This window comes from Coloeus monedula, assembly GCF_965178545.1.
Source record: "Coloeus monedula genome assembly, chromosome: 2".
NCBI classification, from domain to species: Eukaryota; Metazoa; Chordata; class Aves; order Passeriformes; family Corvidae; genus Coloeus; species Coloeus monedula.
In genome coordinates, this window is record NC_138782.1 from 110387383 (window position 1) to 110459471 (window position 72089).

A 72089-nucleotide genomic window follows, 5' to 3' on the forward strand; every position below is an offset into this window, starting at 1 on the left:
AGTGGGCCATTTGCAGGCACGGGGAGAGCTTTTGGCTGTTCCTAAGGCAAGTGTCTCTCAAGCAGCTAATAAACTGCTTAGGGAAAAGGCAGGGGGTGCCAGCTGGACCTGGCCCACAAACTGGCAATTAGACTACACTGTGTTATTGAATGACCAGAGAGAATGACTCTCAATTTACTCTTCTAAGGGATAACTATAGCTCAAGCAGTGCTTCAGTGTGTTGGGGGGATGTTGAATCTTCTGTCTGAGGATTTACAATACTCTCCAGCTAGCAAAGATCAGAGACTGGGAGAATGCGCACATCTAGCACATTAATTTAACTCTGCCAGAGCCAGGAGCACCAGAGCAGGCTGATGATCTGCACAGCCTCTGTCTTAGAAGCACAGAAACCAGGGAATAACCTGAACATGTGGTGATGAAGGGGATTTTCTTAAAGAACTCAAAGGTCTGATTTTCAGGGAATCTGCAGAGACCGTTCATTAAGCTGTGTGATGGCTTTTCAGCCTCTGACAACTAGGAAGTGCAAGAATGGAATTTGACAGCAGTTGCTGAGAGCTTTGTTTTGGTTTGGTAGTTTTTGTAAACTCAGTTTTCTGATTGAAGAACACTTTTGCATCCCTGGGAGCCTGTGCAGCAGCACTGCTGGGGGATGTGGTAAAGGAAGGATCCAGGCAGTGCAATAGCCATATCAAACAAGCAGCACCCAACATACTGTTTCCTAACTGCTGACAAAACAGATGAATCACACAAGCATGCTGTACATTGCCACCCAATTTGCCCTGAAAGGTGCTTTTCAATTATTTAGGAAAGCCTACGATCAAGAATATTTAGTTGTAGTAGTGTGGAGGTTTTTTGCCTACATTAGAGCGTGGTTTTAAATAATGTGCTGCTGTCAACTACTGAGCCCATCTGTATTACTGTGATGACTTCCCAGAGATGAAACAGTGGAACCAGAAGAAAAATGCAGGTCTCAGACAGCACTGAAGTCACCAAGAGGGGTACTTAAGAATTTGACAGAAAAACAGTAATATCATTTGCTGCTGCTTGTCATCAGCACCTCAGTCAGCTTGTCAGTGTTGTAAGTCTGGATTGTTCTTTCATCCCAACAACAAAAGAATGTCTCGAGGATTTCCTGAACATAGAAGAGTTCAGATGAAGGGAATATCTTAAAAAAATTTATAGTACCTCAAAAAAGCTTGAAAATGGAATAGTTCTAGCCAAAACCACATGCTCTTACACACATACAAATTAAATAAAACAGCTCATGAATGTTGGGCTTTGGACAAAAGTTTTAATTTTTTATTATAAAAACAGTGACATTTGAAATACTGAAAAACGTTGAAATAAAGCATAATTACAAAGACATCAAAAAGTTAACAAGCAGATATAGAGAAAAAAGCAGAAGAAATCTGTAGTCCACCAATCTTGTGAGCTTCTCTTTTTTTCTTTCTTGTTTGGATGACAGAGGTTATCTTCAATGCTAAGCAAAGACCATGGGCAACATCCTGGCCCCAATGAGGTCAATGAATGTTTTCCATTGGCTTCAGAGATAGCAGAACTTTGCTCATTACCCACATACTCATTAGCACATCTTCTAAATCCTTGAACTTGCTGTACCTGTTCCTCCAGTGAGGCCATGTATTTTCTTGTTACGCATCTGCTCCAAACCAGTTACTTTGCAGATAAAAGCTCTTTGGTCTATTCAGTCCATTCATAAACTGCCAATATTTCGCCTACACTGAGACACAAACACCAAGATGTGCAGATTCTAGGCAGTGGCCTGCTAAGTGGCATCAGTTAAGATTACTCCTCGCCTGCCTGTCTGAAATAACCCTGCTGTGCTAAATTTCAGGGCACACAGTACAGCTGACTACCCCAAAAACCACAGTACAAGAGAACTGCCCTTCAACATATAGTAGCTAAATTCTAAACACAAATAGATTGCTGCAGTTAATTGCTTCTCTGAAGGGTACAGCTGCTTTGACAGCTATGCAAGAGATGACAGCCGTCAGGGAAAAGTGTTGAGCTGTAGGTAAAGCTCAGACAAGCCAGGATCAGGGATCAGGGATGCAATGGCAGAAGCACAGAGCTCTCCTCTGGCTCCGTGATACAAACAGGAGTGCAGCTGTGGCAGTGTAAAACCACGGACATCCCTGGTTATACACGGTCCTAGCAAAAGGAGTTTCACAGCATCAGCCCAAAGCCTACAAATGTGCACACATTTAACATGCATTGGTAACCTTCCCATACCGTCTCCAGAGGCACAAATGCAGATGGAGATTTGAGAAACACTATCTCATCCTTCAAGGCAGCACTTCTGGGATGGGTCAGGCATAGTCTCAGGACCGTCTGAAGAAAACCCCCCAGCTACCACCAAAGCTGCAGCTCCTCTGGGGATAAAGGGCTTCTGCTTTTCGTGGTGTCAGTTCAGCATTGTTTATAAACCATAGTATTCAATTGTAACACATTCTCTTCTCCATACTATGAGCCCTCTGACAAGGAGAAATACACACTCTTCAATAAATACTAAACTGACATTTTTAAAAACTTCATTGACAAATTTAGTTTATATTAGAATATTCAAGTGACAAAATGATAAAAACTTCCAAACATCAGATTAAGAAAAATGACTTTAAAAATTTACCTCAGTCTACTATAAGTACAAATGCTACATGCTTTGGACATACAGACTTTAAACTTTAGCCCACCATGAAATTGAGGGAGAAAAAGGGTTTAGATCATCTTTCCAAATAAGTTTAAAACCTCCTTTAGAAATATTCCTTGAGGAGCAAACTAGTCTGATGTGGGGTAAAAAGGGTAAATATGGCAATGTAGCTGACAGTAGCAGCCACCAAGAATTTAAAAAAGGAGGTTGGAAAATGATCCATGTTATTCTCCCTCTGTCTCTGAACAGTGCTTCCTTCTGTACATTACTAGCCTGTCGATGAGCACTTCTGCAAAAATGCTAGAGGAGACCAGACTAGCTGGTGGATCCTCCATGGGACCAAAGTACAATCACACTCAGGTATAGCCCAACTATTTCTACAATGGCATAGAACACTACAAGTTGACGAACAACATGACAGCAAAAAACTGAAAGGACTTTATGCAACCAGTCAAACCCCATTCAGCAGCTTTTGATCAAGGGCAGCAGCTTGCAATGAACAGCCACTCTGTTTCAAAACCACCTCCTGTGCACAGCCTGCTCCCTCTCTCCTCTCTCACACACTCACGCTTTCTGGCTCACTGCTCCTCTTCTCCTCTTCCTCTCACTGGGAGGTCTCCCGGAGCCTCTCTTTGCCTGGGGCTCAGCGGCATCGCAGAAAGCAGAATCCTTGCAGCTCATCGGCATGTCTGCCCCATCGGGTTGGCGCTCTGGCAGCTATACAGCTCCCTCAAGTCTCTTTCTTCATTTTCTTCCTCTTCCTCCTCTCCTTTTTTCCAGGTACACCTGCCATACAAACAACAGGGGCCAGTGCACAAACCTTCCACATGCAATTGCATCCCTGAGAACTGTTGGCTTTTTGCCAGATGAAGGAAATTTAAGGGTTCTTAGGTGTGTTTTACAAGGGCCACCTACTTTCTAGGGTAATTCAAAGTCACGGGGAGAACTCTGAATGTTTTCAGTGGGCTCTGGATCACTCATATTTGCTTCTGTTTCATGTTGAAAAGTGCTGTGCAAAAATTATTGTCACTTAATGCAATAGTAGCTTTTTTTTTTGTTCAGTAACTCCAAGAGGAGCAGGAACAGGTATTTGTCACAGAAAAGCCTCTGAGTAATACAGAGCCTCAAAGAATTAACACATGCAGCTAAAGGAGAAGAATTTCACATATTCACTTAAATATGCATTGGTGAACACTTCTCAGATTACACGTTCTTCTGAAAATTCATCTGATGTGCAATCACTTACCATTATTGGGTGAATTATTAGCAATGTCCAAGGATTTTTTGAAGGAAGCACCAACTGCATCACTGCTATGTTTTGTAGATATCAAGTCCCTTGGGCCTTCTTCCATTCTTGTTTGCAAACCTTGCTGGGGCTTAATTGAAACAATGTGCTTCACTAAGCATATGAGTTAAACAAAGCATAGGCAATTACAAAATATGAGAGAAAATGTCATTATTGTGGGGCATTTAAAGGAACTGCAGGACAAATTAATTTTTACATGATTAGAATATTTTGCCATGTTATCTACCTACCTCTTATTTATTTGTTTTAGAGGGGATTAAAGTGTTGAAATTATCTTTCATTACTATTTTTCCCCGTGCTTCCCCCAGTGAACAGAGGAACAGCAAGAAATACTGAGATGAAAGTACTGTCATTGTATAGTGACACTGAAGAGTAAGATGCACCCAGTGACTGCTAAAAGTGACTAGAGTCCACAGAAAGACTGGAGGTAGCACAAGGAGTGTGATGAGCAACTTTGTGGATCTGGCTTCACAAGTAATTTCATTTTTTATGTCCATCTGAAGGACGAGCATGCACAGCAGCATTTGGGGCACCAGACACCAGCATTTGGGGCTGACATGCAACATGAGCTTCTTCTGGCCCATCATAAACATGTCAGAAGAAGCAATGCTGTCCTGAGGAGTCTGAACAGCACTGTTAAGATTATTCATTAAGGTACCTACAAAGCTAAACCAACTAATTGGTTGTGCAAGAGAGTGGCGTGACAGCACTCTGGGAACTGATAGGATATCCTAATGATTATGTGGACTGTGGTCAGTGAGGTAGTTAAAACCTTTCCCTTAAAATGGGAGCATCAGGAGATCTGGGAGCAAAATTGTCCCAAGGATCATAAGAGACCACAGTGGGTGTGAGGGGAGGACAAGTTATTAAAAAAAAAAAAAGGGAAGGGGAGGGGAAGGGGAGAGGAAGGGGAGAGGAAGGAAAGCGGAGGGAAGGGGAGGGAAGGGAAAGGGAGGGGAGGGGAGGGGAGGGAAGAGAAAAGGGGAAAGAAAAAAGTAGCTATAGATGTCCAGAAAAACATATTCTGTGACGAGTGAATGAAATACAATTTGGATATTTTGGGAGGTCCCTCCCCATTTCTCATTTAACTGAGCGCCAAGGACATCACAGGCGAGGACTAGTCCAAAACCCAGTAAACACTCTGTTCCTTTGCACTTCCCATCCCAAATGAACTGACATTGTCTGCAGCCTTCCTCTGTTGCACTCTGAGACATTTTTCTCTCAATAGGCTTTTTACTGGTATAACAGTGGCCTCGTTTTATCTTCACTGACTTTTGGGAACCACCTTTTCATTACTGTTAATATCTCTGGGTGACCTTCAGCTATAGATGAAACACAGGCCAATTGTACATTAAATTTGGAGTGCATCTGGCTTTAATCATGGACGAAAAATTGTTTAGGCAGATGCATTCCAAGTTTAGTGCACAACATTCTGTGCTGCAAAATCAAAGTGTTGTGAAAATATGTTAGAGAATACCATGTTGCAAAACTCCACTGTTCGCTGTACTCATAACTTCTTTTTATGGGGAGAAAATAGAAGAGAAAGCCAGAAGACAGAGGAAGAAAAGTCTCCCTTAGGTCATCCTAACGGAGAAGAATCCCCCTCTGCTTGTGGAAAACCAAACACTACTCTTAAAATACAAAATACTCACATGCCTCAGTCCAGCTCCACCCCTTGCTTCCTTCACTTCCATTTTCTTCTTCTTCCGCTGTGTTTTGCTTTCGAGCCCAGAAAGGCAGAAACGGATGCCTGCTTTGCCTTTTGGCAAATCCTGAAAGCATCAGAGATTTTGTAAGACGAGTCCTGGGACAGCTAATTTTGTTTTTTTCAGGAAGATTGATTACCTCCAGGAGTGTGTGCTAACAGTGTACAAGCAGGGCTGCCTCTCTGGATAAGGTGCACACCTCAGCTCTTTGCAAAAAGCTCAGCATGCTCTTCCCACTCCTGCCTGAGGGGAATATTTCCCTGGGCTTCCAGAAAGCATTTAAACAGCAAGACTTCTGCTTCTACATCTCCACCCAAGATACCACTGTATCACTGTCACCAAACCGTCTTATCAGCAAACTTAAATATGTCCCGCCTGCCCAAGATGCTGTGAAGGCTCTGTCAGCTCTTGACTCCACACCTCTTTTAAGGCCTGGTTATTTGAGAAGGTCAGCAGCAGTAGGGTGCAAACAGCCAGGATTTGCTGCTTAGGACAGCAATACCACCTGGATGATGAACTCTCAGAACCAGCCAACTCTCCCCAAGCCATCTCATGCATCCTGCAAGTGTGTCCCCGAGCTCCCGCTATCTCACACAGATCAGGCAGTGACCATGCCAAGCACTTCCTCCCGTCATGAGAAGGCCCCTACAACCAAAGGAGCCTGGCTCCAGGGCTGGAGACCCCAGCCTGGATGAGTCTGACCCCAGTGGAGCAGGTCTCCCTTGGCCATCAACACCACTCTCCTCACCTTCTTCTCATCCCTCTTTTGATGCTCCTCATCTCCAGTCCAGTTTCCCCACTCTTCCGTGGGAGCCTTCCAGTCAGAGTCCAGATCAATCACTGAAGGGTCACCTATTAGGGCAAGCAGACAAATGAGTTATGTTCAAATCCATGCTACTTCCCCGCCTCACATGAGTAGCACAAATGCTGCAAAAATACCTTCCTGCTCGTCGTCTTCCTGCTTGACCGTGTGATGTCTGGAGGTGCATGTGTGCACATCTTAAATGCATTGAAACATTTACAGATTTATTTTTAAAATGTATTAAGACGTATACATTGACTGCCAATTCACAATTAGTGACTGCACTCTTTAGGACAGGAGAAAAATTGAAGAAGGGCAGAAAAGCACATACAGAAGAAAGCAAGCTTTACAAAACTAATAGTGTCTCTTGTCAAACATCTCCTTTTAATTTTATGGAGAAGGATTGAGGCATATCCAGAAAACACTGGTAACAATGTCCACGTTATTAATTGTTGTCTTCCCTGATGGGGGAGACGTCAGGAGAAAAAAGGAGTCGAATGGGACTTCATACTTCTCAGTCTCCAGATAGGTGTTTATTAATTCTTATCTAAGGCGTACAAGCCACTGCCATGGCCAGACATAGCACAGAGCAGAGAATGCAGCAAGAAGACAACTTACCAAAATTTCACAGCCTTTTTAAGGTAAATTACCCAATGAAGACTTAAAATGCAAGATATTTTCACTTTTTTACCAATGTCCAACAAGTTCCTAAATCACGTAGACAGGAACTGTGGAATTTTGTATCCAATCATCCCAGACCACTATTGCTGCAAAATATGGAGTTAGTGAAGAAGGAGAAAGAAGGTTTTAACTACAACTTATCCTCCATTTTGAGGTTTTCTACTTTTACCTGTTTACTATGCAAATAGACCTAAAAACTCTAAATTTTTCACCCTGTGATAATCTCACATAGTATTCTATCACCTAATTCACACCATTGTAGATTCAAATTCTTCCCAGAGGCTAGGCAAATTTTCCCATGGACAAAGGCCAAAACCAGTGTTGTTCAGGGGGGTAAAAGTCTTCAAAACAGGCAGAGAAATATTCTCTGCATTCTGGGTTCCCACACACTGGCAGACACAGCAGGCTCTTCCATTCACTGCAACACACCATCCTCTGGGCAATTATTTGTAAGGAAGAGTAATATTAGCAAAGGATTTGTGCATTTGTTATTGCTCTCATTGGTGTTTTCTTTCTTACAAAAAATAGAAGCAAGTACATTCTCAACTTCACCATGCTTTTCTATTTTCTTTTCTTGAATGTAAGCCAGAATAGCACCATCCCAGCACTGTTTACCAAACCTCCCTAAGATGCAACTCTAAATAGGCATGAAATAGGTATCACCTACCCAGCATCAATTCTGATCATTTCATGGGAGCTGGGCAAAAAACTTCTCAAAATCTTTTAGTTTTCTCTATCTTTCAGCATCTGGTACCTTTGAAAATCTGGCTGCAAGCCCTCAGCTGCCTCTCCTCACAGCACTGGCAAACTGTGCTCAGGCAAGAAGGCAAAACAGACCAGTTTAATTCCTTCACCCAAACTGAATGAGGCGCAAAAAAGCAGATAAATCGGCATAAAATGTTGAAAGGACTACTTGATTAATTTTTTAACAATTTGAATGTAACAATCTTAAGTCTTATCCTAGCAGGAAGAAAGACTTTAAAAACATAACATATAATAATAACTCTTGGCTGATTACTTCACTTAAAAAAAAAAAAAAAAATTCCAAGCTGGATGGAAAAACTTCTACTTGAAGCAGGGCCAAAACCAAAAGCATGCTGGGAATGATAAAAGAAAACTCTTTCCAAAATGTTGCTCTGACCAGTTTACTCCCAAATGTAATAAACATGATTATAAACATTGTTTAAGTTTCTCAGTTTAAAATCCATGCCCTCTATATAGATAATGTCTTTCCTTCTTCAAAAGGGAAAGGAACAGCTAATTTTGAATGCATTCCCCGATAAAATTCCAGTCCAAAACAGAATTCAATCTCCTGAGATGCAAGGCAGCAGCTCTGCTGATGGATGCTCTTGTGGGTGTGCAAGCAAAACAGACCATAGCTTAACAAATGGAAAGCCACAACTGTTGTTTTCACCTTTTTAACTTCTGATATCTCAAAAAGTGCATTTGTCTGTATACTTCTAAACATGAAAATAGTTTTGATGGCAAACTGCTTGCAATGGGCTTACATTAATGCTTCACCCTTATCACATGTGGGCATGAAACAGCCAAACAGCGGTGACTCTGCCTCATCTCAGAATTACTCTTCGCAAAGCATTGTGTCCCAAGGGTGTTAAAAATCAACTCAGATTAAAGTTAAGGGCGGTATGAGATTCTTTATAATTTGCTGGATTTGATGGGGAAATGAGATTAAATGTACTTTTCCCAAAGCTCTGCCTTAAAATCTCTTCTCTTGTGTAGCATATTTCTCTTCTACAGTGACATCTCCCACAGTGTCATTAAACTTTGAATGCTCTCTAGTATTTTAAAATCAGCAACTGATTCTCTTTGGGTCATCAAGCCTCTCACAGGCTAAAACTGATCAGAAGTTTCTGTGAACATAAACACTAAAAAGAATGTACCATGCAGCAGCACGTCCCCCTATTCCCCATGTGTGTTTAGCCCTGACAGAGGTGATATCCCTGACAGAGGTGATATCTCTCTCAGCACAAGTACAGACCAACATCTTGGCAATTCCTTCTGTTCATTTTGACAAAAGCAATGCTGTTAAATGTCATTTTCCAACTAAGTTCTTGCTTGCAAGCCACCTCAGTCCTCCAGCAAACTCCACCCAGACACATCTGTACTTTTCTGTTGGCAGCAAACATTTGCAGTGTGCATTTCAAGGCCAAGGTAGTTTCCATGTACCCCATGAAATGAAAACACTTTTAGATCCTGAAAGGCCCAACATTGAAGGTGTCTTCAGAAACTGGGGAGGCTGCCAGCAGCTCTGCAGGCAGAAAGTCCATCCCAGCACCAACTACCTAAATGCCCCTGGTCTCCAATCTCTCTCCTGTGTAATGAGGAGGAGCAGATGGCTGCACCCTGGGGGCTGTTGGGGAGCAGGCAAACAGGGCCCCACAGCAGCAGGATCTGGTCAAAGGGGACAGTCAGCAAGTTCCCTGTGCCTGCTGATAGATAGGGTGGAGTACAGGCTGAACCTAATTATCTGGCCTGGAAAACGAAACTGGAAAGTACTGCAGAAAAACTCAGTCTGTGTCACCGAGAAGGGGATTAAAATTTTTCTAATCCAGAGTTGTACATTTGGTTTCTATCTACCAGTATCTCTCTTGGCATGCTGTCCCTCAATATGGGCAGCAGAAACCTAAGGGAGGTTCATCTGGCAGGGCAAACCTCTCAGGAGGTTGCATATTGTCCATGGCATTGAGCTTTTCTGTGGCTGCTGTAGAAAACCCATCCCTTTGCAAAGGGCAGTTGACTGAGTAATGAACATACACCCAAATCCTTGCCAAGTCATCACTTGTAGACCAAGTGTAATACATCCAGTTGAAATGGGTTGAAAATTTCCAGTCTAAAGCTTGCATTTCTGTGTTACAGGTCAAAATTATTGCCACCAATAGCTGGGTGAAGGAATCCCTTATTTTGCACCTTCCTTCAGCATAACTCAGTAGAGGCAAAATAGCAAATAAACCCCAAACTGAAGACTTCTTTTAATGGATAAAAGCTACTGATTCCCATAAAACAAAGGAATTAAAATTGATTTTAACCCTGGAACAGAAGGAAGGTTGGGAGTCAGGAGACATAGGATCAGGAGACATGGGAGTTTTTTTAAGGTTCTGGGGAAAATTTGCATTGGCAGTCAAGAAGGACTCATTGGGAAGATGCCAAGACACAGGTAAAAAGTGATTCTCATGGTCGTGAGACGTTGCATTTGCAAAGCAGCATGTGGGTTTTCTGAGATTGCACTGTGCTATTGCCAAAGCGCAGGTCCACTTCACTTGGAAGCAGATGCATGGGATAAAATTAGTATTCCCTTGCCTTAGAACCAGGCACAAGTGCTCTAAGACAGCCCAGCCGGCCTCACTGTGTGGGTTACATGTTTTATAACAGCAAAACCAGCCACAGCTTGAGATGCATTCTGTGGGACAGCAAAGCTGAAGTATATAAATGTCACCAAAGGGGCAGTGGCAGATATGTGGCACAGGTATATAAAGGGAGTACTGGGAAACACATGCAAGTAAAGCTTCCAAGGCAGAGGCAGGAGGATCAAGAACAACCCTGCAGAAGAAGCAGGAAAGGTGCCTGGCAAAAGCAGAGCATTTTCCGGGCTCAAACATAAAGTGAATTATGCCAGGACCGGAAGAGGTTCGCCCCCCTTTCTTTCTCTTTGTGACAGGAATGAAAGGTGGGTAAACACTAATGATGAGCAGGGAAAAATGATGATGAAAAACTTTGGGGTCCCCTTCCCTTGTGGAAGAGTCCTGGCCACCTCAGCCTGCTGGTGGGACTAATGGGACAGCAGCCATCAGTGCTGACCATGTGGCTTCAACTCCAGGACACTGAATGCCCCCAGCTGACAAAGGCTTAGATTGCTACGGACTAATTGTTTGAATATGCAGAGACAATAACTGATGACAGAATGAGAATTTCAGAATCAATGAGGTTGGAAGAGGCCTCTGGAGATTGTCTAGTCCCACCCCACACCTTACAGATGGCTCAGCTACAGCAGGTTTCTCAGGAATGTAGCAATCAGGGTTTTGAATATTTTGAAGGGTGGAAAGTCTGCAGACTTTGTGGGCAAACAGTTCTGTTGCCTGACCACTCTCACCATAAAAAAAAATCTTTCACTTATGGATAAGTGGAAATTCACTTCTTATCCATTGCCTCTTCCCCACTGTCTGGGCTGACCATATGCAACAACCCTACGCTTGTACACAGGCATGGCTGGACCTGCTCCAGTATATCCCTGACTGGCTTGTACTGGGGAGCCCAGAAATGGACACAGAACTCCAGATATGACAATAATTAAGAATTAACCATGAGCAGCATGTATCATTAGTGAATGTCAACACAGCAGTGCGTTATTTGGAAACCAGCCAGACTGATAGACTTTTAAATATTCCAAAAGTGACTGCCCAGTTCCCTTTACCACTAACTCCCTCTCTCCCTCTATGTATATATGCTTTCAGTTGTGCCAACACTCACGCCTCAAGGCTTTTGTAAGTGCGGGTGTTATTATTGTTGGTACTTCACAAAAGATAACCCCATGTGGGGCAGGGAGCCAGCCAAGGCAGCTCCAGCAGCAGGGGCAGAGGCAGGAGGCCAGCATGCAGCTCCTTCTGTTGTACCAGCCTGGCACAGAACAAAGAGGCTCATTACATATACTGCTCTGGATTTGATAAAATGACCCCAGCTCGTATTTAGGCTATGAATGGTATTTTTTTTTTTTTAGTTCCCAAGTCTGCAAGAGCTAATAGGCCATGTTTAACTGTCTAAGAGCTCATTTTGCCTGCAGCGCTGACCTTAATGCCAGCCATTACCTCATCTAAATTCAGGGAATACATGTTCATGACATGGCTCTCCCCCTGCATCAATATCAAGGCTGATGATTCAAAGGCAAAAAAAAAAAAAAAACAGGACAAAAAAGCAAGCTGTAAGACAGACAGAATCCTCCAAAAACTTCTGCTCTGATATTTGCAGAAGGAAGCTGCTGAACTTGCTCCCATAGTTCTACTCTCAGGCAGATATGGAACTCCAAAAGCAGAGCCCTGTCTGCAACTGCAGATCAAGCCCAGAGTGTGCCAAGTCTGACATGTGCTAAGTGCAGTGCAAGGGAACGCTGCTGAAGAGCTGCCCACACTGCCTCCCTCCATCCCACGTGGGCACGACGGGCTCCAAAGTTGGAAGGGGCCAGGAACCCTTTGCAGCAACGCAGGGGTAAAGAAACACAGCACCAAGGGAAGGGAATGCTGGGGGTTGGGGGTTTAGTTTTTATTCTTTTTAAAGCAAACTGTGCTATTTATAAAATCACGGCCAAAATGATGCATTTGCTGCAGAACTTCAGTTACCGCTGGGCAGAGAAGCAAGACAACCACAATCTTTTCTCCTTAATGCATTCCACCCCTCTGGGTTCTCCTGCAGTTAAGCAATCAGAGCAGCTAGAGCACGAAGAGGTTTGCTCAGCTCATCAGCCATCATTCCTGCAAGAGCAGGGAAAGGCCTCCCAACAACAGGGGTATATACAGATACTTCACTCAATCCTGACCAAAAGGTTGAGAGAAAAGGTCATCTAATACCCACACTGTTCATGTCAAATTATTTGAGCCACTCAGGACCCATGCTTGTCTTTCTTTTAAAACTAAAAAAAAAAACCCATTACCAGTTATAGAAAGACTGAAATCCTGATTGCCACAGTTCACTGGAGTTGAATTCTGCATCAGGGTTCAGGGCATTTCCAAGGAAATTTAAAGTTTTGGCAAAGGTACACAGAGCTCGAGAAGCACCCTGTCCTCCCATGGCTCTCCCCCAGACACTTCACCGAGCCCAGGCTTGCGGCTGCCTGGAAAAGTCCCACTCAGCTCCACCTTTCCACACAACAGCGGGAGGGAGGGAAACACAGTGCTTCGGTTATGAAAACCAAACACAACTTTGAACTCGTTTCACAAATTCAGTAATCTGAGCTGACTGCTAACACGTGGGGCTTTTTGAAACACAGAGCCCATCCTGCTGCTTCTGGCTCAGAAAGTCCCTGACCCACTCTCTGCAGGGTGTGGGGAGGGATTGCCCTGTGCTTGCCCTGTTCCTGTGCTTATCTGCTCGCAGCTGATAGCTGTGCAACTGCTGGAGAGAGGACACGGGAGCCTGCAGACAGCCTCCCTGCTGCTGCTCAGGAAATCTAATTACACTTTGCACCGGCATGTATGCACCAAAACAGACTGTACCTACTGCATTATTTGTTTGCCTTCCAAGGAAAAACATATATAAAATGCACTTTCTTGCCTTTCTCAAGGGTCCCATTTGGACAATGGCTGCCCTGACCAAGCTCACAGCAGTTCTGGGCACCTGCCCAAAACCAGACCCATACTGGATTTCTCCCTGACCAGCAAGTGAGCCACATGGGAAGTGGACCCTGATGTCTGAGGCTTAGGGAATGGACTGAAGAGAGTTCCTGCATTAGTGCACTTGTCTGTCTACAGAAAAAGGGCAAAGAGACGTACCCTGTCCCTGCCATGCATCATCTGCTGGGAGGAAAGTTGAGCTGCCATGGCAACAGCATCTGGAAGGACTGTCCTCAGATGATTTACTCTTCACGTTATCTACACATAGGAAAGCATCTTCATTAAAAAATTAAATCAAAAAAAAACCCAAATCCCAAACCTAAAATATAATCACATAGGTATATTCACATTATTAAAACCAATTAATCATGCCTCTGTCTGCTTGCTATGTCACAATGCCGGGATGTTGTGTAATTTAAGCCACATATTAATCTATGCTTCTCATCACAGTGTATTTATTCACAAAGGCTGGATGAGGACACTACATGCGTAACTTATTAGAAACAACTCACTCAGGAGTGGCTACACTAACAATATTCAGAAATGTAAACTTCTGGCATGTCCCTGTTGGGGATCTAAGGAAGGAGCTGTAGTTCCTGCAGAACAAAAGCTGCATCCAGAATATCCAGCTCCAACTTCCACTACCTTAAGTGAGAAGGCTTCGGCTCTAGCTAACAGAAATCCATAATTACCAAATTAATTGCTCCATGAAAGAGAACAGGTAAGTGTGCTGCTGGAGGAAAAAGAAAAAGTTGTTTTGATGATTACTTTCAGTAACTAAAGCAACCAGTAGGATTCACATACCTCCCAGAATGACTCCCCTTAGCCACTTTCTAAGGCCTGTATATAACAGACTAGGGTTTTCTTCACATCTTTCATAAATCAGGGGTTTTTTTTCACATCTCTGATTTTTCTTTTCTTCCTTTTACCTAGTGAACTCTATGGTTTATGCAGTTGTGTATCAGTTCGATTTTTTGCTGCATAAATGCAGATGTTAACATGTATTTCTCCCTGTTGAGTACTTGTAGATTAGGAACTGCTTGAATCCGCTGACAAAGTGTAAGAAAATAGATGGTTAAATATGGCATATATTATATTAATTGCCTTATCTGGCTTTGGAAGCTAGTTTCAGCATTCTGGCTAACACCACACACGCTGTTTTGTGCACAGATGTCTATCTATATGTATCTATGCTTGTCTTTAGCATCTCTAAGAGATTTAGGATCAGATTTTGCACTCCTCATCCAGCTAACCTTTCAGTCAAATGTGAGTTGCTGGTAGGCAGGGAATGTATGAACCAGGGGCACTTGGAGTCAATCAGTGAGGACTGACAGTTGCAAAGATGCAAAGTAAAAGCCAGAATTGAGGCTTAACTCAATGCAAAGCACAGAGATGCTCCATCCTTCTCAAGGCCACGCATGGAGAGGCTCAAGCTGAAAATCCCTCGCTGTGCTGGATGGGAAGCTGCTGGCTAGGCAGCCTTTCCAAGCTGCACATTCACTCCCTCCCTCAGTCTGAAATTCTCTGAATTTGTTGGTTGTCAGAACACAACAGAAACCTTCTGTGTGAGTCAACCTAACAAAGAATCTGCAGGGGAGGCAATATTTTTTTTTATTTATTCCCGGATGAGAACACAAGTTTGGAAAGCACTCAATAAAAGGTTCTGATGTCACTCCCTAAACACTGGTGTGCTGGATTGCAGATGCAAGCAAGCTCTGCAAGGGAGAGTGACTAATGAGATGTGGCTCGGGGGAGAAGACCCCTGTGTGATCAGTGTGAGACCCTTTCAGCCAAGCAGCTAAGAAAGTGGTGGAAGAATTCAGATGGAAGTACAATGAGAGGCCACTCACCTAAATCCCTGGAGAGATCTGACAATGTCCCAAAGGTCACAGGACAGGATTTTACATCTGCAATATCCCATGTTCCTGCATTTAAAATGCAAACAAACAGTAACCCAAAATCTGATATCACGTTCACAGTTTCTACCTCATGCTCCCAAGCTCATTACAGCCCTTCCATGTTCTCTCCACTCCAAGCCTGCATCCACTGCTGTTGCTAGGTAAGAATCAAGCAAGGAGAAATCACCTTTATGGACAGAGAGACCCCAGCCCCATCACCACGTACACCTTCTCAGCCTTTCAGCATGCATGTCACACCAGCAGAGCACTTCTCTGGACCTAAATTCCTCACTCATCTGAACTGATGTCCCCTTTATGCACTGCTGGCAGAAGTTGTGATCAGTATTGGAATCTGGCCTTTTGAAAGCATTAGAGTAAAAATGGTACTAATGTCCTCCCTCATCAACCCTATACTTTTCAAGAAAAGGACTCTAGAGAAGTTGACTCATGTGAGGGCAACCTTAAGAGCATTTTCTGAATCATCAGAGTACTGGATTACTGCTACTGAAGGTGAGTCATCATGTGGCCTTATATACCATTCAATTCAGCCACCACGCTCAATTAATCACTGAGAATGTAGACAAAATCAAATGCTTTTGATTTAGGAATACCCTGCTTTATCCTGCTTTGAAACACACGGATATACCCTGCAGCCTAACTCTGACCATACTCTGTGAGCATCCTCGGAGGGCAAGGCCTTGGCTGTAAAGGACACAAACACTACATACCTGTGGGAAGAAAACAACTTGCACCCAGCAGGTAGTCTACAACACAAGGAATTCCTGCCGTAAGTACCCCTCTTTTCACATTGCTGGGAAATAAATGACAGCTACCAGGGTCCAAGGGGGGTGAACAACACTATGTGCAGGATGGATGTCAATGGGGCTACACTCTGACGAGGACACAGCAATTTGTGAAGTTTCCCCTCAGCAATATTGGAGTCAACACTCACCCACGTTGGAGAAAACATCGTCTTCTGACCTGGAGGGTGCTGATTCTTCCCGTAGGGCTCCTGAGCCTTTCAGCATGGTCCCACACTCCACCTTGGCAAAGAAAGCACCTTTTCCACCACCACTGGTGTCCTCTGTGAGTGGCCACACCGCTCCCTTCTCATCCCAGTTGAAGGCTGGCTCAACCGCTGAGCTACCCTGGCATGCTCTGGTGGGGTCTTCTCAGGAATAAACATTACCACAGGATCATCATTATTTTTAATTACAAGTAAGAGTTTGTACAGGAGAGACAACAGAACAATGCCTGATCTAAACCCGCCAGATGTTATGACTATTTCCAACTGAAATTATTTACAGATACAATGACAGTGAAGCAGAGTTCCTGGGATGGGACACTGAAGTGGAAAACAGGAAGGAAGGCCAATGTGAGAAGGAAGGCGTCACAGCAGCCTTGGACATCCATCCCTGGAGGGGAGGCTCAAGGCCTCCAGAGTCCTGCTGGGGGCCCAGGGCATTGAAGGGAGAGAAAGAGAACAGCTGGACCTCCAAGGAAAAAGAAAGCAAACCTCTTGGATGTTGGTAGTTCAAGGCTGCTAGAGAAATCAGTGCCAAGCAAATGAATATTTTTAAAAGTGACAGTTATGTCCATTTTTGTTCCAAAGGACTTCTAAAGTGTTTTATGACTCCAGCCTCCAGAATAGCAAAGCATTTTCGGGAGCTCTGGTGAAGAGGAGACCACTGCTGACATCAACTCCACCTTCATACACCTTAATGCTGATGCTACTGTTTCTCCCCTGGCAGGGAACATCAGCCAGCACTCAGCAGGGTTAGGGCTTCTTCCTAGAAGATCAGATCTCACTACTCTGTGAATGCCCATGCTAACATGATCACTGGATTCAGCATCCTGCACAGCCCAGGCTGCAGGATTGCACCAAGGACTTCTGGTACTTCAAATGAGACTTGGTGAACTGAGCCCCCTTTCCTGGGTCAGCAAAGCCCTTAACACCTGCATGACCTTAGGGTTAAACCCTGTGGGGTTCTGCATGTGCAGCTGGCACCACTGATGACAACAGGCCAACTTACATGAAGAAAGAAATGTGGACCTATTCACTTTGCTGGAGAGAAAGTGGAGACCTCAGCACCTCTAGCCTTTAAAGACCCTTGATAAACCAAGAGTTAAAAATCTAAACTCTTGATATTTAACTCTATATAATCCAAATCATAAAGTGGTCCCAAGGTGCCTGTATATTTTTCTATTAAAATTTCCTGTTCCCTTACCCTTCAATTTTAATAGAGCATCTGAGAGTACTTTAAGAGCCTTATTGCAGACAGTGCACTAACTCACACATGTGTCCAGCTACATCTCCCAATCCAGCTACCTCTCTCCAATATCCAAACTCCTACCTTAGCTTCTAAATTACTCTACTATAATAAAGGTTATTTTGATCATTTTATCACAGATAATGAAAATGCTTCCAAATGACTTAATTCCATGACCTGCTTTCATATAGTGGTTATTACATATAACATGATTAGTAGAAATGTATATAGGCATAAGTGCACGGCAGACACCTTGAAATCCCTGGAGGAAAAATGTGCAGCGAGCACAAAGTGTTGTTTCATTTTATCTCATTAGGGTAAGAGTATATTCCTGCTATAGTTCTTTAGTCTAGTGGACTAAAGAACCTGTTTGAGCAAAATGCATGTGTTTTTATACGTCCATTATCAAAAAACTTCTTCTGTCAAGTCACGCAGACGGAACTAGCCCACGTGACACCAAGCCTTTAGCAGATCTCAGCTCTAACAGACATCTGCTTTCAAAGTCCTGTGGGTAATGCTGTGTGTTTTAGTGAGAGCATGGAATAAAAGGCAAGCTCCCAAGTAAAAGCTCCCAAAGCTGTATTTTCTTAAGTAAATAGCCTCAGTAAGTGCACGGATTTTGCTGCCAAATGACAGATAGAGCAAACAGAAAGATGCTGGGGTGTAAGGAGGGATAACAAACCCAGCCAGATCAGGTGTGTGAACTGAGCCTGTACATTTACCTTTTTGTTTCAGCCTTTCCTTCCTTAAGTGTCTCTTTTCACGGCTGCTGATCTTGGTCTGCCAAACTCCTACAACACAGAGAAAAGTTAATTTTTAAGCTCTCAAAGAACTTTCTTCATTGCCTTTACTGCTTAACACCAAGGTAAGTAGCCATCTGATAGTTTCTGATTCTGGCTGTAAAAGAGGCATTAGATCTTGTGCAGCACCTCCCCTGTGTGCAGCCTTTGCATCCTCTGCAGAAAAGCATTACATAAGAAATCCCCATCACAAACCTGTCTGTCATGTCCTGACTCATGTAACTGTGCATATTCTTCTGTCCTGTGTGTCAGCCTGATGTGACACCCGTTCCCTTGAGGGACGTCACAGCAGAGCATCAACCACCTTGTATGTCTGACAGTAGGGAGAAGTCGATGAAAATCTTAACCATTAAATAAGGCTTCAATTTACAGGGTTCCTCTAGCCCTGAACCTACCCTAAGACTTGTTCTGCAATGTGGGCACCCTCTCCCACTCAGCTGGTTTACACACACATTCACTCACAGCCATGGGTCCACATCCTTTCTCCATCCAGGCTCTCCATGACCCAAGAAGTCAGAGGAGGTGCTGGCAAAAATGGTTAATGAAGGAAAAAACACAGCCCCTGAAGCTGACCAAGACACTTCCTTTCTCTGAAGCATCCCTGAAGAACACATGAAGCATCCCCAAGAAACACATGAAGGAGTTCAGCTGGCTCAGCCATTCAAAAAACTACAGATCCATTTGAAGAAAGCCTCTGCTGTGTTGCCTTCTCCCCCAGCAGCCTGATGGGCCCCGGGAAGGACTCTGGTCCAACAGCAGTGAGGGCTTCTCTTGCTCTCACCCTAATCACATTGTAATCTTTTAAGCCCAGAAAAGCTTAGAATTTGTTGTTTTCAATATAACCCTTGGTGGGGAGAGGCAGAGAGGGGCTCACAGGATGCAATGTATTTTCCAGTGAAATTCTAGCTGCCTGAGCCTTGCTGGCCTCTGCCAGATTTCTCTGCAGATCTGTTTGCAAACAAAAGTCTTGTCTCTGCTCACAGGTGTGCTAGAAGTTGGCTGTGAATTGCCCCAGCACCTTTACCAGCCTCAGTCATGGGCAAAACAACGTGCTGCTCCATCTGTGTGGAGGCCACAGGATTAGGGTAAGAGCACAAAGAAGGACCCCGCTGACCACTGGGCCTCTGGCCACTTCAGAGATCCTTCCTCACCTGCAGATTTGCCCCCCCCGTGTAGGCAGTCAGGACCTGGGGAGTGTGGCAGGAAAGCGCATGGCCCATGTCAGAGACTGAAATGTTACGGTTTATGGTTTAAACATCTTTATGAAGGACTTTCGCCCGTTACAGAAAAAGTGTATAATGAAGCTGCACCACCGAAGGCCACCCTGGATGGGCCTCCTGACTGAAACCCTGAACTGCGAGTTAAACGCCTAAGGCAACTTGAGATAAGGAAAGTGACACTATTGTTCAAAGCATCTGGAAGAGCATCCATGGCAGGGCCCAGACCACCACCTTCCGTGGAGGCCACAGCCCCAGGTTTATCTGCTGCCAGGCTTGCACAGACCCTGCACCAAAGGGAGAGGAGGAGAGATTGTGGGCGTGTGGCACAGGCTCTGGTCAGAGGCTGTGAACACCCATCCTCTGCTGTGCAGACCAGCTGAGCTGTGGGGCCCTTCACCCCAGGAAAGCCACATCTATGGGACATCCATGTGAGGGACAGCAGAGAGGGTGTCATGGCCCATCAAAGGTTCCCCCCCAAAGGGGTCCCCAGACCCTGCACCAGAGCACTGCACATGATGCAACAAATCCACAGTGCTGCAAGGGAGAGTGTCAAACCTGCTTCTCTCAGAGGAGGTACCTGGGTGTTCCCACCTGGCCCAAACAGGATTCTATACTTTTAGATGAGGGACCCTCACCACCAAGAAGACCATATGGAGGGAAGCCACAAGACATTGTTGGAACCCATAGAGGGGTGATGTGTTTCTACTTAATCTTTGTCATTTTCCCTGTCCCCCCACCACACCTCTTTCTTTCTTTCTATCTTTTCTCCTTCTTCTCTTTGCCTTTTTTACTGTTAAATAAAACATATAATTTTTTTGGTATCAACATCTAACCTCATTTGGTTTTAATCATATTTTTGGGTATATTCAAATCTTTCAAAGTTCAACCCATTTTATTCAGAGTGTTAGCTCTCTACTCCTCTGTAATTAGACCAGATTGCAACAGCCCCTGTCCATGTAGTTACACATAAGAAGGAGCAGGTGATAGAAATAACTCTCAAACTGGCAGCTTTTCCTACTAACACAGAACTCTAGAATAGTAGAGAAGACCTCCCTTTTGACATATTTTATCCCATGTTACTATTTGGTCATATGCATTAGATAACAGAAGAATCTGATCTTTTGTTACCTTCCTCCTCTTGCAGTTTGTCTTTTTCCACAGAAAGCGGATCTTTTGGCACTTCCTTGTCCGAACACTGGGTTTTCCTCTTCTTCTTAGGCTACAGTATTCATGAGATACACGGCAGAAAGATAAAACAAGTATTTGTTACATTTCATCCAGAAGAAAAAAAAGTCAGGGCAGTAGTTTCAAAATGGAGGCAACCCATGATACTCAGAAAGAGCAGGGGACTGCTGGATTCTTTAAGTGTGTGCAAAAGCCTTCCTGAGCAGATTTAATTGCAAATTCCAAACAAATAAATGCTATTGCTTTGGACCTACAAATCTTATCTGCTAGATTAGAAAGTTCACATTTTAATTCAGGGACCTGCTCTATAGTAAGACTTGCATTCATCGTTCTTAAGTCCTAATATTCTTCCTGTGAAGGAGGAAAGTCTAAAGTATTTACCCACTTTAAAATCCAGAATGCTGAAATCAAGAGTTAGGATCCTGTCAATGCTTTATAAAAACCCCCAACCCCTTACACACACACACACACTGCCCCCCAAACCATGGAACAGCCTGTTTTTAATGAAGGCATCTGTAGTTTACACTAATCTGAAAGGGCACAGGAGTAGCTGAGGCCATTTTCATACAGCTTGATGAAACAGGAGCGCTAACCTTAAACCATCAATTTTGAATGCTCTAGTTTAAACACAGTGGTTCTTGACTTTTCCAAAGTGGGAAACCCCTGCCAGAAACACAGGCTTGGGGGCTGCTCCTCATTCAGAATCACAAAATCACAGAATGGCTTGGCAGACACCTTAAAGATCATTCAGTTCCAACCCCCTACCATGGGTAGGGACACCTTCCACTAGACCAGGCTGCTCAAAGCCCCATCCAGCCTGGCCTTGAACACAAGGGGCAGCCACAGCTTCTCTGGGCAACTTGTAAAACTTGCTGAAAAGACTTGGAAGCTCTTTAAAGCATCAACCTCTTCCTCCACATCTGTACAAGTGCTCAATGCCCCCTTAAAGACACCCAAGGAAATGTCCCTGTTGGAGCTGGAATAGAAATACAGGAGATCCCAGCACCCACTTCTGGGCTTGGATGATGAGACCATCTCCCTTGTGGTGGCAGTGACAAGCACTACAGTGTGACTGTGCCAGAAAATTACGTGGTCTGATATTCCTAAGTCATCTCTTAAGTGCAGCAAACCCAGGAAGAACAAATTACCTTAAAAAAAGAGCATTCTTAAAACAACTGTCTCTTGAAAGACAATACATAAACTCTAAAACTCTTGCTGGTACCTTGAGGAGCTTTTTCTCTCTGATGTTAACTGATGTGATAAGATGGCCATTCACTGGAACCTAGGAGATGGACAATAAAAAAATGCATTATAGTACATATACATGCATGTGTGTGTATGCGTAAATATAAATATAAATATAAATATATTTATTTCAATACCTCCCTATAATACATTTAATAGTCTGAAAGATACAGCTAAATAACCCCCTGTATGAATCTGGGCTAGAATTTGTGGCCTTGTTCCAACTGGAGTAATTTATTTCAAATTAATTAGTGTATGCTAAGCCATTAGGAATGTAAATCCAGAAACTCCACAAAGATTTATTGCAAAGCAGACATATTTGTGGTTTATCATAAGATTTGTCTAGGATCAAAGTTGTTTTTCAAATAGGGTAAGCCTGTCTTAAAAAAACAGCATAGACAGGAGAAGGCTTATTTTAATTCTTGTTTACCAGTTGGGGTGGACCTTATGTTCCCTCTCAAGTCTATCTGACCAACTAAAAGAATAGATTTTATCCTACCTAAATCCTGTAAAGTAAACATTAAATGTTTAAAGACTTCTCAAATTATAGTTTGATTATTGTATCAGCTGTCTCAGAATCCCCCAGCAATTGCCAGCCACCAGCTACAGAGATGGGAGGGTATAAATCTGCAGCTGAGACAGCAAGGGCTGTGCCAGCAAGGGCCACTGCACACTGTGCAGAGCCAGCAGCATCCAAGACAAGGCAGAAGCTCTCTCCACAGGTGCCTCTGTTTCCCCCTGACAGACACAGGACCTTGTTGCTGGATGTATGGCACTTCTCTGACTTACCCAGGTTGCTGTCCTTGTGCAGTGCAGCCACTACTCAGCACTGCCCAGGCTTCCTTCAGCCCATCAGACCTGTTGGGCTGGCCAGCTGATCCCACAGCTCCCAGCAGGGAGCCTGACCCAGGCTGTCACCCAAATCCCTGATCCATCCTCCTCCTCCTCCACCTGGGGCTAGGGGATCCCTGGCAGGTGAAGGCAGCCCTGCCCAGAGCAAAACTCATCTGATCCCTCTTGAATTCTGGTGCCCACAGTCCTCTCAGGGAAGGGAAGCCTGCTGATGCTTCCTCCTGCCTCCTCCTCCTCTCCTCTCTCACAAGTCATCTCTGTCCCTGAGGTACTGTGGCTGTGATTAGCTACCAGCAGATGTAATCCTGTGGGTGACTGTCCATGTCTGTCCCCAGCAGACCCAGTGGGGCTGCAGTCCTTCAGACTCTTAATGCTCATCTCTTTGATATTTTGGGGATTTTAGAGCTATTCTTCACAAGTCTCAGGAAGGTCTGGTTTGAAGTGTGTGACAGGCACCTGTATGCTGGCAAATGCTTCATCCCTGGAGGTGCTTACTTGGAATCCCAGACCAGTTACAAGCCCACGGTGGACATGCACCCAGCAGGCTGGTGTTCATCCCATGTTCCACAATTATTAGGAGAGGAAGCCCCAAAATCGTGGGCTTTGCACACAGACAATACTGATTCTGGGTCTTCCAGTAAAACATCCCAGTAACAGGAGGCAAAACCCCTGCCTGTCATAGCAGTAATTCCACCAACTTCACATTAGAAGCTTAAGCCAAAATGGTCCACATCTCCTCTGTCTCTCTTGGCTGTCAAATGCAAACAATATAATTGTTTACAATTATGTAATTCTGAACATTAGTGAAATAATTACTTCCCTGTTAAAACCCAGCAACATTTGTTAATAGCTAGCAAGGCTGTCTTGTTTCTTCCCATGGGCTCTCTCGTCTAAGACTCTCAAGTTCCTTTACTAAAGGCACTCCATAAACCCCACCACAAAACAAACCATTTTCCATCTCCTGCTCTGCTCAAGGGAAAAATCCCACTCCCCCTGCAGCAGAGAGGGAAGCACCCTCTCACATATGATGTGGGATATAAAATACAAAACCAGGGGCATTTTGGTGAAAATTTGAACCACATAGATATGGAAAATCTTGAGCTCATACTTCTTTCTTTCTCAGCATATGCTTCTCTCCATTTAAATATGTGAAAATACAAACAGATCTTGTCTCAGTGGACAACAATTCCTATGCAATGCAGAATGTTGGGGGAGTGACTTTCCGTTCTATGACAGAGAACTTCAGGAAAACTGAATTTTATCGGATGAATGCAAGAAGAGATGACTGGAGGAAGCCACACAATATGTGAGTGGAATATTCCTTCCTAATGTCATCAAACCCTGGTGATTTCCCAGTTTTCATAATGAAATCTTCACAATTTCCTGAAGGCTTTGCAAATGGACCTCCCAAGTGAAGGCACTTTGAGCAAGACTGCCACCATGGGCACAGAAATAGCAACACCAGCTTAGGAGGCAAAGAGGAGGATGCTTTTTCGCCTTCTTTCAGACACACACATAAGGGGGTAAGAGACATCCCACCTCCTGTTAGCCTCTCTTTATATCAAGATGCTTCTGCAAGCATGAGGGACTACAGGCAGAGACAAAGAGACGTCAGGATTAAGGACATGAAACTGCCTTCCTCCCCCAGGCTGGCATAAGCAAGCACAGCCCGAGGCTGTACAGAGCCCTCACACAGGCAAGGAGAGCTCCAGAGGGAAAATGTTGAGTGCAATAGAGGATTAGGGAAGATGCAAACTGTATTGGCTCTGACAGACTTGTCTCAGGTGGGGCAGAATCACATTCCTGGACCTTCTCTCCATATAAATGACAAGCAAGCAAGGAACTGGGAAAATTGCAGCAGTTTGTTTTAACGCTTTGCCAACCTGACTGCTGCATGCTTTTTACCAAACAAGCACAACATTTGCTACTTAAATGATTTTAATCTGCTAGACAAACATCCCCCTCTCTCTCCATCACTGACTAGATACTGTTGACAGTCATTTACTATGTTCCAGGGGTCTTCATGATGACTGAGTGGCTATTCAGCCCTAAGTGCCCACCTGGGACTCCTTAACCTTGTTGCATCCTTCCTAATGATCGGCTGAGTGCAAAAAAATACCAAACCTGACCACTGACTGATGCTCAGCGAACAGCCCACCACTGTGGTGATGCTCTTCTTTCGAACCTGAAATATTTCTTGCTTCTTTGCCATTCTTCAGTAATAGCATCAACTCCCTTCCTTTCATCACCAAGAATTTTTACTGAGTTCTACTTCCTTTCAGTGGAAATGTATTATGTTAGCCTGACCTTTTGTATTAAATCCTGCCCTTATCCAACCCTTTTTCAGGCAGTAAACTGGCTGTGTGGCTGAGGAACCCCACCCTGTCCTATTCTTCTCTTTTGAAGCCCTTAGGGTAGGGGATTAGTCATGCCTCTTTATCGTGCCATTTGGCCACTATGAAAAGGAAAAAGGAATTTTCATTATTTTATTTCGTTTAACCTAATGGAATCATTAAAGAGAAATTAATACTGTCAGGGAAATTTTTTTCTTAATGAAAAATGTAGTTTTGTACAGGGAAAACACATCTAAACCCACCACATTAAGTGACTATATTAAGCCTTAAGTGCAATTCCAAATACATCAAATATATGCAGAGAAACAGAATCAGGACTTTTAGTGGAATCAGACTTAGCATATTAATTTCTACTCACATTCTGTGGAACAATAGAAAGATATTTTTAGTTCATGGACATTTGGTTCATGACCCAGTGGAACAGGATTTCCCCCCCACCCCCTGCCTTTTTTCCCCTTTTTTTATGTAACTTAAGGTTATATTTCTGATGATTGCTCTGAAACTAGCAATTTCTGGTTCTCTTGAGCTAGTGCTTAATTTATTTTATGCTGTTAATATAGTTCTATGTAAAGTCACAAAGAAAGGAGGCAAAGTGATACATCTCCAAGTGCTAAAAAGACTGGGTTTAATTATTAGTATATAAACCTTGTATTCAAAGCCATAAAGCTGTACCCCTAGAGACTTACCTTTATGCATTTCAATAGTTTTGTCAGGCTAGTCATTTTTATAAAACCCACCACCTTTGTGTCTATCAGATCAGGCAGCCTGCTTTCACATCTCAGTGCCACCAACCGGTTAGAGGATTAATTAAAAATTATGTGAATATATCAGCTTCAAGTTCACTAACTGCCCTTTTTCCCTCTTAGGGAAGGTGCTTAAAGTTGCCTTCCTTAGGAAGGCATGGAAAGGTTTGCCCAGTAGAGGGATACTAAGACAAAATAAACTCAGCCCATGAAACCCAAAGGGAGCTATTATATGCTTCACACACTGGAAATAAGGGAATTCATTTAAGAACGTGAAGAAAGATTCAGAAAATTGTTTTCAGCCACCACTTTCAGAAAACTCAAATTAAGTGGGTTGGACACTGGAAATGAAAGGAAGCAAAACTACCCCATTCTGGCAGGGGGTCTGTGAACCCAAAACCATTTCCAGATTTAAGAAATACTTCAATTAAATTGTTTCTTAGTGCTCATTTCCAGTGAAAAAAAAATGGGGTTTTTTTCCCCTTTATGTTACAACACAAGATAAATATGGTGGATTTAAGCCAAAAGGCAATACTGGTATGACAAAAGTAACACCAACATGCACTAAATTAAAAAAATAAGGGAGAGGGTGAGAGAAAAGAACAAAAAGAAAAGGACTTTCTAAGCAGGAAATAAATAACCTCCCTTAAACATGCTCTGTTATAACTGAACAAGATATCACTGCACTCCAGCTTTCTCAGTAGATCTTCAACAAGCTAAAAAGTGAGCAGGAAGTCTTCATCCCTCTCAGCATCCTCTGGAAGACCCAGTCCTTGCTCCCTACACTCCATGCTATGAGTCAGATATTTGCAGCACCACTTGCAGTTCACTCTTGGCTCTCTGCAGATGGGTTCTTGTCTCCTGTGCACAGAAGCAGGGGCTGGGCCACAGGGTGAGCAAACCCAAGTGCTGCTGCTGCAGCCAGACAGGAGCTCGCATTTCCCCATCCTCAGTCAATGAGCAATCGGGGAGACAAACGTGTTGGGAAATAAAGCACTGCTGGGTTTCATTAATTCTGGTTCAGAGTTCCATAAATGGAAGCAGACATCCTGGCCAGTCTGGCTTTGCCACATGGTCTGGCCTGATGATGGACTTCGCTCTGGGAGACTTATTCCCTAAACCAATGGGAACCAGGTGAATGGGAAAAGACAAGCCTGCATTTGTCAGAGGAGAAAGGAAGGGGTTTAGGCAGAGGCAGAGGCCACCAGAGAAACAGGAAAGTACCAACTTCAAAGAAAATTACTCATTCAGTCCTAACGGCTAGAGAAAGGACAACACAATGGCAATTTCTGCTGAGGTGACAATGAAAAGCCAAAAAAATACATATTGGGTTTGTTAGCATAGGAAACTGAGTGGCTCTCCATGCATGGCAGAAGAACATAAAAGAACTTCTTTGGGACATGGCTGCTCACAACACTACACAGACATATCTGCAAAAGGGGTGGAAAAGAGAGCAGAATCTTGGTTTGTGATCAATACCATAAGTACTAATAATCTTATTATTAATAGCTACTATTGGTATGTAGTAATGCAAAGTTTTCCCTGGCAAAATCACTTCAGACAAATGTGTTCCCAGTAGGAAAGAAGAGTCTGTTGGAAAGGAAAATGATGTGGGAAACACATGCAATGAATAGACAGAATTATATGAGAACTACACACTACGAATATGTGACATTTTCCCTTCCCTTAAGGCACCTACCATAGCAAAGAAAGGGGTGGTTCTCCCGTCAAATGGATGCTCCAAGAACCTTGTGGAAAAGGACTTGGGCCATTAGCACAGAAAGCCCGTTCCTCTGCACACATTCCCAGAGATGAAGTTGCTTGTAGGGACCCCTTGACCACAAACACAGGTGGATGACAAGAAGTGGGAGCCAGGACTGCATATGTAGCCACTCATATCCAAAAGCAATTGCAAGAGAAAATGTAGGGAAACAGCCTTAAGATGATGCTGCCTACATTATATATCCTCCTGCTGGCCAGCCTTCCCTGGACACATGAGAAGCCACACAGCAGCCATAAACATGAGGAGCTGACAGGAACCTGCCTCAGTTCAGCTGCTCTCATCATCTGGGGATAAAAACATATCTGGGGAAAGAGTTTCTGCAATGTGAGTAGATTAAAACTACTGTTGTGAGGAGGGATGAAGAAATCAGTTTCCTGAGATCTTCTATTCTGATTAATTAGAGCACCATCTCAACAAGGGATTAAGGCTCCATTTTAAGGAGTCAATTACCAAACTCCAACACCTTTCAAGACACTTTCAAAATCATTTCTCATCCAAGACAGCTGTATTAAAATAATTGTGCAACTCTGTTGCATTGGCATGAAGAATACTGTGTAACCTGAAAGGGTAAAAGAAAAAGTCTATTTGCAAAGCTCTGGAGCCGAAGGGATGGATCTGTAGTTCTGGTACTGTTAAGCAAATCCTGCAAGAGGCAAAAAGTATCACCAGTTTATAAAGACACTTCTGAAAGGCAGAAAGCTTTCTTTTGGAATGCATCAGATAGTACATATTTTTAGAAGATGCCTAAGGAAGATGATGTCACTGCATTTGTAAAAAATGCTCTTCTTTGCAACTGACCAATTTGCAGAACAACCCAAAAACTTTGAATAAACACAAATCCCCAAACTCAGCAGCTGTCCTATTCAGATCAGTTGGCTTCCAGCAAGTTTCATTAGCAATTTCCCAAAAGAAATTAGGGAAAAGGCAATCCTGAAAAAGACTAAACACACTCAGCATAATTTCTAGAGGGTTTTTTTGGTGTGTGTGGCTGTGTGACAACAGCCAGAATGTAACTTGTTTTGTGTGTTGCATAATGAGATCACATTCAAAATGTGCTTGTATGATTCTGTGGAAGCCATGTACCCATTTGAACAGAGCGGTGGGTGAGAGGCTGGACATGACCTGGCCATGTGCTCGCACAGCCCAGAAATCCAGTTGTGTCCTAGGCTGCATCCAAAGCACCAGGTGAGGGGGGATTCTGCCCTTCTGCCCTGCCCTGGTGAGACCCTACCTGCAGTGCTGCATCCAGCCCTGGGGTCCCAGCACAGCAAGGACATGGACATGTTTGAGCAAGTCCAGAGGAGGGTCACCAAGATGATCAGAGGGATGGAGCACCTCTGCTATGAAGAAAGGCTGAGAGAATTGGGATTGTTCAGCCTGGAAAAGAGAAGACTTCAGGGTGACTGTCCTGGTTCTGGACAGGGCAGGGTTAATTTTTTCAGAAATTGAAAGGGAGCATGGCCAGGACCTGGAAGTCATTCTATCCCACCTTACAGTCATTGCCAGGGGTGCCAGGGGAAGGGGACTCTCTTCTGGGGAGAAGGGGTTCCTTCCAGTCTGGTATTGTCTATTGTCAACGGGTTTCTGTGTGAACCATTTCTTTCATTGCACCTTCTGTTATTAGTATTGTTGCTGTTCCTGTTCGTTCTCTTATCTCCTTGCTGTTTCCAGTAAACTGATCTTATCTCATTTAGTGATCTTTACCTTTTGTGCCTCCAATTCTCAACTCCATCCTGCTGCAGGTGGGAGGGGAAAAGCTGGGGAGCAGGAGAGGGCAGCATGTGGTTTTGGAGAGTCTTGGTGGGGGCACTAATCTGGGGACTCCAATTCCTAAACCATGACAGTGATCCAACTGAGGCCTTCCAGTATCTGAAGGGAACTTCCAGGAAAGAGAGGGCAAGACTATTTTCAAGAGCATGTAGTAAGAGGACAAGGAGGAATGAGTTCAAATTGAAAGAGAGGAGGTTTAGATTAGATATCAGGAAGAAATTGCTTACCGTGAAGGTGGCGACTCACTGAAACAGGTTTCCCAGGGAAACGGTGGGTGGCCCATCCCTGGACGTATTCAAGGACAGACTGGATGGAGCTCTGAGCAACCTGCTCTAGTGGAAGGTGTCCCTGCCCATGGCAAGGGAGTTGGAACTGGATGATCTTCAAGGTCCCCTTCCAACCCAAACCATTCTATGATTCTGTGAAGGTTTGTTCAACAGACTTATCTCACATGGGCTGTGGAAGCCACTCAGTCTGGGTCTAAGAGTGCACAGTAGCTCCTGGACAGTTTCTGGCTGCCTATTGCAATGGAGATTAGGAACACACAAAGGGAAGAAGATCAGTCCTACATCAGACAACTGCAAGTAAGAGCAGATTTCATGGGAAGGCAACCTTACAGCCCACCCATGAGGCAGCAACTGGGAACCACTGGCAAACACGCATTCCCAAACTGAAAAAATAATTAACCACCTAGGTTCTTTTAATTAAGATCTTGACTTATCCACCACTCCAGGATATGCAGATGTTTGGCTGCTAGGATGTATCAACACACCTGAGCACTGGAGGCAATTTCTGTCTTGGTTTCATACCACAGCAGGCAGCAGAGAGGGGCTCCCGTCCTGTAATGCCTGCACACCCCATCTTACGGCATTGGCCATGTCTATGAATGGATTAATAACACCTCTGCTGCTTTGGTGGGGATTTTCATATGCAAATTTCAGCATATCAAAGATGTTTCACTGTTCTGGCATCCTCACATCAGCTAAGTGCCAAAGCAGCGTGCAGCGTTTTACACTTACTTAAGGGGATAAAGTTTTTACCTCAAGGATGTGATGTTCCAAAGACAGAGAGAGCATGATGGGAAATGACAAGGAGCAGTGGAGAAGACAGGGTGGGGAAAAGAAAAAAAAGAGACAAATGGAGAAGGGAAAGGGCATGGTACCGTCATGGGAAGACAAGCCTCCGTTTTTCATTTTGGTATGTAAGATGCTTTCTCTGGGTTGTCTATCTTTAGGATCTTTAAAGTTATTTTTCTTGATCATCGTCTTCTCATCCTTCCACCTCCTCAGGACCATGTTTTCCATACTCTGCACAATAATCAGTGGGTCTCATATAGAGGATGATGCTACTGTGTAAATGCAACTGCTAGAGCCCAGTACCTAAAGAGTAGGAATAGCTCAGCACTGGAAAAGAGATTAATGACAGAAACTGCACATGACTGTAAAAAAATTTATCCCTTCTGTTTATCCCTCCTCTTGTTTGGTTTCTGATACTCAGGCCTGTGAGATGTACATCTCTGACTAGAAGATATCTATTCAAATCAATGCCTTCAGCTTGAACTAATAACCCTGCCACCATCACAGCACCTGGATTGCCTCTGACACATTTCTGTTCCTGAAGGATAAAATCACTTATTTTATAGCACACATTAAAAAAATCCTTGCAAATTCATTTTGTTTGTTTTTCTCAGAAATGAGACCTAGGAGATAACAGTAACAGATTAAACAATAAGGTGGGTGCCTCCCCTTTCTGTCCCACACCAGTACTGGTGGCTCTGGAAAATTTTCATTCATTCTGCAGCCAACTCAAGTTATCTAGTATAGACAATTATAAAGCTATAATAAAATTGTTACTGAAATCTCTCTTCACCCCTTGACACAGGCAGCTCTGTTCAGATTACTTTTGGATTTAATTGTTCTTTACTAATTTGGGGTACTTGTGCTGTCAGGTCAAGGTTCTGCTCTGACCGATGAAAGAAAAAATGCCCTAAAATGGGACAGTTTATTAAAAGATAACTATAATACAACTAAAAGCTAAAACTTCATGACAAAATAATAAACCCTTGAAAACTAGTGTTACAATGGAAAGCCTGACACATTTTTGTTCCTGAGGAACAAAACCACTTATTTTATAGCACACTTTAAAAAAATCCTTCAAATTCATTTTGTTTGTCTTTCTCAGAAATATGACCTAGGAGATAATAGTAACAGATCAACGTGTTAAAAAAAGCTCGATGTATTAATTTTAAGTACATACTTATGTTTGGTAAGTTATTCTGAGAGCTTTACTTTCCATATTGCAGTGCCTCAGTGAAACGGTTTTCTGTAATTTACACTGAGGTTTTCTGCTACAGACAGCTTACAGCATGTCAAAGCAACAGAGTCATGACAACGTCATGCAGAAACTTCAATACTGTGCATGAAATTAAACTCACAGCATATATTCAACAGGGTGGCCATGGTCATAAGCTCACAGCCACGTATTAATGCAATAACAGCAGAGTTTTGATTTGGAGTAAATATACATCATTAGCATATTGTGTTAACACCGTAGTATGGATACTATTCTTGTATATTCCTTCTTAATATGATGGACATTAACTGCAGTTTTCTTAATTCCCTGCAAAGAGGATCAATCTCATATGGAGTTAATGCTGTCAGACAAAGCCAGCGCCAGCAACCCCCAGCCAGGTGCTCGGGCAACCTGCTGCCTTGCACTGTCATCTCGATGGCACCGCCGGGTTCAGCGGGGAATGCTGAGCCCACTCACCCCTAAGTCACACCGAGAGGTTCGGGACGGTGCGTCTCTAGGCGGGACGGGGTGAGATGGGATGAGACAGGGTGAGCTGGGATGGCAGCAGCCCGGTGGGGCCGGACTCGGAGGGTGCAGACCGGGCTGTCTGCAGGGCTGTTCTCCGCGCGACGGGCAGGACGAAAAGGTGCCGGGGAGGAGAGAGGGAAGGATGCTCGTCCCGTCCCGGGGAGCGGGCCAGGCGCGAACCCCGCACTAACCTTACCTGCGCCGTGCGCCTTTGTTCCTCCGGCTGCCGCGCCGGCAGCGCCCCGGCCGCCCGGCCGCCGGCCCCCGCGGGGCCACCCTCCTCCTCCTCCGCCTCTTCCTCCTCCTCCTGCGCCTCCCCGGCGGCGCGGCGGCGGGGGGGTCCCGGCGCGGCCCCTCGGTCCCGCAGCCCCCGCAGGACGAGCAGCGCGGCCGCGGCGGCCGCCAGCACCAGCGCCGGCCAGAGCAGCGCCAGCAGCCGCCCCGGCAGCTCCCCCGCGCCCAGCGCCAGCCGCGCCGCCGGCCCCAGCATGGCCGCGCCGGCCCCGCCGCTGCCCCCGGCGGGGATGCTCCGCTCGCTCCGCTCCCAAAGTTGGCGCCGGAGCCGCGCTCGCCGCCGCCGCCCGGAGCGGCACCAGCGCGGCTGCGGAGCGGCGCGGGCGGGGGACCGGCCGGCCGGGGCGGGGGATGCGGGGGGGCCCGGGGGGCGCGGACACGTCGGTGCTTACGGGAGCCTCGTGGCGAAGGGCGGGTGCGCCGTGCGGGGGGGGCGGGAGTGGGACCCCGGACGCGGCCGATCGCTGGTGGGAGGGAAGGAAGGGGTTAATACACGGAATGGGTCCTCCTTTGGAAGGATGAGAGTGGTGCACGATGAAAGGTGAAGGCGATGCGATTCGAAGCAGCGGAGCTGCGGGCAGCAGCGTTGGTTTGAGAGCAGATGTTTGGCCGAGGATTGGGGTGTGCAGGGATGCTCACAAGTGATGCTTTTCTGCAAAATTCCCCAGTTAGACAGAATAGTTTTTAGCGATGTACTTCTGTTGTCAGGCAGCGTTACAAACATGTCGTTATCGAGCACCATCGCTGTGATGATGACAAGCGCTGCCATGTAACGCAGCGCGAGATGCGCTCTCATCTCGGGCTGATCCTCTGAGAAACAGCGTTTTACCGCCGCCAGCAGAACGCGGAGCAGAGCGCCTCGAACCACAGACCTCTTTGCCGCGCAGGATGGAAAATTTCTCCAGCCACCTGATGAATAAGTGCAGATGATGCTCTCAGAAAGTCTGTTTTCGAAGTCACCGAGTTTCTTTAAAGTGGAATGCTGAGTTTTGCCTTGGTCAAACTAGAGGGACAACCTCTGAGCAATAAAATAAACATTGAATAGCAGTGAAGGAAAGGAGTGTGCTCCTTGTTCTCTCAGCATTGTTTTGTCTCGCACCTGGCACACACAGTGGGACTTACCAGGAGCCATTGCTACAAAAAAAACCAAACAATAAAAAGATGGTAAATAAAGCTTATTTAACTAAAACAGTATAAAAAGTCATATTTGTAGTAAAGCCAGCACAGAGAAAAGGCTGTTAAGAGAATGGCTTTTATCTGTCATGGCTTTATTTCACACCCAGCAGGGATTGCTCTCTCTTGAGTGTGGATCCAAGTGCTGGAGCTCAAACTCGAACCCATTGAAAAGATGGGTTTCTTTTGGGAAAGGTTCATTATCCATCCTTCCATTGGATTACCAACTCTTCAGGGATGAAAGATTTATTATTCCCATATCCTGGGCCTAATTACAATTATTCCTAAACAAGTCTAGGTTTTAAAAGCACAATGAGGTGTTTATAGCACTCTAGAAATTTTCAGATGAAATACAAGAGGATTGTGGATAAAATGATGTGCTGAATGGTCTTATGGGGAGAGAAAGGTTTTGGGAGGGAGGGAGAAATGCTTTATACATAGGAGAGAGCTGTGGGGGTATGGTGCTACTTCAAACACTGTTGTAGGGATAGGAGGCTTCTGCTTAAACATGGATCCCACAAGTTGTCGTTTTCTGTCTGTATCTCATGTTGCCTATCCTCTAAAATTCAGCCCTGAATAATCTTGTGGTCTAAAACCTCAGGAATTTGAGTGGTTTTGTTCCTAGGCCTGATACTGACGTCTTGTGAGAATATGTCTATCCTGCACCCATCTGGAGCCCTGAGCTGATAACTGAGTAATCATGTTCAAGTGTCAGAGACAGGGGGACTTCCTCCATAGTTAAAAATGGCAGTTATGTGGTTAGTTTAGATATTTCTCTCCTTTTTTTTTTTTTCCTTATCTTGATTTTTATTTTTTACCCTTCTTGATTTCCCTGTTTGTAAAATGAAGGTACATCTCTTCAGGTCTGAGCTGTTAAAATGCATACAATCTATACCTCAGCTCATACATAAATTCACTACTTTCATCTCATCTAAATTAGTTTGTTTTTCTTTTCCTGGGGAAACATAAGCTGAAAGACATTCCAGGAGTCAGCATTGCTTAATTGAGTATGAGATTACTGCTTTGCACCATTCCTTTCTATTTCTTTTTTTCTTCAATAGAGGCAATTACTGTGGCTGGCCTCTCATGGCATTTATTTTCAAAGATAAGCATCATCATATTAGACCTTTTGTTTTTAGTATTATTACAGGCTCATTTGGCAGCATATCTCTTATAGTATTGCTCCATGAAAATAGCACGAATTATTATCATGTCATGTTATATGGAAAGACTGTGAGGAGTGAGGAGGTATTTTTCCATTTATTTGTGACATGAACTAATTGCAAATGTCAGATGGGGAGTGGTTCTCCATTCATACCTGGACAGAAAGTCCAGTAATTAGGAGCTGGAACCACCTATTTGCTGTAGATCAAAATGCGGTGGATTTTCACTGACAAAATAGTGCAGACACTAATGCCTGATGGGTCCTGCTCAAACCTGTCTGCTTCTGTGCAGAGTTTGTCATTCAGGATGCTGAAATTATGAAGGTAGGCTTTGGGAAGTTTTCTGGAGAAAAATCCAGTAATTAATTTTTAATTGTTTCATGAAAGCTGTTTGATCTTGATGAAATCATATGGCACTGAAAAGAAAAAAAAAAGGCAAAAATTTTGGTTTGGAGAATTTTCATGGTAAAGGCAAACCAGAGTTTTCTAGCTGAAATTAAAGCAGAGTTTTTACTTCAATTTTCTCTTGAATTGTTAAAAAATGAAATTTTCTAAAAATGAAACAGAATTATTGTTTTAATAACATTTCACAGAAATTATAAGGTTCTGACCTGATGTATTAACAGTAGACTTAAGGATTTTCAAACACATCAGAGATACAGAGAGAAAGCTTTTAAACTGCCCCAGCAAAACCACTTTTGGAGGGGTAGTGAGGAGACCTCTTTAATCAGACTCCCTTAACCAGGAGTTCAGAAAGCTGTATCTGAAAGAAAGCAGGAGAATTTTGTTCCTAAGCAGCTGCTCAGAAATCCCTGAGTAAGGGGCAGAGCATGAGCTGTGCCCTCCCTTGGAGGAGCCATTGGTGCTGATCAGGTTGTTCAGAACAGATTCTTTTCATAGGATCACAAGGGTTTGCTTTCCCCTCTCTGAGACTTGGGGGTTTGGGGTAACTGCATGGAAAACAGTGGGGCTTTGCACCAGTTCAAGTGACATGGAGCAGCCTCTGTGTTTCTGAGCCCACAGCTGGGAAAGGTTTCGGGGGAGTACTGTGCAGACGCGGGCAGGAGGATGTTTGGACATGGCTGAGATCAAAGCACAGGTCTCTGTTTCTGGCATTCGTGGGTAATGAAACCCTGAGCAAGAACATGTCCCCCAGAAAGGCTCCTGCTGCAGGGCCCTGCTGTGGGCTGGGACCCTCCTGCTCTGCTGTAATGAAGCTCATTTGCAGGCTGAGATGATCTCACAACCTTCTTGCTTACAGGCTTGAAGGGACATTTTCACCAAATCCTGACATTCATCTGCTGATGTGCAGAACAGGTATTCAGCACATATTTGTGTAATTCACAAGCATCTCCCATTTTGCCTCCTGTCTGAAGCCCTGATGCAGCAGTGACTTTCCACGGACATGCCTAAAGCTGATGAAGTACTGAGCCTGCTTAGCCTGTCGATGAGGAAACTGAGGAAGGTGGTAGCTGCACGCCTGGCAGCAGCGTGACAATAACCAGTAATGAGAGAGGAGTGCTCCGTCTGTTCAGACTGTTCAGCTCTTTTGCACGGCTGCCCACGTGGCCAGGTATTGGCCATTAAATAAGATGATTCATTCCTTGACAAGTTGGTATCTGGCCTGGCAGTCCGGCATTTCCTTTCAGCATCTGTGGCTGCTTTGAGGAATGCAGCTTCATAGAATTTTACTAATTATCTAATAGCTTTTCAATCTCTTGTTTCAGTACAGGGAACTGCTGTTAATTAATTGCAGATCTTCGGCATACCATTCTTTACTGATTCCCCTAGTAAATATGTTTAACACTTGCCTCGGTTTCCTGTACATGATTCATTCGGTTGGTAAGTGATCCATCTTTGTTTGCTGTCAAAGTCTTTGAGTTGGAAGAGGACTTTAATCATGTTACTTGGCTTTCCTGAATAGAGAGAAGAAATGAAGTCAAAAAAGCACGCAGTGGTAACACAGTCAAAGAAAAACCATGGCCTGGGTTTCTTTCACCAATAAAAAAGTTGTGTAAGCTTCAATTTCCCTTTCATTTTCATAAAGAACATACTGGAAACATCTATTCAGTCAAAGACATGAAACTAAAACAAAGAAACAAAAACATCTTGAAAGGAGGAAAGAAGGCACTTTCCCAGCTTATGCATTAATTAAGACCAGTCAAAGAAAACGGCTTCAAAGGAAGAGGAAGCCAGTGGTAAGCACGGCTGCAACTGCTTTTAATGGGCTATAGCAATGACATGCATGGCAGGCAGAGCCATAGCAGGCATCAATGCAGTAGTGGCAGTTCAAAGGCAACAGAGAAAAAGTTGGAGGCAGAACTGAAGTTGCTGAATAGTAAAATTGTTTCACTAGCAGATTTGTCAGCCACACTGTGGGACAAAGGAACTTGTTTAGCAGAACACGATCATCTTGAGAACCATAAACACTGCTGGTTTAAAGATAAAATCAAAGGCCTTGAGAGCAAAGCAGAAGGAGACATAAAAGTATGCATGACTGGCTTTCCTGGAGGTGAAGAGGTTTGCATCCCTGTCAAACAATTCAGAAAGAAGCTGTTAAGTGCCCCAGGTCACTCGAACCCTTAGCACCCACTCTTCCCCTCGGTGGAATCCTGTGCAGAGCTGCATGAATACACAGCAAGATTGGTAGGTTTTCTGCACATCTCCTCAGCAGTGGTGATTTGAGAGTCTGGCAGGAAAATTTATTGCCTTCCCCTCTACCAAAAAAAAAAAAAAAAAAAAAAAAAAAAAAAAAAAAAAAAAGCTGAGTGCCACCTACAACATACTATTATAAATATTTTATACAAGTAATAAATGGATTTGTTTAGCAGCAAAAGACAGGGCTTTATTATTTTCTTTCCATGCATACTTATTCTCAGTGCTTTTCAGCCTGTGTCCCACATCCAGCTGTCTGGGAAACCAGCTGGTAATTTGCTGTTTCTTTTGACAAACACTTCAAGCTCATGCTTTAAAAACTTCCATGGTCCCTCCATCAGCAACCAGCAGCACGTGTGCAATTTTACAGGAACATGATGTCTACAGAAAAGGGGATGTCTCTCCTTGCTTTATTCAGAGCTGGCACACGACACAGGGAACATGGAGTAAATGAGTGATGCCACACAGTTTATTGCTATCAAACACAGCATTCAGAGGGATGCAGCTGACACACTGGAGAGAAGCAATCACTACCCTCAGGGAGGCTTTAGTGTCAAAAATGTCTGAATACACATGCACTGGTAAAAGTGTGGCTTACACTGCAGTGTTCAGCAGTATCACACTGTCACACAATCTGGGTATCAAAGGCATGGCTGTCCCTAGATGTGCTCAGATAAGCTTCACATCTGAAGAGGATCTTCTACTTTGATCTGGAGATGTGGAGGTCTGAAAAATGTACCACATCCACCACATCCTCCATGGTTTCTTCCCATGTTTAGTCATCCTCCATGTGAAAAAACCTACATCTTGTTGCTAATTTAATGTTATCTAGCTTTGGTTTCTGTGACTTGCTCTGACAGCAATATCCTTCTCGTGTTTCTCCTGAGAAAGTGCTTCAGTGTCACAAGTACGTTACCTCTTAAACTCAGTTTTGATAAATAAAAGATATTAAAACTCTAGTTCTGATCAAAAGGCTTTTCCAACAGGTCTCATGCTGGTTTTGGAGTCTCTTATTTTGCACATTCCCTTGACATCCTTTTTCTGCATTGTCTTATGGAGAGGTAACATTCAGCCTTTGTAACCTATTCACTTGTTCCTAGACACATAGTAGAGAAAAGCTCTCTCAAAAGAGAGTTTAGCTTTCTTTTCCTCATCAACATATGAGGGGCACCAGTGGAGCTGGCTGCTCATGTTTTTTTTCTGCTTCCTAGACAGTTTACTAATGTCAATTAAATATAATGTGACCCTGGTTCCTTCAAAGGAGGTGTCACAGCAAAGGGCTGAGTCTCCTCCATGGCTGGCAGCTGCCTGTGGTTTGAGGGCACGTAGGTTTGCTCTAACAAAGGCTCTGTCCTGTGAGCAGCCAGGCCAAAGAACTGGAGTAACCACAAAGAAGATTCTGGATCTGGCTTTTTAGCAGAAATCTCTATTAGCAACTAAGTCCTAAGGTTTTTCAAACTGTCATTTTGTCTAGATGCCAAGACTGTGTCCTTGAGTTGTGCCCCAAGGATCCAGACAGTCAGGATTTGTTGGGGCTGTTGCTCTTCTGCTCAGCCTGCACAAAAAGCCCTCAGCCACTTGGGATAAACCCCACATTTATCATCTCTTTCCACAACCCAGGGTGCCAAGATTTCACCATAAGGCATGTGACAGTGAAATAAATTACACCGATGGCTTCCCATTTTATAATTGCCATGGCAACTATATTGTAACTTAGACTGATAACATTTTATTTCTGGGGCTATATCTCTTAAAACATGGCATAATTTAGCACTCAGAGCCATCCCACCAGCCTGCCAGCCACACCATACAGCAACACATAGTTGCAGCCGTGCTACTGGAGACTCCCATACGCAGGGTTACTTGTTCTTCCGCATTTCTTCCCAAGTAATGCAGCATTTCAGAAGGGAAGGCTGCATATTTGGTAGCTGTTTTTCAGAAGGGAGTACCTTGCAATTCTCTGAGTGTTTGTAGGAGTGTGTGTTTAAGCCAAATTCAAGTCCCTTAGTGGTTCCCTACACTTCAGGTTCCTTTCATGTAACATTTTTCTAAATTTAGGGTATTGAGCTTAAATTTACTGTATGAGACATCTCCAGAGATGAGATGTGTCTTTTCTCAGCCTCCAAAGACTGTGCTGCCTGCAGCTGACTATGGTCTTTAGATACCATGCAACACATGCTATTCAAACATGCAAGCCAGGAGAATAAGATGTTTACCCAGCATGGATCAGAGGCAGTCCTATTTTTAAATCTACCTCGGGAATGTGGGAAGCAAACTGTCTCAGGAGGAAATCCAGGCTGGAAGAGGTAAGCAGTCATACCAAGGCTCAGGCTTTTTATCTGAGTTGTGCTGCTGCTGGGCAGAGTTGTGCTGGCCTCGGGACAGGCAGGACAGGGCAGCTGGGGCAGGAGCAGGTGGCTCCATGCCCAGGTCCATCTGGCAGGTTTGTCCAGCAATGGCTGGATCCCAAGGCCTCCCTCCAGGAGGAGCTTGCTTCCCTTCATATCTTGCTCTCATCGAAACCCTCTTGGTCAAAAACTCACAGCTACTTTTGCCTCCTGCTTTCAGCCCTCCTGTTTCATTTGTAGTCCTGCCTCTGGTCCAAGGCCTGCTCTTAGACCTCCTGAAGCCAGGAAAATTGGGAAAGATCTTCAGCATCACTTGACTTCTCTACAGCTCTCCTCTAATTAGCATCAGGCAGTACTGGGGGAAGGCAGCTCCCATGGAAAAAGGGTTTGGTGTGGATGGCATGTCCTGTGGGAAAAACTCAGATCCTGGAAGGAAATGCTGCCTATCATTATGTCAAAGGTCTCTGCTGACACTTCATCGTGTTTCTATCTGAAAATGAATCATTTGCTGTTATAAACAAATTCTAAGATGATTAAATGAAGCAGAGGAGGAACACCAATATTAGCCACATTCTCGGTCTGCAAAAGGGATTTTTTATTTGTGTTCCTGATATTTTCCATTTTATTTCTCAACTAGAAAACAAACCATGGTTTACATGACCTTTGGGGGCCATGTTCACTTCCCAACTCTGCTGGGTAATTTTAGCTCAGGAACAAATGGCTTTGCTTTCACATCCTTTATCTTCTTGTATTCTCAGATCAGCATTCCCCAAAGTCCACCAGCCCATGGTCTACAAAAGGCACCACCCCTTGCTCTCCTTGTGAGCCTCTGTTTTAACTTCTAAATGTCCTGTGCCTGTGAGTAGCACTGGGGCAAGTTCCACAAGCCATGGGCTAGTGTGGCCAGCAGGGTCAGCTAGTGTGGCCAGTGGGGTGTGCTAACATGGCCAGTGGGGTGACGTGTTGGTGCAGGAGTTGTTGATGGTAGGATGGACACCTAAAGCCTTGGGGACAGGTACTTGGAGGAGTGCTGGTGTCATGCCATCTCTGAGTATTAATGATGTTGTTGATCTGGGAGTTCTTCATGCTGTTGAGAGAAAAACAAACCTTAAAAACTGCCTAAAACCTGAAGCAGAAGAAGGTTTAAGGTGTATGTCTCAATGTTTCTAACCAGATGGTTTAAACAGCTGCTTGCGTGGTGTGCTGGTCATTCTTGGTTTGATCCCTAGGCTTGGACATCCCCTGCATTAATAGGTGCCAGGTCCTCTAGCTCTCAGTAACAAAATCCTATTAACTAACTGCTCACATAATTCTGTGTCTAAAATGTAAGACATTTCCTTTCCTAATAGTGTCAGTAGACAAGCATGTTGGTGATGTGAGGCAGTCAGATGTAGTCATAACAGGAACCAGGAATGGGATGAAGAAGTTCCAGGTCTGTTGTGTCTCTCAAAATACGGCATTGTTCCCCTGGAGAGCTGATCCATGTATCAACTGCCTCATTTTCTGAGCTGCCTTAGACAGGCATGGAGCACATCATGCCTGTTCTGCAGTGACTGCCAGGAAGATGCCCCTTGTTGAAATGTTAAAATTGAAAATATATTTGGGAATATTTCCCTGCCGGTCTTTCCTGGCAGACCTTTGAGCTCAGAAATGCTTCTGCAGAGGATGTGGGTTACCCTTGTGAGGAATCTGAGTACCCAATGCACAGTCTTTTTCAGTTTTCCCAAAGCGGTATCGCTTTCATGTTGGCAGATAGGAGATGCTTGTAGTTAGGAGTGTAATCCAGTTTCAGTAGCAGAATAATATCTCTATTGTTCAGTCTTGTTTTTAATAGCTCTGTGATCCCACAAGCATATAAACAATGGGAACTAAAGTATAAAGCTGGGAAGGTGAAATTGCCCATTCCTTGGTTGTCTGTGCACCTTCTTTGTTCATGGAACTGAAGAGCAGAAAGGAGGTTCAATTTTCTGCTAAAATTTAATATTGTAGAATATGACTCTGCATCCCATGTGTGTCATACCACCTTTGATACTTCTGAGCAAGAGGGAAAAATGGAAGCCCTTACATGTCCATGCCAAAGCAGAGCCCTTCAAAACAGTGAAATAAATGATCCTGGGAAGGTTGAAGCCTCCGACAGGGATGGCAATCATGCCACAACGTGTCCCTCACCTCGGACAAAGCACAGTCATGTGTGGCCAGGCTGTCAGAGCTGACTACCGCAGGCCGTGCAGACCCAGGGAAATCTGCAATTCCAACAGCAGATGGCACAGTCCTAAAACTAAAACCAGCTTGCAAGGGGAAATACTGCCTGGGCTGTGAATCTGAGCGTTCCTTCAAGGGGATCCTGTGGATTTGTCAGCCTAAGCATACTGGTTTTGAAACCAGTGTATTTTCTCTTTAGGAAAGATTTATAAAAGAAACTGCATATATGGGACAATCTGATAGCAGTGGAGTTTATTTTAAGACTCTCAAGTACAGCTGACAGCTTAAGTGCAATTGTAAGTTTTTTGCATCCATGCCTCGTAAATCACTCTTTTGATCATCCTGGTATGATCTAGAAACAATTTACAGTGGCCATAGATACAAAGAAATTCTATTTACTGGAAAGACAGTGAAACCCCAGAATGTTTTAATTGAACAGTAATGTCTTAAATTTGCTTTTATGTGGACATAATCCTTCTGTGTTTCTTAACCATCGTCCAGAATTGTACCAAATTAGGCACAAAAAATGTGTTCTGTTATGTTTGGAATTTTATGAACTAAGCGAGATATGGGTAAATCAACCCCATAGTCCCCAGCCCTCCACATATGAGGAAAGCAGCACAGTAGACCTGGCACTTTGGTTCCATTAGCAATTAGCATTTGGACAGGCAAACACACTTAGTTTGGCACTTTTTCTACAAACTTACAGAATAAAACCTAGAGATCTTCCTCCAGCAGGCAATATGATAAGCCTGGATGTATAACACAGGAAAACCATTTCATGATGTTTAAGGAATTAAGAAACTAATCCATCCTTTTGATGCACTAAGGAATTGCTAGAGGAATTGTCTAGTGGTTAGAGCAGGAAACTATGAGTCAAGGCATCTGTTCCCCCCTTTGTCAGTGAATCATTTCCTCTTCTTCAGGTCCCACAAAACACCCAGACAGAATCTGTCCCCAAGTAAAATATATTCTTTACCAGATCTGGTCCCCATGTAGCTCCCAGGCTTGTGGTAAAGCCTTCACATTAGAGTCAGAAAGTTCTGGATGTCAAAATAGACAAAGTCAAAAAGATGTTCTGTGGTCCTGTATGTGAATTTTCCTTTTGTGGGCTTCGCAGAGCCCAGAGCTCTGTTATCAGCTGCCCAGCAAGAGCACATGGAAGCAGCAATCTCAGCATGGCCCTCTTTTCAGTAGATGTCAAAGTGCAGAAAAAAAGAATTTTCCAGTGCTAAGAAGCACGTAGTTTGTATTAGCAATGTTTAAGGAGTGAACTATCCACCACTGTTAAGTGTCTCATGACTTTCCTGCAGTTAGAAAGAGGCTGTTGTATTCAGAGAGGAATTCAATCCACAAATTTTAAATTTTTTCCTTGGGATAGGATAAATTATATTTTGGAGCTGCCTGTCTCCACTGTTCATATAAGGAAATGTCAAGCAATTTTACTCCTAACTTACTGCCTCAATTCAGTACTTAAATGGGTGTCCCAAACTCCTGCCACAGGAATCAGACCACATTAAGTAGATATTCTTCCTAATTAGATGTTAGATAGAAATTATTTACTACAGGGGTGGTGAGGCACTGGCACAGGTTGCCCCAAAAAGCTGTGGGTGCCCCATCCCTGGAAGTGTTCAAGGCCATGTTGGATGGAGCTTTGAGCAACCTGGTCTAGTGGAAGGTGGCCCTGACCACACCAGGGGGATTGGAACTCCAACCCAAGCCATTCTGTGATTCTGTGATTGATTCTGTGATTCTGTCATTAAGCACTAACTCACTAAGTCTGACAGTATTTGTTCCTCTGTTGTACTTTCAGCATCTGCAGTTGCTGCTGCTGCTGTTTTTGTATTCGCCACACATTCCCTGCCTACCACTGCTTCACACCAAGCACTGCTGCTGCTCTTCTGCTCAGGGGTGTTTGCCCAGGAACCAGCATCTTCCCTGAGGCAGCCTGAGGCAGCAGCAGAGAAACAGCACAAGACTTTACTGCCCAACACACCAATCACTCATCCTCTCCCACTGCTAATCAGCAAACAAAAATATGTGCTCTCAGAGATAACAAGGATTAAAGGTTTTGCAGTTATTTCCCAGAGGGATTCCAGGCGTTCCCATGTTTGCAGTGATTCCCAGAAGTTTACAGCCCGGTTGCCTATGCAGGGAGAGCAGTGGTTTTCAATGTTCAGAGAAACATGAGTTTTAAGTAAAATAACTTTGCAGAAATGTCTCAGATATTTGAGATTCCTCCATCAAAACTATCTGACACAAGAGGAGATTAACCTCACCTAACTGCAGCTTTCTAAAAGTTAGGCGGGTGAGCAGGAGCCCTCAGTAACCAATGGAGGCAGGGGAGCGATCTCAGACAATGCAAGTATGAAAAAATTAATGCCTTAAACAAGGGAATAACAATGGCCTATTCTGTTCTTCCTCTATTTGTCTTAAAAACAATTCCAACTGTAGCTTTCTCAGGGAGAAAATAATTTTCAGTTTCCGTTCTCTGTGAAAATTCAGTTTGCATTTTCCTGATTTCTCCCAATTGGTATGTTTTTTCCCTACTCATGTCATCAGAGGCTGTTGTGGTTCAGGTGCATGAATGTAGGTACATGGATTGGAGATGTTTACATCTGATTTAGCTATTTTGAGCTCTGATTGCAAATACTTCTACTAAGTGGTACTTCTTGTTCTAGGGTAGAGTAGGCCTAATGAAAAGCACACCAGAGATGATTATTTGTCCATATTCACAATGAGGAGAGCCTGGGGTCACTAGCTCTGGTGTAGATATCTGCACTGCAAATGTCTAAAATTAGGTGGGATAAATCTCATGCAAGAAGCTTGATACTTTAAGCCCCTGTTCAGCAAAGCACTTACTGACAACATAAAATGAAGCCTGAGCTTTAATGCTTTGCTGAGCTGAAGCCTCAATTACTTAAGGAATGAGAAGACAGTCGTGGGGATCATAGCAGTCAGGCTTGTGCAAGTCTTATGCTGGATTTCCCCCATGCAGTCCTACATACCACTCTTCTCCCCTACAGAAAACACTCTTCTTCCTTCAATTTCCTCCTCCAAACACATTTATTTCCAGCCCCTCCCAGGGCTCACTCTCCCTGGCTGAGTCACCCACACTGTGTAACCCAAAACAGGGGCAGGCGAGCCAGGGGCTCCGCAGGCTGCCAGGATCTGCAGCTCTGCGCCACTGTCTCTCACTGCTTCATAGCCTTTGGGGTTTTTGCCTTCAGTATTTAGCATCAAATTCTTCACCACCAGGCTGAAAACTTTGCTTGAGAGTGGCAAGGCTAAATAAATATCCGGTGGTGGGATGAGTGAGCTTCGTGTAATTTGGGGCTTGTTTTTTAACTACCCTGGGTAGGGGCTGGAGCTGGAAGTCTGAGCTTGTGGGGTGTGCTGGCACCAGCAAACCCCAGGCTTGCAGGGCACAAACCCAAGCACAGGCACCAGTACCCGTGTTGGGATGTTGGCCTGGGTTACCCTGCTGTCCTGTGAAGCACCTGGGCACATCCAGCCCCAAAACATCGTCCACGTCCTGCCACCTCCTTCCGGCTACCAGGAAAACCTGGCTGTGGAAATAAACCTTGAAGTTATGCTACTTCATAGAATCATTTAGGGTGGAAAAGACCTCTAAGATCATAGAGACCAACCATTAAGCGGCACTGCTAAGTCACCCACTAAACCATGTCCCTGAGCACCACATCTGCATCTCTTTCTTTTAAATACCTCCACGGGTAGTGACTCAATTATTTTTATACCCACCTTGCACCTTTAGGGCAAAAACCTAATCATCACTTTTGTGCAGAAATACATTACATTCCTCTCCTGATCTTGGCCAGGGCATTTGGGTGCAGAAAATAAATAATGGCAGAGATTTATTATTGTTGTGCTCATGCTGTAAAGATGTCAGAGGAGAAATCAAAATACGCAAATCAAATTGACATGCTTTGTTTATATGTGCCATCACTCTGCTACATAAGAAATGAAGAAATTAAATTACTAAACTGAGATCAGCCACCAGAATGAATTGCTGCAACCCTGAGGATGTGCAGAGGGCAGACTAAGTGGAAAGTGATAACTATAAAAATGTGACACTTTTCTTGCCCCTGTTGCCACAATTTAGGCTCTGTACTCCTTGCTGGGTAATAAACTCAATGGAGACTCAATCCCGAGTACTGAGCAATACTAATATTGATAATCACAGACACTTGAATTCACACAAGTCATTAACTACCTAATAAACCAAATAAGTAAATTAAACCCAGTGGTGGCAACAGAAATGTAACTGAGGATTCAGTTACTCCAGTGACTGTCACTGCCATGGGCATGGGGCTGTGTTAAGGACAAGTGAGACTGAGGTCAGCATTACTTGAAATAATAATAATTTTTCTGGGCTAGAGTACATTATGTTTCTTTCTGTAATTCCACAGAACTGATGTCTATTTCCTTGTGTCGAGGACTTATGCCATGTTTACCAGTGCAAGTATGAATCATTATCAAATGCATTTTTGTTTGTTTTTCTTCTGGTATTTTCTATAAGAAGGGTTGCAGATGTCCATGTAAAAAAAATTCAAAGTATTCTGTCTTTCATTCCATTAGGACTCAAAAACTTTGCAAGATAATGAGGCATACTTAAGTTTCTGTTTTTCCTTTCTGATGATACATTTACAATTTTTAAATGAGAAATAAATAGGTTTTTCTTCCAATTAATTGTATCAAGTTTTTATTATTATATTTTCATACTTCATCATATTTCATTAGCAATAAATATTGTATTTTTACCTTTCTTACACCTTTTATTTGCAAGAAACTATGTCAATATTCTCAGTAAACTGCAGGCCAGAGAATAGATGTGTGTGTGTTATAACTTCCAGAAATGCTTTTTGGTAACATAAATAAATGCTTTTGGAGTCTTTCAAAGCGGAAAAACCTTTCTAGTAGAAATTAAAACACTGTTAATGAGAAATGTTTAATCTCTTTGACAAGTTCTCAGGGAGAAACGAGTGAATAAGATTTTTGTTAGCTTTTCTTTTTCATTATACCATGTGTGAATTAAAATAGCTCTGTAAAATAAGCTGTACAGATAGGTTTAATTTTCCATTACTCTAAAAGCAGTATCAAGGACAAATTTACCTGCAGTTCTTATTTCTAATTGTCAAGTGCTCAAAATGTAATGAGTAATTAAAAGCTACTAGCTGTGCAAAAAATGTATAAATTCAATAATTGTAATTAAACTCCCTCCTTGCATAACTCACAAGGTTACACAATTCTTTACCATTTCTCTTTTATGTAAGACAACGACTGAGTCAGAGACTTCAACACATCTTTACGAGCTCAGTTGGTGCACGGCCCCTCTTTGCTTCCCGACCACGGTCATGAGATGATCTACATCCAATTAAGGCTCGAAGGCTGCAGGTTAGGTATTCATTACACAACCCTGATGACTGTGTGCAGCAAAATTGCATAATGTCTTTGTAAATCTTGTTTGAATGAACGAGCCATTGAATTAAAAAGTGATGTAAAGCTCAGTCCTGCCCTTCCAGATGTTGCATTTCAGTACACACTTTTGAGAATGAGCAGGTGGCGAGATGAGCCCTTGCTTTCCCCATGAAAGCCTGAAGGCAATGGCTGGGCACTCAAGGTCCTACTCTGACTCAGTGGCTTTTATAAAAGCAAGGTGTCGGAGTTTAGGCAGTTTAAATTGCAGCCCTTATTCCCTTGGCATTTACTTTGGTTTAATTATATTTGTCTGGGGGGCTGTAAGGTTTCTGCCCACAGAAGGAAACTGTTGTAAAACCTAAAGGTACAATCACATGCATGGCAGCATCTTAGCTCTATAAATATAGGGGAAGCCTAAATTTTGGTAATAATTTGTGGCACGTGCTTCGGCTGTGAAACTGAAGTTCCCATGTGCATCAAGTGCACCACGCTGCCATTGAAAACCAGCATGCTTGAAGCTGAGGTCATGTAAAACTTTTTGTTTTGATGATACCATAGAGGCAGGAGCAAGCATTTAATAAAGTAACCTTGCCTCTTCATGCTTGTCTGGATGGTAAGGCCCTAAATTGCCTGCAGAGTGCTGTGCCACATCACTGCGTTACATAAAACTGCATCTCTGGCCCCGCTCAGTACATTTCCAACAGAAGAAAAAATAATGCTCGCTGACCTGCCTTTGGGTGTGAGCTGTGCTGAAAGCACTTACAGCTGTCGACAGTGAGCCCTCAAAAACCTGTCCCACTTGAAAACCAGTCCCTAGCCTTTTCACAAGAGCAAACAGGCAGAGCAGATCAGGCCGGCGATTTCATTTTGCTGTCCTCTGACTCTGCAGGAGTGGCAAAATCACCATAATCCTGCTGATGTTACTCACAATAGTGTAACTGATATCCAGCTCAAGAAATTAAACATGTTTTTACCTACAGGTAGCTCACCAAAAGTAGTACACTAATGTTTTGTTCTCTTCCTTGGACAGTAAGAGCCTCAGACCTGGAGGACAATTTTTTCTTGCGTCCCTCAGGAATTAGTTGCCAAGAGACTGCACCACTGCCTGATATAATTCCTCTGCCACCTCCTTCTCTGTCTGCAGCCTGGTGAGATGCCAGAGGATTGGGAAGGGCACAGGGGGTTGCTGACACGCTTCCTGTTCAAAAACTGCTCCTATGCCTTGGCCAGGCATTAAATGAGAAAGTAGGTTTGCAGTGGAGTTCATCCCCCTGGGAGACAGGTCACAACCTGGCAAGAAATCCGACTAGAAAACTGATTACTTGTTTCACCATAGGAGGAAACCACTATTTTTAGAGATGAAAAAATAATAGGAGTGAGGGAGAAGCCTCTCACCTACTTCAGCATAACCAAATGGTCACAATCCTTATTCCAGATGTGGTGAGATGACACAGAAGCTTTCTAAATTTAGTTTTACAAACAGTATGTTTTTTCCTGAAAAAAAAAAAAAAGAAAGAAAACCCACCAAAAAAACCAAAACAAACAAAAAATCCCACCAAAATCAAAACACCTTTAGAAAGAATAAGTCTACTTATAAATCTGGGTTAAATTTGGCCAAAAATATTGACTCTCAAAATCAAGGCATATTTTTTCAAAACATTACTTTGGTATCCCTTCCTGGCTTTTGCTAAACAAAACCTTTTACTTTTCGCTGCAGAAAGCCAACTTGAATTTTAAAATTATCCTAAATTTACCAAAAAAAGCCTTTGAAGGTTTAAGTTCTATCTCCCCCAAGACCCATGTTAGTTTAGATCAAAAATATCTTAGATGTTAGCAAAAGTATTTCTCATCTCCAGAAACCCTAAACTTCTATTTCTTGGTTCAACTTAAGGCAAAATTTCCTCTCTAACTGTTCTTTCAATCTCTGCCTAAACAGGAAATGTTGTTTTTGTACTCAGATACTGATTGTAGAGGAAAAGTTGAGTCCCTCTTCTCATGTCCAGCTATTTGTAGAGAGGACATTAGAATTCTGGTCTAGGCAAAGGTCCCTGACACTGATCTGTTACCTTTGTGCAATAATTTTCTCCTGTGTTAAGCAAAAATTCACTCCCTTTTTCCCCCCTCCAAAGCAGACACACATAGTCTAAAATATAATTTTGATTCATATTAACCAAAATGTTCAGATCGAGAAGGTTTCTGTAGGAAACTTTTAACACCCCCATGTTGCTGGCTACTTGTGGGGTGATTTCCTTTCACATTTCAACAATGGAAAAAGCTGTTTCAGGGGTGATAAAAGAAGAAATTGGTCCAAAAAAAGCAGCCTTGCTGAGGGAGGCAGGGATTCAAGCCACCTAGACCCCATGGGAAGGTGGCTTGAATCCCCATGGCAGCCTCAGCCCTGTCTGTCCTCAGCAATGTGATCAGGACTGGAAGGGAGAAGGATTGCTTAAAGCCCCTAAAATTTTTTAAAAGGTTGACTTAATAGGTATTCCCATGTGGGAGTTAGGGAGCCCATGAAGCAATAACACACTATATATTTTAAAGGTTTTGAGAAGTAGTGGGAGAAGTAGAAGACAACCTGGGTAGAAGTAAAACCATTTATGGCAAAACACACTCATAATTAAAAAGAGATGATTAATTAATTGTCTCACAGGCAGAAAGGCTTTCACTTTCTTTCCTCCTATGTAGGTAAGAAAGAGAAATCAGGAAATGAGAATCTGAGAAGAAATGGTGAAAACGCTGATTTTATTTCTCTACATTGTTGCTAACTTTAAGCCATGAAGATCCAGCGCAGGTGAGTGAGATCATCACAGCCATTTACAGAAGGGAGAGAGGTGGGATTTACCCAGGGTGCTTCTTCTGGTGATGGAGAAGCAGATTTCAGTAATACTTATTTAATGAAGTCACTTCATTGAAACAGGAGCCCAAACTGCCAGACCGATATTGCAAAGTCCCAAAATTTCTTCTCCACCTGAGGGAGGGAGGGAGAGAGGAACAGAGGCAGGGTGGGGGTTTTGTGGTTTTGTTGTTTGGGATTTTTTGAAACATTCTCTTCGATGCAATACAAGTGAATTCTGGGGTGTTTTGCCCTTCCCTGTAAAGTAAGGATGTATTAAGGTCAGCTGTATGTGGTACAGAGAGGACAGACGATGGGAAAACAAAGACTAGACATCCTTTAATTTGTACCTAAGCACAAAATGGCTGGTGACTGCCCAGCCACGGGGGGGCTGCTCAAAAATCACACACAACTTGTAACAGGGCCAAGCTAGACGTGTGGCAGCAGACTGATTTTTTTTTTTTTTTCATGAATTAGGACTCTTCCACATGGAAAATCTCCATTTCAATCTCACAGCTCTTCACTGTTGGCTACGAGAAACTTGGCACTGTCGCTCCATCCTGATGCCCCTGGGGCTGCCAGCACGTCCCTGGTGCAAGGATTGCCTCTCCCAGCCCCGGGTGCTGAGGGCTGTTTGCTTTTCTCCTCCTTATCCCACAGCGTCCTTGGCACGGCTCAGGTACTTCCCTTCTCCGGTGAAGCACCACGGGTCGTTTCCGTGCTGGAGGAACGCGGACACTGGGGAGCGAGGTGCCTGCAGGGCGTGAAACCCGGTACATTTCTTGCTGTGACACAGCGCGGGGAATGTCAAATATTTCACTTTTCCCTTGATTACAGTGTTTGGGTTTTTTTTGGTTGGTGTTTTTGGGTTTTTGGTTTTTTTTTTTTTTTTCCTGTGAGAGGTGCGAGGAATGTCAAATATTTCACGTTTCCCTTGATTAGTGTATCGCCCTGAGTCGGCTCCTCGGGAGCAACTCAGCCCGGCCCGGGGGCACTGGGAGAGGGGTGTTCACAGGGTCCCGCTGCTGGCTGCGTCCCAGCATCTCTGTCACTCCCTTATCAAACCCAACAGCACCGTGTCTCCGCTCGGGCTGAGCCCGCAGCACTGCCCATGATGCAGCTGCAGCTCCCGGAGAGTCAGAGCAGCCTGAACTTTGTCCCATGTCGCTCACATCTGCCACCCGCGCCTCCGCACACGAGGGAACGCGCTGAGAGGAACAATGCCCACGGCCCATTTTTCAAAAACCTGAGTGCTCTGAAGAACTCGGTTTACCCCGCACTTCTCTGTGTGTGCAGGGAGGGGAGACAACTCGAAGGGAGTTTCTGTAATGTGAGAAATGAGACAACTCTTAAAAAGATTAATTTATTGAAAACAGAAAATTTGAAAAATTACAGAAATTAGAAAAATATAAAAATTCGGGATCCTATGTCTCAGTAGATGGTATGCCCCAGGAGCGCAGGGATTTGAGATCTTCTGGCTGAGACAGCACTAGACCTCAGGTAGAGAAAAAGAACTTGCAGTGCTGGGCTGACTTTAAAAAAATTACTAAAAGCCCCTTAAAAGGGGTAAGGCTTTTAATGCCCCAGCACCGATGTCTCCCACACCTAGTCTGAAGATTGCAAGAGGGGAAAAGAGAGCCCACCTCTCAGCTTCGTCCTTTTTATAGTTTTTGCTCTGCCCCAGTCCACCCACAGCCCTCCCACAGCCCGCCCCTTCGGTCCAAGGCGATTGGTGCTTTCCTTTTGATGGATCATCTCCGTCCACCAATGGCTCATCGTTTTCGGGAGGGGGGGGGGGTGGTATTGGTCGAGATAAGGGAATACAATGCCTTCATTAAAATTCAGGTATTCAGTTTGCCATGGAGCTCGCCTGCAGAGTAATGGCTGTGGCTAAAAATAGCTGCTGGCTATTAAGACTGGGTGGGGTTTTGGCTTTGGAACCAAAATGCAAGTGAAAACACCAAAAAAGTATTAAAATACATCCAACACATCTCAAAACACTTGTAAAAGTATACAGTAAACACAGGAAAGGTAACTCTTATGATGTATAGGTGGTTTGAAGTTTGAGAAGGGGCAAGTTTGTGATTTTTAACTGGGAAAATTTTAACTGGGAAGGGTGCAACTCTCTTAACAAACTACTTTAAACAAATGAAAACACTGATAATGGAACTGGATTTTTGTACCTGGGCTGATGGGTTAATTGTAACATTCAATTTAAAAATAATTAACTCAAAATTAATTAATTAAAGCACTTAATATGCAAAGACCAAGCACAAATAGGGATTTCATGTATGACATGTAACATGTAATAAGAGGAGGAATATATCCTGGGACCCGGTAGGAAGGCTTTGGAGAAATACAAGTATGGGTTATAATAGCACTTGGAAAACCTGAACCAAATGAATGTCTTTCTTGATATAAGGACCTTCAAGGCTAATATCAGTGCTAAACATGCTGAGGGTGGAAACAAGTATTTCCAGGCTCCTTTGGATGTCACTAGCACTGGTGCCATTGTGGCTGTCCAGGCAGCAGGTGTCCTGGCCTGCAGCCCCAGGGTCACAGAGTGTGACAGTAGTGAAGACTTGTAGGGAAAGAAGAAAAAGCACTGGGGTATCCTCAAGGAAGATGAAATATTGTGAGTAGGAAGTGGCTGCACCCTGTCTCAGATGGGCTGTTTCTCTGCCTCATCCTGTTCTTTTGACCTGTTTCATATCATGTGCTCTGCTCACTCTTCTCCCCCCCTGTTGTTCTGTGTTTTCTTTCCTTACCCTCCTTTTGTGTCATTCTTCCTCCTGTACCTGAGCACACATCCCTCCTCTTGGGCATCAGAGATATCATCCACATGCTCCAAGTGCCCAGTGCTCCACCAATTCACTACCTGCATTACTTTCTTCAGCCCACCACCCTCTTCGCTCTGCCATCACCTCTGGCCATTAGGTAGTTACAATCCCCTCACAGACCATGTATTATTGTATCACTGAAACCACCATTGTCACTTGCAATAGTAATAGCTAGAAACTTGCCATTTTTTGGCCTTCGTACAGTGAAAGCACATGTTAGGAGACAACTGCTGTACCCAGAAGGCTTGTAAACATGATGCTGGGTGTCCTAAAAGGTGTGGAGTTCACCAGCCCCATTGGGGAACCTGGAGAAGAGGCATTCCCAGTTCTCACGGGAGCTGCGGGTGGGTGGCCCAGAGGTGGCCTAAGCAAGTGATGACCACAGAGGGGAGCAAGTCCCTGGCTGTAAGCAAGAGCTGGTACTGCATGAGCCATAGCACCCCCTGGCAAAACCTGTGGCATGGTGGCTACTGAGGACCAGTCTGGGGCACCTGGGAGCACCTGCCGAGCCTGATGACTCCATGGGGACACCAGCAGCAGGGCTAGGAATGTTTTCCATGGGATCCTCAGAGCCCTGGAAATGGCCTGAGCTGTCACCCCACTGAAACACCCTGAGCACAGGCATGTATTGAGGTGAATGGGACCAGGCAGGAGGGCAGTGCTGTCCTTTTGGCACTTTTTCATAGCTGCAAGCAGAAAGATGAGCCCAGGCTAATTCCTTTATAACTCTGCTCAGGGGCAAGGTTGGGGCTGGCTGGGTGTTAATTCAGATTTCCCAGACTATTGCTTCCTTTTGTTTCTTTCCCTCCCTTCCCTCTAATAAAGTTAAGTTCATTTAAAACACTTTGTTAAAGCTTGCTGCTGTGACTGATGAAACACTGCCTAATCCAAGGTGCACATAGTCATTTCGTGTCCCAAGTTCTGATTGTGAAGCTGAGACAGGGTTGCTCCAGTTTCCAAGGATGCGTGGTTCAAAACTGGACCCAGCTTAGCAGTACATGCTGAGAGTGTTACAGAGGTAAGAAGACAAGACCCATAAAATAAGATGACAGTGATGAGGTGAGGGATGCTCCCAGGATCTCTCATCATCTCAAGACATTCTGTGACCCAGCTATGGGTCCCTTCCAGCTTGGGATGCTCTGTGATTCTATGATACAGCAGATCATCAACAGCAGAGTGGAGATCTCTGAGTCAGGCTCGGCCTGCCTGACAAAATGTCTGTCATGAGACTGGACACAGACACAGACGTATCCTGATGAATGCCAGGTCATGGGTTCAGGCTCAGTTTGGCAACTCTGAATATGCCCAATAAAGTCTCTTACTATTTGCCAAACCACTCTCTTTTTACAATTGTTGCTTTGTTTGTTCTGTTGGAACTTCTCACACTGCAGAGCCTAATGCTGAGAAACTCGCTGTCACTGTTGTACAGGGGGCAGTAGCAGCGTAGATATGTCCTGGGAATTTGTCCCCACATTTGCTTTCTATGCTCTGTAAAAATATTAAAAAGCACTACAGATAAGTGCTGCCTCCAGAGACACAATCCACCCATGACCTTCTCTGAAAACACAATGCCATCTCACACAGGCAAAATTTTAGTACCTAGAACTGCAGAATGAAGAGTAATACAAAGTATGGAAATCCACAATGGTCGCCCTTGATATCTGTGATACCTCCCTACACTTTGGATAAAACAACTAAGAGTAGCAATCTGTATAATTATCTTAATTTAAAGGCTGATACATGATTTTATTTGTCTGTCTTTTTAAATTAATGACATTTATTATGAATTTAAAAATTAATCCTTTAGAAGGTTAGGGTAGGCTTCAGCTCTGTATTAAGGGGGGTGTAGGCTCAGCTCAGCTAGCCAGACAAGTGTCCTGGGCTGCGCAAGATTTTTATGTGGAGCTGTGGAAATTGGCACAACACAGTCCCAAAGATGTTTGCGCTGTTGTCCAGAAGCCAGAGAGAGTGCCAAGAAGGTCTCAGGTGATAAAAACAACTTCTCCTTTGCCTCATGTGTTGACACTTAGATGTAGACACCTAAACTTAGTGTAATAATTTTAATGACTTTTTTTCTGCTAAGTCCTGATATCTGAATTGCTTCAGAGAGCTCCATTTGCTCCTTTTCTCTCATGCCCTGACAAGATAAATCCTAAGATGGCTCTACTGTGAATAAAAAAGTAGTTCAAGGACTGCTTTCTGCCCCATGGCCTAGAGTTGTGGCATTCCTTATGGCCACACAGGTAAGCAATCTTCTCCCAAAACTGAGTGGCCCCATCCTAAATGCCTGTTGGCGGTGGTTCAGCTCCTGAACCATACCTGAGCTGTGACTGCAGGAGGACAAGATGGCCTGGGATGAGTGATGGCCAAACCATGGGCCTCTCTACACCTCACACATGTATATGTATCATCTTTTCAAAGCCCTGCTTGTCTGTGTTATATCCACCTTTTGTGACAACATAATGATTTAAGGCCAGGATGAAATGTGAGTGAAATTTTCTAAAATAAGTCTGTTCCATAAAATGAAGTGAAAATCACAACCACAGTGTTGCTTCACTCAACCCACAAACTTTTCAGGGATATCCTGCAAATGGCAACTTTACTCAGCTAAGGCAAGCTTGCAAAGCCCAGGAGTGCCAGATTTTCTGAGAGCTTACTGGATTTTGCCCTTTCATCCCACCTTGGCTTCACATTGTAAAAGTGCAGATGCTTAGGAAATTGCCTCAAGGTGTTGAGTGATCTGAGTTTCACAAAAATAATAAACCTCGATCTGAGATAGATGACCTTGCTGTCAGCATAGGATCTTCAGACTTGCAGAAAAGAACTGAAAAGGGTCTTTTTGCATTCACTTGCTGCAGCTGTGGAGCTCTTTCAGAGTCTCAGAGAGACTTCTCTGTTTTCTTGGGGAAGAGTCTTATGGTACATGCCAAGCACAAGGCTGTTTCGGGGAGATACAGGAACTAACGCTAAACTCCCTCATTCTGTACTGTCTGTTAAGTTAGTCCTGGCTCTGCAGCACTCAGCATGGAGGAAGACATCTGCTTTGGAGCTATCCAGGGCCATAAAGCCACGTGGTGTCTCTGCACAAACGCCTGCAGGGGAGACCTGCCTTCCAGTTCTCTTTGTATGTCTCATGGACCAAAAGCACCTGGCCTTTCTGCCTTCATTTCTTCCACTAGCAAGAGGTGGCAGCACTATTTTGTTTTCTCTTGGGGGTTCTGTATTGGTTGATTTATAAACAGGGATGAAATCTGGAAGTCTTTGCATAAGGGCTTGCTATAATTCCAGTCCTTTGTCCCACGTCTCCCAATCGACAAACTAATGCATTTGGGGCCTCTGATGTGCACAGTGGTAGCACAGCAACTACTGCCCAACTGTCTTTATGGCCCATGCAATATTTACTGTGCTGCCAGGTTCAACAGTGCTGGAAAAAAATGAATTGTAGATGCAATTTCACAGTAGAAATTATTTAGAGCCTGCTAAAGCTTTAGCCAGAGTATATGGGATTTTTTCTTCTATAAAAAGCCTGAGGGTTAGTTTCTGTTTAATATTCAGGATGCAAGAAATGCTACTAGCACTCAGAAACAGTGAAGAGCATCCTTGTGGGATCCCTGAGATGAGATACTAAATCTTGTAATGAACTTGCACTCCTTGTTCTCCCATTACAGCAGACATGGAGGGGTAGCACTTGTGTCCCTGCACATCATCACCAGCAGCAACAAACACATTAACTCAATGCTGCTAATGAGCGCCGAGTGAGCATTGGAATAAGAAGCTGTGTTGACATTTAAAAGATCCCAGTTATCAGCTCCATGTTGCCTAATTGCCAGGGCTGTGTGGGAAGCACTGCTTCAATGTCTCCATCTAGTATGGACATGACGGGCAGGAATACACACTCCTATGGAATGTCAGTTACTTCAGGAAACAATTAGCCTTTCTGAATATTCAAAATATGTCAAAACATTCTTCCTTTTTCCCTTTTAGAACTCTTCAAAGCTGTGAGTGTGTCAACATCATTCCACCTACTTGGAGGCGGCTCTGGAATATTTGATTCACAGACGTTTCTCTTGATTGGTTTCAAACCTTGAGCTGCTGTAGCCGAATCAAATCTTTGCAAGTAATACAGGCAAAAATGGATTTTGCCAACTGAAGGGTGGTCTGGTCAGCAAGTACCACTATTATACTCCTTTCCTGTCCAAAATACAGTGCCCATGTCCAAATTTCTTGTAACCTTGGACTATGCTTGTTCCCAAACTGTGCTAAATGTGTCTGGGAAAGGGCTAGTTGACCCTGGTCAACAACACGTGAAGGACTGTCCTAACAATTTAATAGCATAGGTCATCATGTTCTGGAGTCTGGGCCTGGGTCCTGAAACTTAAATTTACTAGCAGAGATAGAGCCAGTGAGTAGTAAGAACAGGATCATCTACTCAACTAGTCTGATGGTGTATCACAAACTATTATGTCTCACCTTTCATAAGGGTTTGCCTGGGGCATCTCTACTAGGAAGACATCCAATCTTGATCTGAAAACATCAAGAGAGAGAGAATCCAGCCCTACTTTTGGTAAGTAGTTCCCAGGATTAATTGCTCTTACTATTAATAATGCATGCCTGGGTTTCTTTGTATGAATTTGTTTGGCTTCAGCTTCCAGCCGTTGATTCCTGCTATGCTTTCTCCACTAGATGAAGAAGATCTTTTGCATATGGTATTATCTTGTTGTGGTGGTACTGTATGCTTTAATCAAGTCATGTCTCCATCTTTTTGATAAGGTAAGCAGAGAGATCCCTTCCAGGCTTTCACTAGAGAGAGACATTTTCCTCTCATCCTCTCTCTGACCTGTCTCCAGCTTTTACAATTTAAAATACAGGCACCAGAACTTTATGCACTTTGCCAGTGTTAGTCTTACCAGAGCAGTGGGCAGAGATAAGATCAGCTCCCCGCTCCTACTCACTACTTCCTTGTTCATACATCCATGATTCACATTATCCCCTCCTGCTTTACATCAGGATCTTGCTTAAATTCAGTCTGCGGTCCTTGATTTCCATGGCTGCCTGCTGTCTACACAATAGGCTCATTCCCTGGTCCTACAGCAGTGTCTGTACTCAGACATATCTTTAAAATCAGGTTTTCTGCACTGTCTGTGTTATAATGTCCCAGGAGCGTGTTGTGAAGTTAAATCCCTATGCTGCTCAGCTGACATTCTTGTGAGTGGAATAAAGAGAATAACCAAAAACTGTTCCTTAGAAAATGAATGAAAAAATTCCCCCTAATGTCGACTGGGGTGGGAAGAGCTCATAGCATTTGTTCACCAACATGAATTTGTAACTAAATTTTCCACCCCAGAAAAGGTAAAATCCATGCTGCTCTAATCCTTTTTCATATACAAGAGATTATAACTGCTGTAACCAGTGAACACACGTTGACTCCTTCCCACTGCTACTGACAATATTTTCTTAAAAAAAAATAAATCAAGTCTAACCTGTCTTTCCAACAAAGACTTTCTGCTCATTAAAATCTGAGCGCTGCTGCATGGATTTCAGCTCGATAGGCAGAACGTACCTCATACATCCCAAAGGCAAGTGTACTCCGTGTGGCAAAGCCAGCATTATGAAGTTTTTTTTAAGTCAAATCAGAGCTATTCTTTGAAGGACTGTGATTGTGCAATCATCAAGGCATTTTTCAAGTTGGCAAGAAAAGACACAAAGCAAACTGATCTGACACATTTTAACAGGTATTTTTTAGATATTTAGATTGAAAGAACAGCCCTGAAACTTTTACATGAGCAATTCTTACATCTTTGGCCCTACTGATTTTGATGAGGTTTCTGGTTGGGAAAGGATTTCAGGATTTGACTTGCGCCAGTACTTTCAGCCACTGATTTTTCCATGTAAATATGAGGTCACATTGATGTCATAACACCAAGAAATCAGTCTTGTGGGCTCATTAACAGGGGACAAGCATCTGGAAGTCTACAGAGTTTTGTGGTAGCTGAGGATTACAGTGTAAAACCAATATATTAATGCATGAAAGAAGAAAGTACATTTAAGTTCATGCAAAGATGCAAGTTCCTGTGCATGATACACTTTATATTAAAGCTCAAGAGCTCAAAAATTCTGCCATTAAAACAGGAGTTGGTAATTCTGAGGAACACTACAATTTGTGTCTGAAGGTACTTTTAGAGGCTACCTGTGATTAATGTTCACAGAACTGTCACTGTCAGATAGTCACATGAAATTAAATGGTAATTATTCCTGAAGAGCTGGGATGCTCCCCGCAGCACTCGGGAGGGAGGATGCTTCCCCATGAGGCCGTGGCTCTTGCTGAGGGCTGAGCACGAGGTTGGGATGTTTGTGGAGACTTGTACCTCTGCAATATGCATCTCACTGTGGTCTGTTTGTGCTCTCCCAGAACCCTGTAGCACACCCTGTCTTGTGAATGCCTCTCAGTGACGTATTAAACTAATCACCTACTCATCACATGCATTTCAGATGCAGGTTTGCAGTCAGAGAGGAGAACTCATCGCACTTCGGGCCAGTCCAGCACGTTCCCATGTAGTCACATTCTCTCTGCACTTCCTAAAAGTTTAAAATGAGCAAGTAAAGTCAATTGCATTTTATATAAACACAGCAAGAACAGGAGCATGAAAATCCGTGTTAATAACAGTCTGACCACAAAGCTTTCTATGAGCATGGGGTGGGACTTTTGTGTCAGCGGAGCCGTAGCTGTCCCAGTGGTTGGGTGGCAGTAAAGGTGTGTTGGCCCGTGGGAAACCTGACCCGGGGAGTTCCCAGGCAGGCGAGCGAAACGAGGCCACGCCGGGCATCTGTCGGGAGAGCAGTCACACACCTCACTCTGCTATCTGCCTAAGCACTGCTGTCTGCCCAGGCTTTGGGAACAGTTAGAAACAGCGGTCAGGTTCCCCAGCTGCTTAAAAACTCTGCTGAGAGAAGAATCAAAACAGCCATATACAAAACATCACTTCCCAGCCTCAGCCATTCCTGGGAAGCCGACAGGTGGTGTTCTGTAAATGGATCATGGAGAAACCTGGCCAGCAGAGGTCAGATATGGATTTGAACAGTTAGGGAGAAAAAAAATTTCCGAGATATTCATTTGGCTCTTGATATTTGAGGATGGAGAGGTGTTTGGTGGTAGTGTGCAGAGCTAGCCTGCCTTGAGCCATTTTAGTTTACTGTTGTGATTATATTTCCATCATTATGGTATTTGCTGTGTTACACTCCTTAACTACATTTTTAATGGTAAATTTCATATATTGACTCAGTAATGAAAATTAGACTGTGAGAAAAGTTACAATTTTTAAACAAGATGTATGAATTTCCCTCCCTTCCTCTATTCTTTCTTTTTTCTTTTTTCCTCTTTTCTGTTCTCATTTTTCAGCCTTCCTTCCTTCCTTCCTTCCTTCCTTCCTTCCTTCCTTCCTTCCTTCCTTCCTTCCTTCCTTCCTTCCTTCCTTCCTTCCTTCCTTCCTTCCTTCCTTCCTTCCTTCCTTCCTTCCTTCCTTCCTTCCTTCCTTCCTTCCTTCCTTCCTTCCGAATTCCTTCCGAATTCCTTCCTTCCTTTTCTCTTTCCCTCTTCACTCTCTCCCCTCTGTCTTCTGTTCCCTCTCTCTGTCTATTTCTATGCCCTTTTTTCTCAGGCTCAAGGCCTGTTTTGTGAGCCTGGGTGTACTGGATGATGTAGTTACACCCACAGATTCACCCTCCCTAAAAACAGTCACAGTCAGACTTGCCACTGCATGTTTCCCTCCTTTCTGAAGCTGAACAAATTGCATAGAAAGAATTGAAACAGCTTAGATTTCTTTTATAACTTCTTTAGATGCCACAATAACTGAGATTGAGTTATTCTTGACTTACATACTTTGCAGACACAGAGAGCAGAACACATTGCACGGAGGGGGAAACTGGGGTGGGTTAGTCACAAGTGATAAACACCCTGTTCCAGAGAGGCTGGACTCCAAACTGTGTGACATTGGCATCCTGGCCAGGGCTGGGGCAGGGCCTGGACACCCACCAGCAGTGCCCAGCCACGGCTGCTCAGCCTTTGGGCTTGTGGTGCTGACTGTGCTTCTCATAGGTTTGCTTGAAAATAGCCTTGAAGAAAATGAAGACAATGTGCTAGAACAAACATCCAATTTTATGTATGTAATTGTCAGATATTGGTAAACATCATAGCTGGAAGCCAAAGTTGTTTACTATTTGTACCCTGATGGCAGAAGTGAAGTGCTTCTGGTTCACTGGTGGTTTCCTTTTACATTAAATTTAATCTTATCTCCAGTTCTTTGTACAAATATCTACCAGCAATACCTTTAAAAGTTACATTTGTACTGCAGCTATTTCCTTCTTTCTTCACAGTCAGCATCTATTGTAAGATGGCAGGTAAACTGTCTTCTAGGAGAAAAATACTCAGGCCAGGAAAGAAAGCACAGCCCTGGCTGAAGGGCAGCCCTTGACAGACATTTGCAGTTTTCATCGTGAGCATCCTAACAGGAAAGATATTTGTTCAATCAAAGTTTGCCTTTTCTCCTTTAAACCATGTTTTGTTTGTACTATATAATTTCCTGATATAATTTCCTGAGCTCAAGAATGAGAAAAATTTAAAGGGATTATTCTGGAAGAGTAGACCTCCTGTGAGGGTTTTTTTCCTGTTGTGAGTCACACTTTCAGAGGGAGAGAACCCAGATTTTTGTCTCTCAGGAAGTGAGGTTCAACAATAGTAGGAATATTGTATCTTGATGTTTTAGAGCTGTATTAAGATCAGGGTGAGAGGGGAAAAAAGTACAACAGGAGCTGTTGGCTCCTGGTAGATTGGTAAGCATCTCCCATTGCAGGGAGCTCAAAAAGGAAAAACAAGTAATTCCCACTTCCAAATGTCCTGTTATTCCTCTGAAAATGTTTTATATGTGTATGTTAGAGAAATGCTCACAGACCTTGGTCTGCATTGGGACTACTTGGTATGAGCAAGGGAGAGTCCTCCTGGGGAGAGGTTGCAGTCCAGATAGACAAGAGGGATGAAGGCTGAGGGAAGGAAAAACTCTTCAGCAAAGTAATGTGCAGTCAACCAGGACAGCCCTACTCTTCTGCACTTCCCGGCTGGATTTCTGTGGGCCATACCTGAAAAATATGTGAGGTGCAATGGACCTGGTTCATAATAAACAGCTCCTGTTTCCATGTAAAGGTCTGAAAATGGCATTTCTAATAAATACTGGAATTTATGGATTTACTAACCCAGCATTAAAAGCAGGTTGAATGTTTCAACAGGACTTATGATGGTACCTTTTGCCTCTGCTAACAAAGGCTGTAAGCAGGTGTGAAGAACAGGTAATACAATTTGCACCAAGAAACATCTCAGTAAATGCCTAATTACACCATTTAAACTGTGCTTGCTGAAGCCCTGGGCTATACTCTGCTGCTTGAATTTTTGTAAATCCTAGACATTACAGCTGCTTAAATCCATGCCAGGAGCAATACTGCATCTGTCAAGAAGAGAGGGAGGCTTCATTGTCCAAAATTAAAAATGCGTGAAGCCTCAGATAGCTTTTCACTTCCAGCTGCTCTGCTTCAGTGTTGGAGAACTTGTGTAAGAGATCCAAAGCCCAGCTGAAGGATCAAAACCTTTACCTGTGTAACACGGACGATAGGTATCACTAGTACATGTCTGGGTCATGCAGATACAGCAAAGAGCTACCCTGTTCCTGATTTTCTTCATGCTTTGAGGGCTCTGGAGCCACTCCTGCACCCTGAACAAAGCAGAGAAGTCCTGCCAGCCCAGCCCAGCATCTGAGTTTTAACTAAATTAACTGCAATCCTTCCCAGTACCATGCTAGATGTGTTACCTGTGTGATCGTGTACATCTCCTCTGTAGCGTGCTTCTCAGCATAGTTCTTTAACACAGCTAGAAGAACATGATTAGATGAATATTCCTATGGTATCATCAAGTTGGGACTATTTTCCTGAAAATAATCACATGGGAACACCTCTTCCACCTCCTTTTGGGAGACAAAAAAATTGGTTGCAGAGAAGGGGATCAAGTAATGTGTCAACAGGAGAGTCAGAAATGGCCATAAACAAAAGGAGTTTTGCCTAGATTTCGACACAAACTCTTTTGTATTCTCTGCATTTTTAGAGAGATTAGGAAAAAATAAAATTCAGTGCATGTGGATTTCAGTATTCCCATTATATGAGACTTTCTCAGTCATAACACTCGCTTCTTCTCATTTATCAAAACTGAGCTGAAAACTAAATATTGCTTCTTCCATGAGACTTGCAGTGGTGGGGCCTTCCTTTGGAGGGCACAAAACAAAGAAGTCAAATGTGCTTGGACACTGAAGATACCCTGGCACACCTTTGTCAGAAGAGACATGGTATACTTGGGGATGAAAAGTAATTTCCACCATCTTCCTAGAATTCCTTGGAGATGGACAGTAATGATAAATCTTTCCACTTCCTTGCATGGTTTAGGGTTGCTGCATGGTGTTTGAACAGCTGCTCTCGTCCCATCCCTGAAGGTGGCTGCAAGTCAGTGGAAGAGGAATAAATCTGAGTATATATCATTCTAAAGTGGCAGACAGGATGAATTATTGGGTTTTTTTCCCACTGATAAATCCCTTGTTTCTGTTAGTGATACTGAACATGCTATGCTGTCATGACTGGGGAGTTTCAGCAACTCACCAGTGCTCAGGGTGCCTGTCGTGTAACAGAAAGGTTCATCTCAGTGTCCTGGCTCAAATTTCCTAATACACAAATCTCTCTAAACTCCCTTTAAAGCTCCCAAAAGATACATCCCATGGAGCAAATTCCACTGTCCTATGGCTTGGGTAACTTACTAGTTACAGCTGTCCTGCAGTTTCCTGATGAGAGAATTCCTGTAAAATAATTCAGTAAATATGCAATATGTATCCCCTTCTTAGAGGGCTTGCATAGAGTAAAAGTTATATATATGTAATTTCCCCCATATTTAGTAGCCTTAAAGGCATAATGTTCAAAGCCATTATTTATTGCTAAATTCTCCAATTGACCCAAGAAAGCATGATTTCTTACAAAAGAGGGAAATGTCTTCAGTCTGCCAGTGTGTTGCTACAAGACTGAAGTCTGTATAATTGCCACAGAGTGAGCACACGTCTGTGCTGGATACTCCAGCAGAGGAACCTATAAAACACACTGCTTCTTTAATCCAGGGGACATTACTGAGTGACAGTGAACATCTCTGTGGAGCTGCATTTTGTTCAGTCTGTGACTGGCATCTGACAGTGAATTTAAGCAAGTTTAGTTGGGTCTGTGGTGGTGCCACTGATCTGGTCAACATCTCCATGGACACTTCCAAGTCTGCTGTGCTCAGTCTCAGCTCACTGCTTGCCAGCTTTCAGCTTTGCTGTGTCTTTCTCAGGCTCCTCCTGGTACACATACGGCACAGAATTCAGGAATCAACTTCACTTAAATTTCAACATGTAAAAGTTGGTTTTAGCTTCCCTCTGCCTTCTGTGGCATCAAAGGAGAATGCTGAGGGAGTATTTTTCTCATTCAAAGGGAAATGTCAAAGTTAGATAAGAAAATTTTCCTCTAGCTTCCTATTCTACCTCTTAAGACTTTAAAGGATGCTCAGAAGAGCTGAGACCTGTGACAAAATTTACACACCTGAATTGAAGTAGTATGAGACCCATCCTCTCTGTTTCTTAGTCATTCATGGTAGCAGGGGCCCACAAGCCCGTTGCTGCATTTCCTAGGCACGACATCCTGGTCACTTAAATACCGAGAGCTGTCCAGGGAAGGGGTGAGGTTGTGCAGCCACAATACAGGAGCAGGTGGCAAGTTAGCACCTCCACACAAAAACAGGCAGGCTTTGTGTGAGTTTTGTGGCTTTTCATCTCAAAGACTGAGAAAAAGAAGTGAGATGGTTTGGGAATCCATAAACAGTATGAATTCGTGCTATTTCCAGCAGCTTGTCTGTTGGAGGCCAGCAGACACAACAGTCCCCAGTGAAAGCAGATTCTGTCATTCCCTCTCTGCTTCTCCTTGATCAGCTCCAAGAGGCAACCTCAGCCTCTTCCCTCCCACTACCCCCACAGAATTTCACTGAAGAGCTATTTTGCACCAGGCAGCGGACACCTTTTCTCTTGTCCCTCTTATAACTACAGAGGATCAGTAATTTCCTGTGGCTGGTCCCATGCCATCATATTTTCCCTCTTCTTGGAAATCTAGCTCAAAATTGAGGTTAACATAGGGAAAACTCCACCATCCCTTACATTTGTAAAGTAAAAACATTTATAAAGACATTGGTGATGCAGAGAGTTTGCAGACTCCAAGCTCATTTCCACCAGCTGAGGGAACAGAGGGAGCTGCACAGACTCCCAGGGGAAAGGGGAGGTGGGGGGATAGACATTGCATCACAGCATCTGCTGTCTTCTGGGGGCAGTACAGACTGTTGAACCCAGGGTTTACTACAGTCATCTGAAAACCTGCAGAAGAGTAATTTTTCTGTAAAACCCCTTTGGTCAGAAAGAATCCAAATTTTCTACATGCACAGTGATTATTTCTTCAGTTTTAGAGAAAGTGAACATATAGGCTACACAGGAAGATATGCAGAGGGCTTGCCCTAAAAATTGTCTGAGGGTCACCAGAAAAAAATAATGAACACTTACAGTTTTAAGAAAAGAGTTAAAATAACAACACAACTGTGCAGTCTGTTTTACAGCATTTTCCACATATTTCCAAAGTCCATATCAACCTAAGAAGTCGCCAAAGACTTCAATGCCATCTGTGGTGCACCCTGTTAAGGACTGGCAGTAAAATATTACATATATTCAGTTCCTGGCCCACTAATTTGAGTATTGGATCTTAAATGAATGAAAATTCTAAATCCAAACCCTTAATTCAATAACATTTACATTTTAAAAAAGTTTAAAAGTGTGAATCTGGATTTGCACACCACCTTACCACCAGAGTGGATTTGCCTCAACTTCCAGCATAAATGTCCCATACACATTGGAATGTATTGTGGTTTAAGTCAGCAACTAGAAAGGAAAGCAACATGTATTTCTCAAATGACTAATGTAAAGAAAATTGATGCATTTTATAATTTAAGTCTATTTTGCAATATTTTATTTATTTAACAAGTAAAAGGCTACTTTGCATCATAAAAGAAAGCCAACAAGACAAAACTGACCAAAGCTGAAAAACAGGAAAGCCACTGGGGAAGGAGAAAAAAGGAATTCTAGTTATTTTTCATAACAGATGGCAGCATAACAGAGAACAGCTGATGCTAGTAGCCTAAGGGAATTTTCCCGTGTCAGAAGAAAAATAAAATTTAGGATATACAGAACCCCCATTAAATTAGTTTCATAAAAAGTGTCATACTTAATGTACAACCTCTGGTGTCTGTATATCTTGCCTGGGCAATTCATTCACTTTATGGCTTACTCTCAGTGACCTTTTTTCCCCATGAATGGTCAATGAAATATTCTCAGCCTCTCCCACTCTGCATCTTCCCAACTGGCTTGTCCCATTACGAACCCCACACCCCCTCACACCAGGCTTAAGTTTTATGACAGGGATAAACTAAACCACTAAGGCAAGCAGCTTGGTTTGCCTCACCAGAGGGTCTTGTGGAGCTAAATACCATTAAAGCTGACTAAGATATCCAAATCTGAATATCTTATCCAAACAATGTATACAATGTGCAAAGGAAAAGAAGCTGCAGTGAGGAAGCCCTGAAAAAGGACAACACAGGAGACAAAATGGAGAACATAAATAATCTCATGCAACAACATGCACCAGTGCTGCTTGGAGGGTGATGGGCTCAAGTAATTTTAGGCTACATGCATATGAATGTCTGTCTGTCCCTGTGTGCAAGGGATTTGTGCACTGCCATTTGGGGAACAGAGGAAAAATAGATCCAGTGCCACTTGGCCTAGCACTGAACATCCCTCTGTTATGACTGTTACTGTAACCAGTAGCAATCATTTAACCCAAGTACACCGTGGCACCAAGAGAAAATTTATTATTAACTTGAGTCATTATTCACTAAAAGCTACATGGTGGAATTTTCCATGTACCAACCTAACTTGAGTCCTATTGAATTAATGTGTTAGTTTTTTCCCATGGATTCAACTAGAATCAAGTCAAGGCCTGGGATCCTGGAAACACCCATCCAAAGAAGGGACATTGCCTTGTTGAGAATAATTTTTCTAAGACTTTGAAAAAAGATGAAGTTTTACTTAGAATCATACCATATTGTGAATTAAAAGGAACCCTCAAGGATCATCAAAGTCCAGCTTTCTTAGAAGGTAGTAGATGGGATCAGCATGAAATCGCTGACATTAGCACTCTTAAAAGGGAAGCATTTCTTCCATCCATCCACATCCTAAGAAGTGGTCTGATGAATGGTGTGCTCAGCACCATTTGTTCCTGAGACAGGTTCAGCCGTGTAACTCTCATCCCAGATCTTACCCAATACTGAGCTAAGGAAGGCCACAAGTTGCTGTTGTACCTGGCCATTTCCAGGTGGAAATGCTCTGCTGTGAGCAGAAATGCTCTGTTGTGATGAAGCCTGGCTGCAAGTCTTTCCCTTTACAATTACAAGGCAACACTGGCTCAAAGTTGTCTCAAGGGATCTGATCCTAACCCAGATTTCCCATGTTGTTGCAGGCTGTTCCACAGAACCACTGGAGATGGAAGTGATGTCTGGAGACCATCTGGTTCAACATCCCCACTCAGAGCAGGGTCAGGATTTCCTCCCTGGAGCTGCATCTTCAATACTTATTTGCTTCAGCTGTTCATGGATGTCTACAAAGGTCCCTGAGATCCTTGAGAGGGAAGAGCTGCAGAAGTAAAATGCATGTGACAACTATCTGGATATTTATCTATGCAACTTTGGTACCTGCAGGCTCAAGAGTGTGCTTATGTGTGTGTATATAAACATTTACGTATTCTGAGCATGTTGCCATGAATCAACAGTTTTGTCCTAGTTGCAGCTTTTATTCTGGCTGCTGTTAGTATTTATTTTTGCTATAACAGTAGAGCCCTATGTTATGGAGGTAAGCTCTTTTTACTCCTGTCTGGATCCTCAGCACTCATCACCCTATATTACCTTTGGGTTTCTCAAGGTCTCTAAGCAAAAGGAGCTCCTACTCCACCAGCATCCCCTCACATTTACTGGAGAATGATGCCATGAAACCTTGGCGCAGCCTGAGTGAATTAGGTGTAGCCTGAGAACCCTGCTGGTTTGGGCAAACAAATACACACCGATGACAGACCTTAATGAAAACGAGCTTAGGCAATAGCACAGTGCCTGTCATCTCACAGCAGGGAGTGGCCGAGCAGATGGAGGACCCTCTGCTCAGGTACCTCAGGGCTGTGGGGCTCTAGCACTTTGTTAGGCTTCCTAAGCAACTGGATTGCTCAATAATCCATAGGAACCATCCTGTGGAACAGAGGTAATAAAAGACTTTCTAAGCTTGGACCCAGGTTTTGTGGTTTTAGTACCTAGAGAGAATGAGGTCCAGAATTTTTATGCATGTCATTTGGTTTGAACCCATGCAGGCAGAGAGGGGCCCTGAAGCTTGGCCATAGGTGCCTTTATACAACACACTGTGATGTTTGGGGCACATTTTTATTTCCCTCCCACTTCTAAAAAGATCATGGGAACCAGACTTCTGTATCTGTATAGGAAGGGATCAGATGCTGATCATTTCAACAGCAAACATGCTTGGAAATGACATCCACAGGCACATCCACAGATCTGCACACTCTGGTCTGTCAAAATAAACCCTGGTGAAGAGCACAGTCATTTGCAGGATGCAGCAATACGATAGGATGTGCTTTTCTTTTATTATTTACTTTTTTTTTCCATGAAAAAAAGTTTCAAACGTACCCTTACACATCTGACCAGAGTGAATCAGGCCAGCTGAGCAAGTTTAGTATAGCAAACACCATTCGATGTGGATCCTAAAGTGAATCTCTGTAAAGTATCTCAGAGCGCTGCAGAAATAAACGTTGTACAGGCTGCCACCTGGCCACTGTGTCCACACATGTGTATTTGAATGGAATGGGAGGCAAATGAATATTATTTTCCTAGATTACTGCAGAAGCTTTAAACAGAATTTCAGTTCTCACATTGTGCGCTCCAGCTGCCATCGCAGCTCCAGTGCAACATCTGTACCACTATCAGTCACAAAAAATCACAAGCAATCCTTGAGACGAGGAGCACTGTAAATAAAACCAGCACTAGAAAGCATTCAAAACATCATAATCCTGCCTACTCTACACAGATGTTAGTGAGCTCCTTTGGGACCACAGTCTGTGCAACTATGGAGGAGCTGCTGTCTGTGATACTGTTGGATATAGAGGTGAAAACAGAGCAAGAATCCAAGAAAAAGGGCAAATGAGTGAGGAAAACCTTACAACTGGGAAGGTGTTTGAGGGTGATGGCTTCCAAATCCAGTCAGCAGATTGCTGGCAGTTAACAGAGCTATCACAAGTGGTTTTGATTTTGTTTCTAGTGAGACTTGATGAAAAGGTAGTTGTGAAATAGGATGGCTGACTCTGCTAAGTCAATGCACTACAGCTGGAGCCTGTTTTAGGGGTAATGAGCTAAGAAATGGCAAAGACAGAAACCGTGTCTGATTCTGAAGGACCAACAGCTCATTCTCTTCTTCTGCAGTATCATCTTCCTGACTTCTCAGTTTCCTTTCCCTTCGTTCAGCTTTAATGGGTGGTGTTGAATTATTTCCACTATGTCACAACTGTCATAGGTGTTGTCTTCCAGTTTGCTTTGCATTTCTGTTATTACACCCAAAATTAACGTGCACTGGAACATCTAATCCAATAAATCTCTTCCAATCTTCTGTAAAAATTGGATATGGAAATCCTTAATTTATTATACATGTTTAGACATATCATAATACAATGTGGTTCCTTAAATATATTTTATCTGCTTCCTGATGAATCATGCTACAACATTTTAATTTCCTAATAAAAGATCTGTTCCATCAGATTAAGCAAATAACACTGAAAGCATTGAAAATTTGAGGGAATTAATTTCTCCTGCATAGAAAGTGGAGAGGGTGAGCTAACTGTCCTTCCTAATTTCTGATTCTAATGTGAAATCTGAATTCTCATTTCACATCTCATTTCCAGTGCTCTCCATCTGGGGACTGTTCTCAGAAACAGAAGCTGCACTGGCAGAAAAATGGAGAAGACAGAAACTTCTTGATTTCGAAATTTTATAAACAGCTAAAAAAACTATCCAGCACAGATGAACAAAAAATAGGCATTGTTCCCCCTGTGACCACAATTTCTCTGCTCTGATATTGCCATAATAGAGCCTGGGCATCGACTGCCACTAGTGATGCCAAAATCCCTCGGGAACAGACAACTCCATCTGGCAGCTTTTTCTGCTGTCATTTGGGGTTATCTGCTTGGTCATCTCATGTTGGCCCTCCCTGCGGACACTGACTTATTGCCAAAATCCACAAGCTGATAGTTTAAGACTTTGTTTCAGCCTACACTTCAGTCACTTGAGACATCCTGTGGGGTTTAAGCCAGGATGAGTAACTTGTATGTCTCTGCATCCTGCCTCTGCTCTGGCACAGTGTCTATGAAAACATCTCTCCTCTCAGAAGATGTGGCCCTGGGGCATGCACAGCCTGAGGACAGCAGATCTGGCATGCTGGCAGGATGACTGCAGCTCCTCCGTGCTGAGTCATGTTCCCCCTTCTCCAAACAGCAGGGCATTTGGGTTATTCCCGGCCAGGAGCACAGGGCAGGAAGAGTTACATCTCTGAACACGTAACTTCCACTCCGTATTTGGATGCAAACACATCCAGCTATACTGCTACCAGGCAGGTAAACAGGACTGCATTTTAGCTTTCCCCAGAGATCCTGGATCACCAGAGCTCCTCTTGTCAAGCATCTCCCTTCCTCTCTCCCCTGCTCCTCCTTGTTTCTCACCCACTGCTCCAAGGCCTCGTGTGTAGGTTTGCTTTTGAGCAGCTGTACTTTGTTACTGGTTTTGTTGTGATAGCACCCAAAGCCCTGGCCACAGACAAGGTCTCTGTGGTCACAAACTGCTTCACTGGGTTTTCATTTCCAGGACTCATCTGGGTACTGGGGGGCTGAGTGATCTGCAGGGTTTTGGAAAGAAACAGTCATAAACCCCAGGACAACCCCAGCCTTTTCTGCATTTTACACAAGCTTCACAAAAGCTGTGTCAGATGAAATTATTTATAGTCCTGGGCACTGCTCACTTCTGGTTTGGACCTAGTCCTTCCCATTTTCCTCTGCCCTGACATTTGGTGGTTTGAGCACAGTTTAAGAGCCAGAGACTTCTGATCTAACTGCGCCACTCACCCCTTGTGTGGCCCTGTGCAAAGCCAAGGACCTCTCCTTCGTCAGCCTCCTCATCTGCAAAAGGAGTGTAGCCCTGCTCACCTCCATCCTCTGAGAGTGAAAAAATCAATTAATTTACATTTGGGATACACTTTCGATGCTTCACAGAGCATGGAGTGCTTCATAAGTGCTAAATGTGGCTGGGATGCTTAGGAGCATCTACAGAGCTTGTGCACGGGGCTGTTACTTGAAAGTCTTTGGAAAAGAGGAAAAGGTGATAAACACGCAGCAAAAAGCAGCCTCTTCTTGGAAAGAAAACAACACACTGAGTGAAGGACAACTTTCCCAGGGCAGCAACGAAG

At 43.7% G+C, this 72089-nt stretch overlaps 1 protein-coding gene across 1 annotated transcript; it reads right to left on the bottom strand.

Annotated features, from left to right (window-relative positions):
- Window positions 1–1320: 1320 nt before the first annotated feature.
- LOC309570150 (uncharacterized protein) lies at window positions 1321–32928 on the bottom strand (the record flags this gene model as incomplete). Its single annotated transcript, XM_082276777.1, has 11 exons — window positions 1321–3451; window positions 3912–4041; window positions 5624–5743; window positions 6426–6529; window positions 13658–13756; window positions 15349–15423; window positions 16349–16564; window positions 18389–18457; window positions 20815–20905; window positions 22094–22153; window positions 32635–32928. 11 exons carry the CDS (start codon window positions 32926–32928, stop codon window positions 3396–3398), a joined length of 1314 nt encoding a protein of 437 aa, XP_082132903.1. The 3' UTR covers window positions 1321–3395.
- Between the last annotated feature and the right edge of the window lie 39161 nt (window positions 32929–72089).